Source organism: Phaseolus vulgaris, chromosome 11 (assembly GCF_000499845.2).
Source record: "Phaseolus vulgaris cultivar G19833 chromosome 11, P. vulgaris v2.0, whole genome shotgun sequence".
Taxonomy (NCBI): Eukaryota; Viridiplantae; Streptophyta; class Magnoliopsida; order Fabales; family Fabaceae; genus Phaseolus; species Phaseolus vulgaris.
Window position 1 is genome coordinate 21830402 of NC_023749.2, and position 71321 is coordinate 21901722.

Below are 71321 nucleotides of genomic sequence, written 5' to 3' on the forward strand. Positions count from 1 at the left end.
TCAAAGGCACTACTTTGGTGTGTGATGTGTGTAATTTGGTTTTGATTACATAGTGGATTACCCAGTGGTTTCTGGGGATTAGATATAACTCTTAGTGTAAGAGTGAACCAGTATAAATCTGTTTTTGTGATTCTCTCTTTCCCTAATCTCACATATATCTGTTTTAAGTTGTTTTTATTAACTGCTGATAAAAACAACCGATTGTTTCGACAAAACAATCGATTGTTTTTCTGATATCATCTTAAAATAGTTTTGGGTATTTGTTTCCTTGATTCTTTTCTCTATAATTCAGCATTGATTTTCATTATACCTTCAAAGTTTGCAAAAATTTCTCTTAAACAATTCACCCCCCTCTCGTTTAAGGCCATATATTCTAACAATTGGCATCAAGAGCTATGTTCTTGAAAGTTATTCAAGTTTTCAATCCTAAATCTTTTTTCTATTGCTGAAAAACTACCTTTTGGGGAGGATGCCTCAATTAACAGGCCACATCTATTTTGTGGACTGAGTTATCAATTATGGAAGGTTAGAATTAAATTCTTTGTTGAATCTATTGATAGAAAAATTTGGAATGTTATTACAAATAGCTATCTCATGCCTATATCTGAAAATGTTTCTTCTGAAAGAGAACATCTTGATTGTGTAGCTATGAACATCATTGTATCTGCACTTGATTCTAATGAATTGCTCAAAGTTTCATAATGTAGTTCTTCCAAAGAAATGTGGAATACCCTTGAAGAGTATCACAAGAATCCAAGGAGTGCCTTGATGGACAAAGAAGAATCTTCTGCTGAATCTTTCTCTTCAAAATCCAGAAAGAAGGTTTGTCTTATGACAAAAGAAGAATATGGATCAAGTCAAGCAAGAAGGAAAAGAAAGCAAAATAAAAAAAGAAGTCAATCTGTGTTTGATGGCCAAAGAAGAAGATGATGCAAGTTGTGTAAGTTCTTGTACTTCTGTAAATGCTGAAAATTGTAGTCAACTTCTTCAAGTCTTTAATGAAACTCATAAGGAACCTAATAGGTTGGCCGTTTTAAATAAACGGTTGAAAGGTTTAAACAACTTATTAGAAAATAGAGTCAAGACTTTGGAAGAAGAGTTGAACCATTTAAAAACAGATTTTGAAAGTTTGGAAATGATTTACAAAAACTCTTGTTGCAAGTGTGATTCTAGCTTTTGTGAAAATTGTGAATCACTTGAAAAGAAAGTCCACTACCTTTTAAAAACCATGGACAAGTTTTCCAAAGGCCAATCCAATCTTGAAACTGTTCTTGCTTCTCAAAATGTGTTTTTGGCAAGGCTGGGTTGGGGTTTTATCCAAACAGCAAGAACAAATCTGTTTCAAAACCCTTTTCAAGTTTCTTTGAAAAACAACCTATTGTTTTATCGAAACAACTAGTTGAAATTTGTCATTACTGCATGAAAAGGGGCCACACTATTAGATTCCACAGAGTAAGAAGGTTTTTTGTTCCTAAAGGTATTTTGAAATGGTTTCCTAAGGTTTCTAAGGTACCTAAGGTTCCTACTAACATCATTGGACCCAAATTCATAAGGGGACCAAATCTTGCTTCTTAATGTTTTCTTGTAGGTATCCTTGGCAGCCAAGAATCATTTTTGGACATGAAGAATGACTGCAAAAGGGAAGTATATAAAGAGCAAAGACAATATTTGTACCTACACTTTTCAATTGTATATGTCTTGCAAAGTTCTTTGAATGTTAAGAGATATCCTTGGCACATGCATAGTGCTGATCAAAAGAAACTTCAAAGAGAGTATGTATGTTTTCATTTCTCAATTTATGTAAGTGCGCCTTGTGACCATATGAACATCTCAAAGTCTTCTTTTTCAATAAATCTATTGGGGTTCTCTGTGCAAAGGTATGAACAAATTGCATACTGCATTTTCATCAATTTTAAAGGTAATTTTTGGTTATGAAAAATGTTCTTTTGCTGTCACAGTAAAACAACCGATTGTTTCTATGAAACAACCGATTATTTTTCCTCTGACACCTTTGTATAATGTTGTCAAGTTTGCTTATGCATGATTAAACCTATTTCTCTTTTCTAAATCTTGCTTTTGGACAAATATACTTTGAGTGTGCCTCAGAATCTGATAATAAATATTATATCCATTTGTTTTATTGGAAGCTCTATATCATTTTCTATTTCTTGAAATGTCAAACTTGTTTGTACTGCTGGTCTACTATATTATCATTCTGATTTCTGCTTTGTACAACCCTTCTCATTTGCTTTTTGTTGGAGCAAATAGGGGCTTGATTTGGTTGTATAAGATAGCTTTAAAACTGATGCATTATGTTGTTGCTTCTCTGCACTTGAAAGCACTTGATTACTTCAATTTTTATGGTTTTTCTACTAATGTTGTATATTCAGAAAACTGGTTTGTGTGTGTCTTGTTATCTTGTTGCTATACTTGCTTTCTTTATGCATCAACTTTGTGTTACAGGACCTTTCAAGTGCAGGTGCTATGATGAAGAATGATCAAAGTAATGTTCATGACCTATGTAAACAAACATCAAGAATAAAGAGTCTGATCTAGTGTTGTTGATGCCTTATAACTGTGGAAGAGTGATATGATTCCAATGGCAAGATATAGATTATTCTTTGACATTTTATGGAATCAACTTGAGTTGGAATATGATTAGGCACTTTTCTAGAATTGGATCAATATTCTAACATTCAAGAACTCACCAAAACTTAAGTAACCAAGCCAAAACTCATATGGAAGTCCATTTCTTGTCAATTGAATCGGTTAAAAGACATAAGAATTGAAATGAACCGATTAAAATGCTTATCAATTGAAATGCACCGAACAAAAGCAAGAAAGAAAGAAGATGAACCGATTAAACTCAGCAAGGAAGAACATGAACCGAACAAAACATGTATTTAAGCTAAAACACCGAATAGAATTTGCAAGAAAGGACCTAATACATGTTTATGAGTTCATACGGACATGGAGATGAAAGGAAAAGATGGAAAAGAGAGAAGACTTATGTGGTTGAAGAACTTGGTTGATGAACACGCCACTTAAAGTGTGAATGCTCCAAGATAAGTGTGAATTGTCGCCGCTTGAGGAACCAAGGCACTTAAGATGAGACTAGGAAGAGGAGAAGGCAAGTTCTCACTCACTCAATCACCAAATTGGGAGAGTTCCATTACTTCAAAAATCAATTCTATTATATGAAGGACCTAAACCCTCCTTTTATAGGAGCAAGGGTCGGTCATGAGGCTACAAAGCTTGCACCACAAGCTAACCAAAAGTCCCCTTTCACTCACTTCTAACGCCTATAGGGAGTCATGAAGGGTCACCTTCTAGAAAATTTTAAACTAAAGCCTAAAGATGCTTTACAAAAGAGGTATCTAATGTTTCCCTCTAAGCACCTTCCTAAAAACTATATATTTAAACATTCTACGAAAGACACTATAAAAAGAGAAACATTCTACCACTACTTCCTAATTCTTTAAACTTGCTCCTTGTAAGCCTTTGAGGTAGGCTAATGTCTTCTTGAGCCTCTTCAACTTTGGCCTCTACCTCCTCTTGATCTTGATCTTTGGCCTCTACCTCTTCTTGATCTTGATCTCAATCATACTCCCCGAGTTGGAGAGAATTCGACCACAAATTTTGGAGACCTACAGAAAAAGGAGTTAGATCACTGATATTAAATGTATGACTACCAAGGTATGTATCAGACATATCTAACTCATAAGCATTATCATTAATCCTCTTTAGGACTTGGAAAGGTCCATCACCATGAGGCATTAGTTTGGACTTCCTTTGAGTAGGAAAACGATCTTTCCTCAAATGAAGCCAAACCCAATCACCTTCATCAAATAACAATGCTTTTCTCCTTTTGTTGGCAAGTTCAGCATACTTGCCAACCTTCTTCTCAATTCTCAACTTGATGTCTTTATTTAAATTTTTAATAAAAGAAGCTTTGTCATTACCATCTTTGCACAAGACATCATCAAGTATGGGAATAAGAAGAAGATCAAGAGGTGTTAAGGGGTTAAACCCATAGACAACCTCAAAAGGAGAATGTGAAGTGGTAGAATTTACTACACGATTATAAGCAAATTCAACATGTGGTAGTAATTTCTCCCAAACTCTAGGATTCTTGGAAATAAAGCATCTCAACATTTGTCCCAAAGTTCTATTTACCACTTCGGTTTGACCATCGGTTTGTGGGTGACAAGTGGTAGAAATAAAAGTTTAGTACCAAGCTTACCCCCACAAGGTCTTCCAAAAGTGACTCAAGAACTTGGAATCTCTATCGGACACAATAGTTCTAGGAATACCATGTAAACGAACCACTTCTTGAAAGAAGAGGTTTGCGATATGACATGCATCATCCACTTTGTGGCAAGGAATAAAGTGAACCATCTTTAAAAAACGATCCACTACCACAAAAATGGAATCCTTTCTGATGGAGGAGGGCCAAGCACATCTAGCCATGGGAGCCAAGGTCCACACCTTGAAGAGCGTCTAGACCAAGGAGAGCGTCTAGCTCCAAGGAATGAGCGTCTAGACCGTGAAGAAGGAAAGCGTCTACCCATGGAGCGTCTAGGTGTGGCACTAGACCGTCTAGGTCCTCTCACAAGATCAATGGCTAAGCATGTACAAGCACAAGTGGAAGAAGCCACGGATGGAAGAGAGAAAGCCTTGTATATGTTGCATCAAGGCCCAATAGGGGTACTTAGTAGATAGGGTAGTGTAGAAAGTAATTTGAAATGTAAACCTTCTAGAACTTGCTAGGTGTGACCGGTCATGGCACATGGCATAGCTTTGCATTTCATTTGGTGTACATTTCATTAGGCATTAGCTTATGATTGACGTCCCAAATAGCCTATAAATAGGGAGGCTATCTCATGTATTTGGCAAGTTTATTGTGAGTAAAGTTATGCTGCCATTTTTTGTGCCAAACTTTGCTTCTCCCTAGAATCCTAGGCTCTAAACTTCAATTCCTTCATCTTTTCCCTTGAGCTGGCCGAACCACTCAATACCCATACTTAACATGCACCTACAAGATCAACACCACTCTTAGTAGGATCTTGCTCACTCTCATGCATTGCTTCCGCCCCATACTCTACATTGATTCAAGAAGAACTTCATGAAAATGTCATCATTTGGTATCAGAGCTTTGGTTCTTCAAGATGAGTAGCTCCTTGTCTTTTAAATTTTAGTTCTTCTTTATTTCATATTGTCATTTACTTTCCTTTCTTGTCTTGCTGTTTTTTACATTTTAATTTGTTCTTGGTGTGCTTTGTGGAAGATCCAACCGAAGCACTCTTGTTCATTTGATCTTGAACAAGTTCTTGTGCAATTTGTGATAGGATTCCATACACCTTTGTGTTGCTATTTTCTTTTAGGCTTTGAGTCTTTATTGCTTTCATTATTTTGGTTCATATTATGCTTTGAGTCTTTAATTTCTGAATCTATACATGTTTTGTCAAGTCATGTTCATCCATATTGTCAACAATTCATAGTAGTCCTTTTATTTGGCTTAATTGTTTCTTGATTTTGGGTCTCTTTATTTGCTTGAATCTGCTGTTCTTTGCTCCTTTGGTGCCTTTTTAATTTTTAGTTTGAGTTCATATTGTGTTTAGATCCTACACAATTCTATTTCACAAATTTCCATTGTGTCTAAACTTGGTATCTTGCTGTTTTTGTTTCCAGTTTTCAGATTCCCCTGTTTTCACCTTCTCTGTTTTGGCTGTTTTAACCCAGAAAAATATTTCCATCCATAGGAAAATTTTGATTCTCTGGAAAATGCAAGTTTAAAGTGTTATAGAAAGGACAAAAAAAGAATTAGGTCAAAAGAAGCAACAGAAAAAAAATGATAAATCTTTTAAGATCAGAGTGCAAATCTGAAGCGCTCCAGCTGGCCTAACCGAACACCAATTTTGCAAAATTTATTAAAAAAAATGGTGCATCCGTTTTGAGTGAATCCAAAGCCAGATTTTAGATAAGATCCTGAATATCTTGTATAACAAATTTCAGAGCCAAATTCCAAAAATACAGATCAGCATAAATCGGGGAACAAACACGTTTTCTGGCCCACAACATTTTCCAGTGGTGCTGTTTTTTTTATTTGGTCATCTAATCTAGTGCTTTTCTTTAGGAATTCTTTTGTGTGCCAACCTTTAATTGAGTACCTTTATTTGTTTGCTTTAATTTCTTGACTCTCTTTCTAGTTGTCATCATATAAATCCTTTTGGTGGTACTGTTTTATTCAATTAAATTTGTTTCTTGCTTTTGTTCTTTGACCTCTAATTTGGGTGCTGGAATTTAATTCTTCTTTGGTGCTTATGTGAATGGGAACTTGATTTGGTTAAGGTTTAGCCCTTTGCTAGGTGCTGGAAATTGGAGGATTAAAGGCCATCATTCTAAGGAGAAGACAAGGTCAAAGCCGAAACAAATAGTCTTGAAATAAACACTACAAACACTTGGAAGATCAACAATCAAAGACAACAAGGAAGTGCACTAATCAAAAGAGGATCAACAAAGGGAGTTCTCTTATTTCCTTTGCAACTTGGTTTATTGTTAATTACCTTGTTAATACGTTTAGACGGTGAGTGTGTCTTCAAGGGCTCAAAGTGTCCAAGAAGCCTCACCTAGGGCCGAATAGTATAGCATTCTTGACTAGTAATTGTTACTTGTTTGTAATTGCTTTTCTTTTGCTTTCATAGCTACGTTTGCATGTTTAATTTTGTTTAATTTGTGTGCTAAACCGACTAGCTTTGATTGCATAGTTAGCTTGCATTGTTTTCTTGCATTTATTTCTCAACTTATTTGTGTTCTAAGTGTTTCACTAAGAGAAAGTCTTGTGTGAAGATATTGGGGGATAGTTTTTGGCAAGGAAAAGGCTTGGTACTTAAGTAGTCCTTTGTGACTCACCTCCCTTACCTGGAAAACTACCTTCTTTAACTTTCCTAAACTTTCTCAAAGTAAAACACCTATATACACAAGTTTTAGCCATGTCTTCTTCTTCTCACTCTCCAAAGTCTATAGAAAGTGAAGTAAAATCTTTGAAAACTCTTTTAAAAGAAGTATCCCAAGCGGTACAATTGATATCTTTTAGACAATTGGAGAATGAGAACAAAATTAATGAGTTGGCTAAAGCTCAAGAGAGAAATCTCAAAAAATCACAAAATAAAAAAAAACTCATGCATCCCATTCTCAAAGTATTGAGTCTCTAGGGAGGGAAGCCGTAGAATCAATGATTATTACCAACCACCCCCTAGAAGAACTAGGCAAAGGAACAAGAGGTGCCAAGGGAAACTAGGGTAGACCTACCTCATTTTCATGGAAAGGAAAATGTAGAAGTATATCTAGATTGGGAGATGAAGGTAGAGCAACTCTTTGCTTTCCATAGGGTAAGTGAGGAACGAAAAGTACCCTTAGCCACCCTTAGTTTCCAAGGGAACGCCATGTATTGGTGGACCCTCTCGAAAGAGATAGACGTCTTCATAGGGAACCTTCCATTACATATTGGAATGACTTAGGGGAGCCCTAAGACGTCGACATATACCTTCCTACTACCATAGGGAGTTGATGGACAAGCTCCAAAGACTCCAACAAAAGAACATGAGTGTGGAAAGTATAGGCAAAAATGGAGCTCTACATGATGAGAGCATCTATTAGAGAAGAGGAGGAAACCACCATAGCTAGGTTCCTTAGTGGCCTATCACTTGAGATAAGAGATAGAGTAGAGCTCTTACCTTATCAAGACTTGAATGATTTGGTTCAACTTTGCATTAAAGTTGAGCAACAAAACTTGCGCAAAACCTCAAGTCAAAAGGTGAGCCCCTATTCTAGTTTTATCCCAAGAAAGAGTTAGAGGGAGGGTAGTACATCCAAGGAAAAACCAAAGATGCCTACCAACCCTTCACCAAGAAACCTCAACCCCACCCATCCGAGCTAGAGATGTTAAGTGTTTAAGTCTATGGTAGGAGGGCATGTGCAAGCACAAGTCCAATCAAAGGCTTTGTTTTCTAAAGGGTAGATGAGTACACTAGCGCAGGAAGCCTATGAGAGAGGAAGGGGGAGAGGATGAGAGGGTAGCTCCACTAGAAGGAGAATGCTTATGATTAGGAGAACCCTCAACAATCACCCTAGCACATCCATTGGAACACAAAGAGAACATATTCATACAAGATGCAATGTTTTAGAAACATATGCTCTCTCATGTGGACAGTGGTTCAGTTGTAATTATGTAGTGCTAGGATGTTGAAAAGCTAAGCTACAAGTGGTTCCCCACCCAAACCTTACAAACTTCAATGGCTTAATGAAAATGGGGAACTACATGTAGACAAGCAAGTGGAAATCAAGTTTTCCATAGGGAACTACAAAGACAAAGTTTATGTGATAGTACCTATGGAAGCTGTCATATTTATTAGGGAGGCCAGGCAATTGATAAAAAACCTTGCATGATGGTCTCACTAACGAAATTCCTTCACCCATAAGTATAAAAAATTTGTACTTAGTCCTTTACCACATCTCAAGTGGTAAAAGACCAAATACAAATGAAGCAAAAGAGGGATGAGGAAAACAAAAAAAAAGAGCGCTAGAAAAAGAGAAAATCCTTAGGATAGGAAGGCGTGGGAAAGAGTGTTCCTTCCCACAAGGTTGTCAACAAGCAAAGCCTCTGAAAACGTCTTGAAAACTGCTTCTTGTTGAACAACCAAGCCTATCTTGGTAAAGGACACTTACATGCACTGCCACAAGTAGTGAACTTAGATTTACCTCCTCAAATCGAAAATCTTTTGAGTGAATTGAAGATCTATCTCACAAGAAGGACCCATTGGCTTCCTCCTCTAAGGGGAATAGACATCAAATTGACTTATCCCGGGGCAAGCCTACCAAATAGGCCTGCTTATAGAACCAACCCCGAGAAACTAGGAGATAGAATCACAAGTTCAAGACTGTTGGAGAAGGGTGGGTTCAAAAGAGCCTAAGCCCTTGGCTGTACCTGTCTTGTTGGTGCCAAAAAAAGATGGAAAATGGCGCATGTTTGTGATTGTCGAGCAATCACACATCACCATCAAGTATAGGTATCCAATCCAAGGCTTGATGAATTGCATGGGTCAACTCTATCTCCAAAATTGACCTTAAAAGTGGATATCACCAAATTCGAATCAATGAGGTGATGAGTGGAAAACCGCTTTAAGACCAAATTGGATTATACGATGGTTGGTGATGCCTTTGGGCTTACTAAGCCCCAAGTACATTCATGAGCTTATGAATCACACCTTGAGGATTTAAGGTAATATGTAGTAGTTTACTTTGATGAATTTTAATATAGTAAAACCCTAGAAGACCATCTAAGCACCTTAGGAAGTTCTTCTAGTTCTTAGAAAATAGTCTTTTTGCAAATAGGGATAAGTGTACCTTTGGTAGATAGTGTATCTTTTAGGCTCATAGTAAACAATAAGGGGTGCATGTAATCCGAGAAAATCAAAGCCATCCGAGAGTGGCCAACTCCACAAAATGTAATGATGTAAAAGTTTCATGGGTTAGCTAGCTTCTATAAAGGTTTGCCTAATTTCTAGCCTAGCACTCCTTTGAATAACTGTTAAAAAGATGTGCATTTTTGGAATGAAAAGCATGAGCAAGCCTCCAAAGGCTAAAAGCTCAACTCACCAATGCACCCATCCATCTCTTCCAAATTTCCAAACCTTGAGATAGAAGTGACATCGGGGGTAGCATAGTGCGGTTTTGTTGCAAGGTGGACACCCCATTGCTTATTTTAGTGAAAACTCCATGGTCCACCCTCAACTACCCCACCTATGACAAAGAGCTCTATGCTCTTGGCGACCCTAAAGACTTGGAACACTACCTTGTGTCTAAAGATTCGCATACATAGTGATCACGAGTCTTTAAAAATATTTAAAGGGCCAACACAAGCTCAACAGAGACATGCTAAATGGATGGAATTTCTTGAACAATTTCCTTATGTAATCAATACAAGAAAGGGAGCACCATATAGTGGCCGATGCTCTTTCAAGACGGCATACACTCCTTCAAAATTGGGTGCCCAAATTTGGATTTGACCACATAAGAGAGCTTTACCAAGATGATCAAGACTCTCATCCATATATGCCCAATGTCTACTAGAGCGCAAGGAGGTTATATGTCCGAGGATACTTTTAAGAGGGAAAACTTGCATTCCCCAAGGAACACATAGGAAACTCCTGTCAAAGAATCACATGAGGGGGGACTCATGGCCATTTTGGAGTATAAAACTCTAGATCTTTTAAAAGCAAAATTTGTTGGCCACACATGAGGAAAAGATTCAACGACATTGTCTAGATGCATCTCATGTTAAAAGCAAAGTCTAGAACAATGCCGCATGGACTCTATACCCCTTTGCCGATTGCAAATGCTCTTGGAAGACATAGCATGGATTCATTTAGGACTCCTAGGACTGCAAGAGCCATGACTCTATCTTTGTGGTAGTGGACCGTTTTAGCAAAATGTCCCATTTATCCATGCCACAAAGTAGACGATGCTCAAAATATTTCTAAACTCTCTTAGAGAAGTGGTGAGACTCCATGGTCTCCTAGAAGTATAGTGTCCGATAAAGATCCCAAGTTATCAGCCACTTTGGAAAACTCTTTGGGGTAAACTTGGAACAAGACTACAATTTCAACTTCTTGTCACCCTCAAACGGATGGACAAACCGAAGTAGTCAATAGATCTCTTGGAACTATGCTAGGCTATCATGAAGGGCAGCCACAAATCTGGGATGAGTACCTTCCCCATATTGAGTTTGCTTACAATAGAGTAGTTCACAAGACTACTAATGCTTCTCCTTTGAAGTATATATGCTTTAATCCTCTCACACCCATGGATTGATACCCCTTCCTAATCCACAAGATTTTGTGCATAAGAAGGCGTAATCAAAGCTGATTTTGTAAAGAAAATGCATGAGAAGATTAAACTCCAAATACAACAACAAAATGAAAAGTACACAAAATACAACAATAAAGGGAAGAGAGAAATAATTTTGAGGAAGGAACTAGTTTGGCTTCACCTTCGCAAAGATCGATTCCAACTCAAAGGAATCCAAACAAGTCCCCGAGAGATGGACCTTCCAAGTCTCAAGCGAGTCAACAACAATGCATATAAATTGACCTACCTCTTGAGTATGGATACATGACACTTTAATGTAATTGATCTTTCCCATTTGTAGGTACCAATGACGATGACGAGCTGGATTGAGGACAAATCCTTTCCAAGGGGAGGGATATGGAGGAGGCCAAGCACATCTAGCCATGGAGCCAAAGCCCACACCATGAAGAGCGTCTAGACCAAGGAGAGCGTCTAGCTCCAAGGAATGAGCGTCTAGACCGTGAAAAAGGGAAGCGTCTACCATGGAGCGTCAGGTGAGCCATTAGACCGTCTAGGTCTCTCACAAGATCAATGGCCAAGCATGTACAAGCACAATGAAGAAGCCACGGATGGAAGAGAGAAAGCCTTGTATATGTTGCATCAAGGCCCAATAGGGTATTAGTAGATAGGGTAGTGTAGAAAGTATTTGAAATGAAACCTTCTAGAACTTTGCTAGGTGTGACCGGTCATGGCACATGGCATAGCTTGCATTTCATTGGTTACATTCATTAAGCATTAGCTATATTTACGTCCCAAATACCTATAAATAGGGAGCTATCTCATGTATTGGCAATTTATTGTGAGTAAAGTTAATGCTGCCAATTTGGCTCAACTTGCTTCTCCTAGAATCCTAGGCTCTAAACTTCAATTCCTTCATTTTCCCTTGAGCTGGCCGAACCACTCAATACCCACACTATCATGCACCTACAAGATCAACACCACTCTTAGGAGGATCTTGCTCACTCTCATTCATTGCTTCCGCCCCATACTCTACATTGATTCAAGAAGAACTTCATGAAAATGGCATAAAAAAGCGTCCCTATAAATGAGCGTGGCACCCCTTTATATACCTGTCACCCCCCTAAGTTATCCGCATACAAAGTAACTTAGTGTGTTCATATGTTGGGTGTCTCGGGCAACCTCAATGGATACCAGGTGCGGTTTGGACCAGCGCGCATAGCAGGTATTCCCTGTCGCGTGAACGATCGTCCCTTCTGCCCACGCACGCCATGGGCTACAGTGCGCCGACCGACTACCAGCTTCCTCAGACCACTCTTGTGCACGGTACTTGATCCTGTCCCCAACTCTAACGTGGAGGAATTGCTTTTCGCTTCCTTACCCCGCCTATGCAACTGTGCTATCTGCAAGAATCTCTTAGAACCTTCTCCGGGAACTTCAAACGCAACCTGCAAAACACACAGACGGCGCCTCTAGCGGCCGTTTGCACTCCGACGCTCAAGTTAGGTCACATAATCACTAACAAAGATAATGTGTGTTTGAATTTCTCTCTGATTCTCTTTTATCTCCCTCTGTGTCTGTGCCTAACAGAATTCTGTTACGCTATTCTCTGCGCGTGTCAGAATTCTGTTACGCTATTCTCTGCGCGTGTCAGAATTCTGTTACGCTTTTGTACGAAAACGTACCACAATCAGTAAAGATGTGGGTGTCTGTGTTTTCTGTGTGTACCTTTCACGACGCGGAGTGCACCTTTATCTTGGCCGCGCCCCTCTCAGATGGTGACACGTGGAGGCATGCAACTCACATCTAACCGTACACGTGCCACTACCTGAAGGGCTCTAGCGCATCTCTCTGTGCGCCTAAGTTATTCCCTTGCGAAGTAACTTAGCGCGTTTCTTCCATCTGGGTGAATCGCACGCTCCCAGGAGAACGCCAGGTGTGGCTGGACTAGGCACACTCACCAAGCATTGCTCCCTGCCTACACGATTTCCCCTTCACGGAATCATGCACGTAATGGGTTAAGATAGTCACCAATCACTGACTGGTTTACTAACTCCTCAGGCCACCCTCGTGCACGATTCTTCCGGCGAGCAGCTCCTCTTTCTCTGAGATGTGATCATGCGAAGTCCATGCGTAACGCTCTCGCTGGGAATCTCAATCCCAGTTTAACTGCGTGTAACACGAAACCATGATGACCATGCACCCGATGACTGATCGGTGCTCTATTGCTTCTCGCCTTCTCCCCCGGTGTTATCTTGGAACTGATCTATCGGTGGCCACTCGGTTACTGACCACCGATCTCCATACCGGGTGATCTCCTCCCTGATTCCTCTGAGATATGATCCACGTGTCACCCTGCAAGTGGTCCACGTGGTTATCTGCTGCTGACGTCATCGACTATCGATGACCGACCGGATCACCACCCTTCTTGGATTCTTCAGCCACAAAATTCTGGTAACGTGGCGAGCTCTCGTGAATCTCTACGGGGATCATCGCGTCTGACCCATATACTAGACTGAAAGGCGTCTCCATGGTGGAAGATTGGGGCGTGGTGTGGTATGCCCATACAATCCTTGACACTTTTTCCACCCACGCCCCTTTAGCTTTTCTAGCCTTCTCTTTAGTCCTCTCAGCAAAACTCTATTCGCTGACTCTACTTGTCCATTCGTCTGAGGGTGTTCGACTGATGCGAACACCTGCTTGGTGCCTACCTCTGTGCACAGGTTTCTCAGCTGTTGGCTTGCAAACTGGGTGCCATTGTCGGACACTAATCGCCTGGCACACCGAAGCGACATACGATGTTCTTCCAGACAAAGTGCTGTACTTTGTGCGCAGTAATTTAGGCCACGGGGTCCGCCTCTATCCATTTGGTGAAGTATTCAATGGCGACGATCAGATACTTCATCTGTGTTATGTAGTGGGAACGGGCCTAGGATGTCGATTCCCCACGTATGAAAAGGCCATGGGCTGTATATGGATCTCAACTCCTCTGGCGGCGCCTTGTGCCAGTCAGCGTGCCTCTGACACTGCTTGCAGCGCTGGGCGTGCCGCACGCAATCCTCTTTCACTGTCGGTTAGTAGAAACCGGCGCGTATCACTTTGGAAGCTAAAGATCTTCCTCCCACGTGACTCCCGCAGATACCTTCGTGGAGTTCAGCCATTATCCTGGTGCACTCGTCGCTGCTTACGCACGTCAGGATGGGGTGGGTGAACCCGTGTCTGAACAATATCCCGTCTACCAGGGTATATATTGCAGCGTTCCTTTTAATCTTCTTGCCTTCTTCTGGTTCTATTAGGAGAACCCCATCCGCCAGGTATCGTCTGTATGGCGTCATCCAAGTGTCTCCCTCGGCTAAGGCATATATCTGCGTATGCTTTCCCCCCTCGGGTGCGTCCGCGTATGTGCTGATGTGGGGTGTCTTTATTGTATCTTGAGTCAAAGAACGATGACTCCTTGGTCTCCCTCTCGCTGTACAAATATGGAGGACGTCCACCCTGTTATCTTCCACGAATTTTCGCGGAGCTTTGAGCGTCTCTTGGATTACTGTCCTCTGTCTGCCCCCCTTGCCTAAGCTGGCCAGCTTGGCAAGCAGGTCAGCTCTGGCATTCTGCTCTCTTGGGACATGCACTAGCTCAAGAGCGCTAAATGCTCCCTTCAGCAGCTGGACGTACCTTAAATACACCGCCATTTGTGGGTCCTTAGCTTGAAATTCTCCCGAGACTTGCCCTGTGATCAGCTGTGAATCACTCTTCACCAGGAGGTTTTGCGCACCCATCTCCTTGGCCAGGAGCATCCCTGCGATCAGTGCCTCGTACTCAGCCTGGTTATTGCTCGCTTTGAAAGCGAAGCGCAAAGCTTGCTCGATCATCACACCATTGGGTCCCTCCAAGACTATTCCTGCTCCACTTCCTTGTTGATTGGAGGAGCCATCGACTGAGAGTGACCACTGCGATCCTGACTCCACCTCTTGGTCGCCTCCGGGTGAGAGCTCTGCAACGAAATCCGCATATACCTGTCCTTTGATAGATCCTATGGGCTCGTACTGCATGTCGAACTCTGACAGCTCCACCGCCCAGCGAACCATCCTTCCAGCAACATCAGGCTTCTGCAGTACCTTCTGGATGGGGAGGTTCGTCATCACCACTACTGTAAAACTGTGAAAGTAGTGGCGAAGCCTCCTGGCCGAGAATACCAGGACGAATACTGCCTTTCCAACGACTGATACCTCGTCTCTGGGCCTTGTAAGGCCTTACTCACGAAATAGATGGGCTTCTGTACTTGGTCCTGCTCCTGGACTAGCACAGAACTGATGGCCCGTTCTGTTACCGCAAAGTATAATTGGAGGGGCACGCCTGCCACTGGTTTGCAAAGGACGGGTGGCGTCGCCAAGTACTCTTTCAACTTGATGAAAGTTGCTTCACACTCGTCGGTCCATGCAAAGCGACTATTTCTTTTGAGGCACTGGAAATTGGGGTGTCCCTTCTCTCCTCCTGCAGAAACGAACCTTGATAATGCTGCCATTCGCCCTGTCAGTTGTTGCACTTCCTTCACTGATGTCGGGCTCCTCATGGCGATGATGGCTGCGCACTTATCAAGGTTTGCCTCAATTCCTCTTTCTGTGAGCATGAAGCCTAAGAACTTCCCTGCCTCAACCCCAAAGACACACTTCTCAGGGTTCAGCTTGAGGCGATATTTTGAGATGGTGGCAAACAACTCTTCCAGGTCTGTTGTATGTCGGCTTCTATCGCGTGAAGTTACCACCATGTCGTCTACATAGGCTTGCACGTTCCTTCCCAACATGGGCGCCAGGACCTTGTCCATTAGCCTCTGATAGGTGGCGCCCGCATTCTTTAACCCAAACGGCATCACTTTGTAGCAGTAGCTACACGTCTCTGTCATGAAGGATGTTTTACCCTCGTCCCTCGGGTGCATCTTGATCTGATTATACCCCGAAAAAGCGTCCAAGAAACTCAGCATCTCACAGCCCGAGGCACTATCCACCAGGGCGTCAATGTTGGGTAGTGGATACGAGTCCTTGGGGCACGCCTTGTTCAAGTCCGTGAAGTCCACACACATCCTCCACTTCCCGTTTGCTTTCTTCACCAGGACTACGTTGGCCAGCCACTCGGGGTATTGGATTCCCGGATGTGTCCGGCGCTCAACAATTTCTGTGTCTCTTCTCTCACCACGAGCCGCCTTTCTTCATTAAACTTTCTCCTTCTCTATCGCACAGGGCATCGACCCTGACTTTTTCGCCTTTCTTCCAGCCGTGACAACCGAAATAGCCACGGGGTCATTGTCGTGGGGACAACATCTCGTAGGTCTGCCCTCGTGAACACGAGGTCTGACTCCCACGGGTCACCTGAGATTCTTTCATCATTCGAATTTACTCCCCTCGCATATTTCCTGCGTTGGGATGCTCTGGGCCCCCCTCCCGAAAAACCACCAGAAATGGTGTGGACTTCGCCGTGAATCGGCATCTCGTGCGCTTGATCCTCCACTGGTTCCGGCAGGGCCGCGGTCGTGGCGGGTTCAGCGAGATAATCCTTCAAGAAACCGTTTTTTACTGACTCGTCCAACTGGTACCCCAGTGACAGGTAGTTGTTGATGTGGTGACCGAAAGCTTCGTGGAACTCGCACTAAGAGTCCTTGCGAGGCCCTAGCACCTTGTCAGTCTTCGCCGGTCGCCTCAACCTTTCAGCTATATTAGGCACGGGGATTAGGTCCTTCAATTCCACCGCAAAGTCGTACCTCGCTGGTCTGGCTCTTTCTTTGACCGGACGATTTCCTCCCGTTTGACCCCTGGGCTGGGGTTTTCTGGCCTCATAGGGGCGTCTCCCTTCCTGCTTCTTCCTCCCTGTCGTGGTCTCGTTGACCCTGACGGGTTGAGCCCGTGTCTGCGCCCTCGGGCGTGAGGGTACGACGCTCATGCGCTTCTCACACACCTCCCCCTCAGAGGCGATATGCTCCATCGCGGGACGCCTTATTTCAGCGAAGGTCCTGGGGCGATTGCGAATGATGGATTCGCAAAAGGGGTCGGGACATACGCCTTTCCTGAACGCGTACACGATCATGGGCTCTTCCGTAGTACCAACCTTACTACTTGGGCCCTGAAACGGTTGATGTACTCCTTCAAAGTCTCACCCTGATACTGTTTCACGTCGAACAGGTCATACGAAACGGGCGGTGGGGCCCTGTTCGCTAGGTATTGCTCCCTGAACAATCGCGACAGCTGCAGGAAGGAGGTGATATGGCCGTTTGGAAGGCTAATGAACCAATCCATGGCCATTCCCTTCAGGGTGCTCATAAAAAGCTTGCACCTCACGGCATCGGAGCCGCCTACCAGCACCATCTGTGTGTGGAACGCAGTGAGATGTGCTTCGGGATCTTCCATCCTGGTGAAGATCACCTTGGGCCCAGCGAACGTGTTGGGGACCACTGCTTCCAGAATCTCCTGCGAGAATGGTGTAGAAAACTCCCTTGGTGGGGTGAGACGTTCGACCTCATCTAGGTCGCGTTGCCCTTGGTTATTTCCCAAACCACGGCGCAACTCCTCATTCATACGATGGAGCTCTCCGTTTCTCGCGTGAGAGGCCGCGAGATCCGCCTGCATGTGTTCTTGCTCCACCCTTGATTCTGCCATTTCCTCCTGCAGCCCTTGCATCATGTCAATGACCTGCTGCATGGTCATTTCCTCACTCGCAGCGCGCGCGGAACCTTGTCTCGTGGCCCTCATGCTTCAACGCAGAACGTCGAATAGGGCCAAGTGAAGAACTGAATAGAACTGTCGACTGAACTTGTGATGGGACTGATTTTTTAAATCGACCCCACGGTGGGCGCCAAATGTTCCTGTCGGTTGACCTGGGTATGTCTTTGTGCGCGACCTTGCCCGTCAGCTAGGGACACCTTCCTTCTGGCAATCTGTGAGTACCTGCAAAGAAGTGGACAAATGGGCGCCCTAGCGACCGTTTGCACTCCGACGCATAAGTCAGCTAATAAGAAACACCAAAACTCTGCACCTTCGTATCAAAGCACCGTCCAAGGCACTCTGAAGGTGGTAATGAACTGTATCTCGTGTATCGTTTTCTGGTTCTGGCAAACAATCCTTCTCTAGTCCCTTGTGCATAACCTCGAGGCTCGAGCAAGCAACTAGAGTGTGTTCTGGGGAAAATTTGCCAAAAGTCCGATCCGATCCCTGCTTCGAACGTTCCAAAACCCTTTTAATGCCACCCTGCATTAAACATGTCTTAAAGTGCATTTAAGGAGCTTTAAGACGCATTTAACACGTTTCCTTAAAGCCTTTAATGGCGGCATTTAAAGTGTTTTAAAGCGTTTAAAGCGTTAACTGAAATAAAACATACTTGATGAGGAAACATTTATTGTTTCCTCATTTACCATATTTGCTAACTTCTCGCTGACTCACTAACCTTTCACTGATTTGATTACTATCACACGTGGAGGGCCTCACGACGCCATATCCCAATCTTAGGGACATTCTGTTGCGTGAGTTCCTCCCTTCCTTGGAGTGCATCTGGCGCAAGGGGTGACTTTTTGGGTGCCAACTCATGCGCCCCAACCTCTAGTCACTCGCTCTGAGAGCGTATCTACCTTCCTCTCGCACCCTCTCATGAGTCGTATCTATCCCAAGGGTCTCCCTGAGGTGGCACGGGCACTTCACGAGTCGGGTTGCTCCCTACTCACGCTAGTATTATGGCCTTGAAGCCACCTTTCTCTTCTCTTTATTACTGTTTCTGAGCTAGGCGGGCCCGAAGCCCCCGTGGCGTCACTCCCTCCATGGTCTTTCCTACCCATGGGTATCGGGGAGTAACACTACTGATGGCTTGCTTGGCGACGCCTTATCTTGGCGACGCCTTGTTTAGGCGACGCCCTTTTTTGGCGACACCTTGTCTTGGCGACGCCTTATGTAGTCACTCTGTTGACTTCCTTTCTTTGACCCCTTCGCGTGGTCCCACCATATGTTGACCTTGGCCCCGACGTTGACTTTGACTTTGGTCAACGCCCGTGGACGGGACGGTAGAGATGTCAACTCTCTTAGACGCTCCTTGTGTGGCCTAGACGCTTCTTGTGGGTGCCCTCTATGCAAGGTTGGTCCTAGACGCTCTCTTGGTTGCCTTTCATGCAAGGTTGGTCCTAGACGCTCTTTAGGGTGCTGAGGCCTCTTCCATCATCTCCCATCTTGGTGTTTCTATCTTGGGTGAACGGCTCTTGCCAACCTCATCCTTGCTATACAAAGTCAAGGGGCAGGTCAGAATATCTGCTCACAACATTGCTTGTAAAAGTCAAAGGACAAGTTTCAACTTGTGAACCATGGTATTCCCAGCCTTGGTAAACTTGCGTAGGGGGAGGTTCATGATTGAACCATACTATTCTTATTCTAAACAAATTACTTAAAGGGGGAGGTTCGTTTCATCGGTGAACCATACTGACCTTCCCCTTGTTGAACTTACATGAGAGGGGTTCATTGGGAGAACCAAACTTCCTCTACTCTCCGTGTATCACTTCAAGGGAAAGGTTCATTTAACTGTCGAACCATACTATTCTCGGCCTTGGTGAACTCACTAAGAGGGAGGTTCGCTGGGGAACCATGTTGAATCAAGTGTGATCAAAAGCTTTGAAGAATCCAAATCCTAGTGTTCGATGAAAGGCTGAAGTTGCTGCTCTGTTTAGAGTAGGATCTGGGTAGTTTATCTGTGTAATCCACTCTTTATTGAATCTAAAGCTAAAGTGTTTTCAAATCTTTTAAGTTTAAAGTGTTTTTCAAACTAAGTGAAAAACAACTTGTTGTTTTGTCGAAACAACCGATTGTTTTACTCTTAAGTGTTTTTGAAAAGGTTGAAAACTGTTTTGGTTGGTTGAATTTCTGACAAACCAAAACTCGTGCTTTCAATTGATTGTTTGTTTGAAAATCCTAACAGAATCTGTTTTGTTAGTTGAGTGTTCTTTAAATGATTTTCAAACTGAATACGTGTTAAAATGTATGGCTTTAAACTAGAGGGGTGGTGAATGGTTTAAAGAGGGTTTTCGCAAACTTTTAAGTCTAGAATAAAATTACTTCGAGAAATACTTGAGTAAGAAATCAGTTTGCCAAAACACAAAGCAAATAAGCACAACACCAGAAAAACAATTGGTTGTTTCGCAGAAACAATCGGTTGTTTATACTAGTTCACAAAATATAAAACTGAATTTAAAGAGTTTAAGGATAAAGAGAATGCACACAGAGGTTTATACTGGTTCACTCTTAACCAAGAGCTACATCCAGTCTTCCCAGAAACCACTGGGGAATCCACTAAGCAATCAACCCTAGATTAATTACAACACCACCAAAGAAGTGACCTTGATCCCCTCAAGACACACACTTCCTTTGGCTCAGCACAACACCACTAAGAATGCTGATCTTGACAACCTTAAGAACACACAACACTTCTCAGCTATACACACAAAGTTTCTTTCAAAGTACAAAGGATTACACTTGTTACAGAAAAGATCTGAAATCAATACAAGATGAAAATCCTATATCACACTCTCTTTGATCCAAAGCAATCTCAAAGCAATCTCTAACACTTTCAAAAGCAAAATCAGTGAAAAACTCAAATATGTTTTTCTTTGATTAAATCTCGGTTGTTGTTTGTTACAAAATCTGAACAAACTATTTATTGCATTCAAAGCTTGGTCAAAGCATTTAAAATTGAAGCGTATTCAGTTATAAAGTCATTTAATGCTCAGTCAAAGAACAAAACAGTTTTCTGTTATGGTCCCAAAACAAACAATCGGTTGTTTTCACGAATCAATCTATTGTTTTGGTTTGACAGCAAGTCAACCATCAAAAACAGTTTTCAACCTTTCTAAAAACACCTAAGTATAAAACAATTGGTTGTTTCGACAAAACAACAGGTTGTTTTTCACTTAGTTTGAAAAACATTTTTCAATTAAAAGGTTTGAGAATGCTTATGCTTTGGATTCAATCAAGAGTGGATTTACACATAAAATCTACCCCAGATCCTATCTAATAGACAACTCAGCAACAACAAGCACATCCAGCCTTTCATCAACCTTCAAAGGGTTTTGGATTCTTCAAAGCTTGAACACACTTGATTCAACAATACGCTCTTGTTTTAAATTCTTTGACAAATCTTTGAAAGCTATAAATAGTTTGTTTATGTTTTATAACAAACAAGAAAGAAGAAAAATAGATTTGAGTTTTTCAGAGATTGCTTTCAAGATTTGATCATTCACAATTCAACTTTGGTTTTCTCAAGAGAGAGTGGAATAGGATTACATCTATATTGATTTCAGTTCATTCTGCAACAAGTGTAATTCGTTCTGAATACTTTGTAAATTCTGGTGTTGTAAGCCAAGGAGTGTTGTGTGCTCTTGAGGTTGTCAAGATCAACATTCTTGGTGTGTGCTGTGCCAAAGGAAGTGTGTTTCTTGAGGGGTTTAATGTCACTTCTTTGGTGGTTTTGTGTGTAATCTGTAATTGATTGCTTAGTGGATTGCCAGTGGATTCTGGGGACTGGATGTAGGTCTTGGTTTAAGAGTGAACCAGTATAAACTGTTTGTGTATCTCTTTCTTCCCTTAAACTCATTTAAATTCAATTGTTGTTGATTTGATGGTATAAACAATCGATTATTTCGAAGAAACAACCGATTGTTTTTCTGGTGCTTTGCTGTTTTGTGCTTTGTTTCTTGGCTAACTAAATTCCTAATCTGCTTTCTTGCAAAGAATTTCATTCTAGCTAAAAAGGTTTTCGAAAACCCCCTTTAAACAATTCACCCCCCTCTCATTTAAGGCCATATATTCTAACATACCATACTACTTTCGCTCTTGGCTTAATCACTACAAGGGAGAGGTTCATTTAACTGTCGAACCATACTATTCTCGGCCTTGGTGAACCCACCTAAGAGGGAGGTTCACTGAGGAACCATACTACTTCTGCTCTTGGCTTAATCACTACAAAGGAGAGGTTCATTCAACTGCAATGCACATTTCTTAACTGGATAACTGGAATTTTATTCGGGCAACCTCATTAAAAAAACCCTTATGAGGGAAAAAGAGTGCCCCCTTAAACATGTACAATGCAAAAATTAACTAAAATAAAACTTCAGGTTGGTGGCGTTCCAAGTATGAGGGATCGCACCACCCTCCAATGTTTCGAGCCTGTATGCTCCATTCCCAAGGGCCTCCATTACTCTGAAAGGACCGATCCACTGGGGAGATAGCTTGTTTTCTAACTAGTACGGGTGGGCCTTCCGCATCACCAGGTCGGCGACCTGGAACTGCCGAGGTCTCAGCTTGGAGTTGTACTTGTACTCCACCCTCCTTTTCAAGGCTTCACCCTTAATCCTTGCTTCCTCCCTAACTTCATACAGTAGGCCCATGTTCACCTTTCTCTCTTCGTTGGACTCTTCGACCACGAAATTTTGGAAACACGGTGAGTTCTCCTAGATTTCCACTGAAATCATTGCGTCCGAACCATACACCAAGCTTAAGGGTGTTTCCCTGGTTGTGGATTGGGGAGTAGTGTGGTAGGCCCACATGATTCTAGGAACTTCTTCCGCCCAGGTCCCTTTGGCTTTGTCAAGCCTTCTCTTAGACCTTGGAGCAGAACTTGGTTGGCCGACTCGACCTGTCCATTCGTCTGGGGTGTTCTACTGATGCGAACACCTGTTTCACTCCCAACTTCTTACATAGCTTGCCCAGCTGCTGGCTTGCAAATTGGGTACCATTATCAGATACCAACCTCTTCGGGATTCCGAAGCGGCACACTATGGTTTTCCACACAAAGTGTTGGATTTTATGAGCTGTGATCTGTGCCACCGGCTCAGCCTCGATCCACTTCGTGAAATACTCTATGGCAACCACGAGGTACTTCATTTGCCATACTGCCAAAGGGAAAGACCCCAGGATATCGATTCCCCAGTTATGAAATGGCCATGGGCTGTAGATCGATCTCAACTCCTCTAGGGCGCCTTATGCCAATCAGCATGGTGTTGGCACTGCTTGCACCGCTGGGCGTATCTCGTGCAATCTTCCCTCATGGTTGGCCAGTAATACCCTGCACAAATGGCCTTTGACGAGAGAGATCGACCACCGATGTGGCTACCGCATATCCCTTTGTGTAGTTTTTCCATGATGCACGTGCATTGCTCACCGTGCACACATACCAATATAGGATGGGTGAATTTGTGACTGAATAGTTTCCCATCGATCAGGGTGTACTTGCTCAAATTTTTCTTGATTTTTCGAGCTTCTACTGGTTCTAACGAGAGTATTTCATCGACTAAGTAGCGCTGGTAGGCTGTCATCTAGGGTTTCTCCTTATTCGACCTGGTAAACTTGTCCAACAACTCGATACCTGCTTATTCTGGGTGTTTTCACTGTCTCATGCGTTAGCGACCGATGACTCCTCCTCGTCCCTTCCGATGTGCTAACCTGTTGAATTTCTGCCACATTGTCCGTGGTGGTTCAAGGTGTCTTCAGGGTCTCCTGATCACCGTCCTTTACCTGCCCCCTTGCCCGAACTGGCTAGCTTTGCAAGTAAGTCGGCTTAGGCATTCTGTTCTCTGGGCACATGGACTAACTCGAACACTTCGAACGACTCCTTAAGGACCTGGACATATTCCAGGTATGCGGCCATCTGAGGGTCTTTAGCCTGGTATTCCCATGTAACTTGGCCTGTAACTAACAAAGAGTCACTCTTTGCCAACAACCCCTTTGCTCCCATCTCCTTAGCCAACAACATTCCAGCGATCAGGGCCTCATACTCTGCTTGGTTGTTGCTGGCCTTGAAAGCGAAACGTAGAGCCTGCTCAATCAGCAACCCATCTGGTCCCTCCAAGATAACACCAGCTCCACTGCCTTGTTGGTTTGAGGAACCATCTATGATGGAGGAGGGCCAAGCACACCTATCCAAGGAAGCCAAGGCACAAGCCAAGGAGAGCGTCTAGACCAAGACCAAGACCAAGGTGAGCGTCTAGGACGTGAAGGTGAGCGTCTAGGACGTGAAGGTGAGCGTCTAGGACGTGAAGGAGGGAGGCTATCCATGGAGCTAGACCGTCTAGGCCCCCTTACAAGATCCATGGCTAAACATGCTCACACACAAGTAAATGAAGCCACGGATGGAAGAAAGAAGGCTTTGTATATGTTTGCATAAAGGCCCATTAGGGGTACTTAGTAGATAGGATAGTGTAGAAAGCACTTTTGATGGAAACATTCTAGAAACTAGGGTTGTGTGGCCGGTCATTGCACATGGCACATGGCTTAGCATTTAGATTTAATTTTGGTTTTCTTTTCCTTAGAAGATAGCTTAACATTTACGTCCAAGATAGCTTATAAATAGGGAAGCTATCTCATTGTATTTTTCAAGTTTAATTGAGTAAGGTTATGCTGCCATTTTTGTGCACAAGCTTTACTTCTCCTAGAAATCTAGGCTCTAAACTTCAATCCTTTCACCTTCTCCCTTGAGCTGGCCGAACCACTCAAACACCATACTCATCATGCACCTACAAGGCCAACACAACTCCTAGGAGGGTCTTGATCATCTCACCCATTGCTTCCGCACCTTATTTTCTACTTTGATTCAAGAAGAACACATGAAAATGCCATCATTTGGTATCATGAGCTTTTGGTTCTTCAAGATGAGTAGCTTGGTCTTTTAAATTTTCAGTTCTTCTTTATTTCATATTGTCATTTAAATTCCATACTTGTCTTGCTGTTTTTTACTTTTTAAATTGTTCTTGGTGTGCTTATGGAAGATCCAACCGAAGCACAATTGTTCAATTGATCTTGAACAAATTCTGTGCAGCTTGTGATAGGATTCCTTACACCATTGAGTGGCTGTTTTCTTTTAGGAATTTGAGTCCTTATTGCTTTCTTAATTTTGCTTCATTTTATGCTTTGAGTCTTTATTTTCTGAATCTATAAATGTTGTGTCAAGTCATGTGAATCCATATTTGTCAACAATTCTTAGTAGTCCTATTATTGGCTTGATTGTTTCTTGCTTTTGGGTCTCTTTAATTTGTTTGAATCTGCTGTTCTTTGATCCTTTGGTGCCTTTTTTATTTTTAGTTTGAGTTCATATTGTGTTTAGATCATACACAATTCTATTTCACAAATTTCCATTGTGTCTAAACTTTGGTATCTTGCTGTTTTTGTTTCCAGTTTTCAGATTCCCCTGTTTACACCTTCTCTGTTTTGGCTGTTTTAACCCAGAAAAATATTTCCACCCATAGGAAAATTCTGATTTTCTGGAAAATGCAAGTTTAAAGTGTTATAGAAAAGACAAAAAAAGAATTAAGTCAAAAGAAGCAACAGAAAAAAAATGATAAATCTTACAAAATCAGAGTGCAAATCTTGAGCGCTCCAGCTGGCCTAACCGAACACCAATTTTGAAAAATTTATTAAAAACAAATGGTGCATCCGTTTTGATTGAATCCAAAGCCAGATTTTATATAAGATCCTGAATATCTTGCATAACAAATTTCAGAGCCAAATTCCAAAAATACAGATCAGCATAAATCGGGGAACAAACACGTTTTCTGGCCCACAACATTTTCCAGTGGTGCTGTTTTTTTTATTTGGTCATCTAATCTAGTGCTGTTCTTTAGGAATTCTTTTGTGTGCCAACCTTTTATTGAGTACCTTTAATTGTTTGCTTTAATTTCTTGAATCTCTTTCTAAGTTGTCATATTATAAATCCTTTTGGTGGTACTGTTTTCTTTCAATTAAATTTGTTTCTTGCTTTTGTTCCTTGACCTCTCTTTTTGGGTGTTGGAATTTAATTTCTCCCTTGGTGCTTATGTGCATGGAATTTGACTTGGTTTAAGGTTTAGCCCTTGTGAATAGGTGCTGGAAATTGGAGAATTAAAGCCAACATTCTAAGGAGGAGACAAAGCCAAAGCCGAAACAAACTTCCTTGAAACAAACACTACAAACATTTAGGAGATCAACAATCAAGACAACAAAGAAGTGCACTAACCAAAAGGAGGAACAACAAAGGGAGTTTTCTTATTTCCCTTTGCAACTTGGTTTATTGTTAATTACCTCTTTTAATTACGTTTTAGACGGTGAGTGTGTCTTCAAGGGCTCAAAGTGTCCAAGAAGCCTCACCTAGGGCCGAATAGTATAGCATTCTTGATTAGTAATTGTTACTTGTTTGTAATTGCTTTTCTTTTGCTTTCATAGCTACGTCTTGCATGTTTATTTTTGTCTAATTTGTGTGCTAAACCGACTAGCTTTGATTGCATAGTTAGCTTGCATTGTTTTCTTGCATTTATTTCTCAACTTATTTGTGTTCTAAGTGTTTCACTAAGAGAAAGTCTTGTGTGAAGATATTGGGGGATAGTTTTTGGCAAGGAAAAGGCTTGGTACTTAAGTAGTCCTTTGTGACTCACCTCCCTTACCTGGAAAACTACCTTCTTTAACTTTCCTAAACTTTCTCAAAGTAAAACACCTATATACACAAAGTTTTAGCCATGTCTTCTTCTTCTCACTCTCCAAAGTCTATAGAAAGTGAAGTAAAATCTTTGAAAACTCTTTTAAAAGAAGTATCCCAAGCGGTACAATTGATATCTTTTAGACAATTGGAGAATGAGAACAAAATCAATGAGTTGGCTAAAGCTCAAGAAGAGAAGTCACAAAAATCACAAAAATAAAAAAAAACTCATGCATCCCATTCTCAAAGTATTGAGTCTCTAGGGGAGGGAAGCCGTAGAATCAATGATTATTACCAACCACCCCCTAGAAGAACTAGGCAAAGGGAACAAGAGGTGCCAAGGGAAACAAGAGTAGACCTACCTCATTTTCATGGAAAAGAAAATGTAGAAGTATATCTAGATTGGGAGATGAAGGTAGAGCAACTCTTTGCTTGCCATAGGGTAAGTGAGGAACGAAAAGTACCCTTAGCCACCCTTAGTTTCCAAGGGAACGCCATGTATTGGTGGACCTCTCTCGAAAGAGATAGACGTCTTCATAGGGAACCTTCCATTACATATTGGAATGACCTTAGGGGAGCCCTAAGACGTCGACATATACCTTCCTACTACCATAGGGAGTTGATGGACAAGCTCCAAAGACTCCAACAAAAGAACATGAGTGTGGAAGAGTATAGGCAAAAAATGGAGCTCTACATGATGAGAGCCTCCATTAGAGAAGAGGAGGAAACCACCATAGCTAGGTTCCTTAGTGGCCTATCACTTGAGATAAGAGATAGAGTAGAGCTCTTACCTTATCAAGACTTGAATGATTTGGTTCAACTTTGCATTAAAGTTGAGCAACAAAACTTGCGCAAAACCTCAAGTCAAAAGGTGAGCCCCTATTCTAGCTTTTATCCCAAGAAAGAGTTTAGAAGGGAGGGTAGTACATCCAAGGAAAAACCAAAAGAGCCTACCAAGCCCTTCACCAAAGAAACCTCAACCCCACCCATCCGAGCTAGAGATGTTAAATGTTTTAAGTGCTATGGTAGAGGGCATGTGCAAGCACAATGTCCAAACCAAAGGACTTTGTTTCTTAAAGGTGTAGATGAGTACACTAGTGGCGAGGATGAGCCTAGTGAGAGAGAGGAAGGGGGAGAGGATGAGAGGGTAGCTCCACTAGAGGGAGAATTGCTTATGATTAGGAGAACCCTCAACAATCACCCTAGCACATCCATGGAAACACAAAGGGAGAACATCTTTCATACAAGATGCAATGTTTTAGAAAATATATGTTCCCTCATTGTGGATAGTGGATCTAGTTGTAATTGTTGTAGTGCTAGGATGGTTGAAAAGCTTAAGCTACAAGTAGTTCCTCACCCAAAACCTTACAAACTTCAATGGCTTAATGAAAATGGGGAACTACATGTAGACAAGCAAGTGGAAATCAAGTTTTCCATAGGGAACTACAAAGACAAAGTTTTATGTGATGTAGTGCCTATGGAAGCTTGCCATATCTTATTAGGGAGACCATGGCAATTTGATAAGAAAACCTTGCATGATGGTCTCACTAACGAGATTTCCTTCACCCATAAGTATAAGAAGTTTGTACTTAGTCCTTTACCACATTCTCAAGTGGTGAAAGACCAAATACAAATGAAACAAAAGAGGGATGAGGAAAACAAAAAAAAAAGAGAGCTAGAAAAAGAGAAAATCCTTAGGGATAGAAAGGCGTGGGAGAAGAGTGTTCCTTCCCACAAGGTTGGTCAACAAGAAAAACCTCTTGAAAATGTTTTTGAAAACTTGCTTCTTGTTGAACAACCAAGCCTTATCTTTTGTAAAGGAGCACTTACATGCACTGCCACAAGTAGTGAACTCATGGTTTTACCTCCTCAAGTAGAAAACCTTTTGAGTGAATTTGAAGATCTATTCTCCCAAGAAGGACCCATTGGGCTTCCTCCTCTTAGGGGGATAGAACATCAAATTGACTTTATACCGGGGGCAAGCCTACCAAATAGGCCTGCTTATAGAACCAACCCCGAGGAAACAAAGGAGATAGAATCACAAGTTCAAGACTTGTTGGAGAAGGGTTGGGTTCAAAAGAGCCTAAGCCCTTGTGCTGTACCTGTCTTGTTGGTGCCCAAAAAGGATGGAAAATGGCGTATGTGTTGTGATTGTAGAGCAATCAACAACATCACCATCAAGTATAGGCATCCAATCCCGAGGCTTGATGATATGCTTGATGAATTGCATGGGTCAACTCTATTCTCCAAGATTGACCTTAAAAGTGGATATCACCAAATTCGAATCAAGGAGGGTGATGAGTGGAAAACCGCTTTTAAGACCAAATTTGGATTATATGAGTGGTTGGTGATGCCCTTTGGGCTTACTAACGCTCCAAGCACATTCATGAGGCTTATGAATCATACCTTAAGGGATTGTATAGGTAAATATGTAGTAGTTTACTTTGATGATATCTTAGTATATAGTAAAACCCTAGAAGACCATCTAAGCCACCTTAGGGAAGTTCTTCTAGTCCTTAGGAAAAATAGTCTTTTTGCCAATAGGGATAAGTGTACCTTTTGTGTAGATAGTGTAGTCTTCTTAGGCTTTATAGTAAACAAAAAGGGGGTGCATGTAGATCCTGAGAAAATCAAAGCCATCCGCGAGTGGCCAACTCCACAAAATGTAAGTGAAGTAAGAAGTTTTCATGGGTTAGCTAGCTTCTATAGAAGGTACCAATGACGATGACGAGCTGGATTTGAGGACAAATCCTTTCCAAGGGGGAGGGGATGATGGAGGAGGGCCAAGCACACCTATCCAAGGAAGCCAAGGCACAAGCCAAGGAGAGCGTCTAGACCAAGACCAAGACCAAGGTGAGCGTCTAGGACGTGAAGGTGAGCGTCTAGGACGTGAAGGTGAGCGTCTAGGACGTGAAGGTGAGCGTCTAGGACGTGAAGGAGGGAGGCTATCCATGGAGCTAGACCGTCTAGGCCCCCTTACAAGATCCATGGCCAAACATGCTCACACACAAGTAAATGAAGCCACGGATGGAAGAGAGAAGGCTTTGTATATGTTTGCATAAAGGCCCATTAGGGGTACTTAGTAGATAGGATAGTGATCCTGCCTGTTGACCGGAGCGCTGGAGAATGCCTCGTCAAAGGATCGACGTGCGCGCCGCTTCTCACTTCCATTCCTCCTCTGGATCTATCTCAAGAACCTGCAAAGAAACGACACGGTGCCGCTGCGGCCGATCGCACTCCGACGCTCAAGTCAGTGACGGTATCACCAAATACTAAGAACTGGAACCGTGCAAACTCTCTCTCACAAACAACTCTGTTACTCGCAAGCGTAAAGTGTATGAACTGAACGCGCGTACCTTAGAAAATCTGTTAAGAACTCTTATATACCTGGTGGTTTTCTCTCTCCTGGCAGTTACAGACCTGGACACGTGGCTCGCATCCAACTGTACACGTGCCATCATCTGGAGGCTCCCTGACTTGGCGCTGCTTCTACTCTTATTTTGGCTAAGTTACTTATGCATGGTACTGCCCAGTGCATAGCTAACTTAGGAGTGCGATCTCTACTGAAACTGGCGAGTTAGGGCCTTCATACACCTTCCCCGTGGTCTCGCCGGCCGCCTTCATAATCTGCTTCTCCTTCGTCTTCGGCGATGTGCTTATTCTGGCGATCTCCGACTGCCTGGTCGCCTGAGTCTACATCTGGCGACTTCATCTTCAACCTGGCGATCGCCTATTCTGGGAAACTGGAAATCGGAACACGCCAACTTAACAATCGGCGACCACACGTGCCTCCCGACTTCCTTCCCATCTGCCAACCTGGCGCCTTGTCAACACGCCTACACTGTAGCAGGATGCCACGTCATCACACCCGTCCACCAGGGCGGTACACAAGCCCCCCAGTCTTAAGCGAAGACTTGTCTAGCGAAAAGACTGAAAGAGCCCTCGTCAACACCGATCTACGTGGCACTGACGCAGAATTCCAAGCGATCGTACTTTCTGCTGCTCTGACGCTCCACCAAACCCTTCACCGATCGCTCGACACGTGGCTTCATCAACGGCTCTCTTCATCTGCCGTTAGCGCTTCCAAAACTTATTTCGAAAACCCTTAAACCCCTTACGCTCCTACTGTTCCATCACTTTCTTCACACTTGCATACGCTCTCATTTCCTTCTGCAAAAGCTCTCGACGTTCCTCGACGCTCTAGATCACCACCTCCCTTCAACGTTTTCCTGATCATCGAAAGGTAACTACTTTCCTTCATCTGCTGGGTTCCCTTGCATTTTCACCGATTCGCATCATCCTGTAACTGTCTGGTGCATACGCTGTGGGCTGTTTTTCCATTTCTCCTTCTGCGTAACTTAGGGCTTTGTCGATCGTCGCAACGAACTCACATTCGTTCGTCTTTCACCTTCCTTCTATGATCGAGTCAGCCTTTGTAACCCTCCTGATTATTATTCTTTCTCTTTCTTCTTCCTTTGCAGTTGCTACCATGACTCGCACCAAGATTACCCCGAACCCCCCTCCATCAGCGCGAAACCCTCCTTCACAAGCACACGACTCAACGCAAGTTCGTGGTGCTCCCTCTTTGCAGGCTGTGAGGCCTGCGTCTTCCCAAACCGCTCTGGCCCAGGCGACTCCACCAAACGCTGGAGGAGCCCCCATCCCTCTGCCAGACTTCAAGGCTTTATACCCATGGGCTAACCCAACCCTCTTAAAGGAAACCTCGTCGGTGAACACTGCAGGAGCGGTTCTGCGATTGACCAATGGGGACGAGGCCCACCAATCGTTTCACAAGGAGCACGATGAGAGAATGATGGTGCTGCCTTGCCCCGCCGCTCTGCCAGTGTGCGCCGATGATAAAGTGAGCGCCGACGGGCCCTTCTGCTTCGTCTACACCACTTTCTTCAAGAAGGTCAAACTCAGGTTCCCTCTTACTCGATTTGAGAGGGAACTCTTAACCGAGCTCAACATCGCTGCCGCCCAGCTTCACCCCAACAGCTGGGCGTTTGTCCGAGCTTTCGAGATAACGTGCGCCCACCTGGGGTTGCCCGCGTCAGTGGACGTGTTTTTATTCCTGTTTGAGGCCAAGCACCCAGGAGATCGCCTGTGGGTCAGCCTGAATGCCATTGCTGGGAGATCCATTTTCACCATCTTCCAGCAGTCGTACAAGGATTGGAAGGGGAAGTTCATCCAGGTTCGCGCAAATGACAAAGACACTTCCCTTCTCGACGGTTTCCCCTTGTACTGGGTGGACAAGGGGAGAAAGGAGTCCAAGAGCTGCTTCAGGAGGCCCAGAAGTCCTGATAGCATGGGAGCTTTGGATCGAGACCTTTGCCTATTCTGGAAGAGGGTGGCAGATGCCCACATAACATTCTTGACCCCCACCCTGATTTCCTTCGAGTTCTTTGAGGACCAGTTGGAATTCCAAATAGGTCAGGACGCTACACTCTTGTCTTGACATTGCTTCTGATATTGTTTCTGGGCGTCTTGTGCGACACACACAAGACTTTGGTTTTATCTTTTCTGCATATGCCTGTTTTTGCTGTCTCATTGCCTTGTACACTAATCTTTTTTCCCCTTGGAGCTAACTCATGCACTTTCGTTCCATGCAGATACCATGTTGGGTAAGAACATGCTCGCTGACTTGAAGGCGCTCGCCCGCAACCACGGGTTGGCGACCGGTTCCCAGACGGTGCCCAACTCGGCGGTCGAGAAGGCCATCATTCATGGGCGATCACCGCCTAAGGAGCCCACCCAACGAAAGAAACTGGTCCTTAAAAGGCCAAAGCGAAAAGCCCCCCAAGTCGTCCAAGAGGAGGAGGAAGAGGACGACGAGGTCACTGAGGATGGCCTCGTTACAAAGAGGAAAAGGGTGGCACCACCTTCTCCACCTGCCCCACCCCCTCTTCCAGCTTCAACACCACCATCAACACCTGCTCCTCCTCCCTCATCACCAACACCATGAGCCCCTTCACCACCAGTCCAAGCAACTCCACTGGCCACTGCGCCACCAGCAGTCGAGGCTCAAGAGCCAAACTTTCTGGAGGACCCCCCAAGTGCCTCTACGCCCCATATCTCAGCTGGAGGGGGCCCTCCTTCAAATGCTTCAGCTGCAGAGAACGTTCCGACCGGGAATGAGGTTGCTCACACCTCCCCGATTCTAATTACCGAGTCCCCGGTCGCGTCGCCACGCCAGGAAGCAAACATTGAAAACCCTGCTAAGGAAGGTGGCGGCGAGAACCCTCCACAAGCCCCCCTGGCGCCTCTCCAGGCATCCAACCTTTCCCTTGAAGTCACAAGGATGTGGGAACCTCTGACTGCCAAACTCAAAACCATAGCAGAGGATATCCCATCAATCATAACGAGAGCTGTGGAGAGCTCCACCAGGAGGCTTCAAGACGATCTCTACAACCTCAAGACCGAAAATAGCACTATGAAGGTTGAGGTGGAGAAGGTGTCATTCAGCCTGACGCTCGCGGAAATGGAACACTCTCGAGTAGAGGATGCCCTGAGTACCGAGCTTAGGCTGGCGCGCAAGGAAGCTGCCGACCTTCGCCGCAAAGTCCACGAACTTGCCCAAGAGAAAGTTGAACTAGAAAGCAAGATCGTGCCTCTGCGCACCAAGGCGAGCGACCTGGAGGCTCACATTCAAGCTGACGCCGCCAGGGTGCAAAAGCTGGAGCAGAGGTCGATTGACCGCGAGAAGCTACTTGGGCAAGTTGAAAAAGCGAGGGACGACGCCATGGCTGATCTCGCCGAGGCAAACAAGGAGAAAGGGAAGATGGCTGCCGAGTTGGCCCAAGCTCAAACAGAATCCAAGAAGGTTACTGACGACCTTCTTCATGCTCAAGAGACCAACAAACAACTCCAAAAATAGGTTGAAGAGCAGGGGCAGCAGAACAAGGAGCTCAAGGAACAGGTTGGAGGACTTCAAGGGCAGTTTGAAGAACTTAAGCTAAATTCTGCTCAGATTCTGAGTGCTGGATTCGAAGCCGCTCGGGAGCAATTCGCATGCCTATTCCCTGATCTCGACCTCAGCATGGTGTCGTTAAACAACGAAGTAGTAGATGGAAAAGTCGTTCCCGCCGAAGGCTCAACCAATTCCACCCCATCTGCTTCTTTATAAATTCACTTGTATTTACCTTGTAAAAACTCTTGCATATGTGTTTTGAACAGTTACTTATCTCAATAGCGAAACTTGGATATTCTTTCTTCTGACTTCTTTTGAGCGCTTTTACCTTCTTTGTATGTTTAACTTTGCCGAGTTTAACTTAGCGATTTTGCAAACACGACCTTTGGCGTAACTGCTTCGAGCCGATTCAAACTTAAGCCACAATCGCTTTAAACAACTTGTACCCTTGAGGCACTAACCTGATCATAAGAAAAGTTTCCAAGCAACGAACTGTAACTCAATCATCGGTTCAAACAACGTCCCATTCGACCTGCTTTATCAAACAAGTCTTTCAACCTTCTCGCCGTCGTTTGAACTTTTCCCGATCGCCAAAACCTCTTGGTAACACCAGCTTTTCCCAGCCTCATGCTTTGGCAGTCATTTCTTTATCTGGGGCAGAAATGCCCTTTGGGATCTTCCTTTACCCCCCTGAACTTCAGAGCTGAAGACCGGCTGGCTAGGCGTTCTCTTCGAACCTACCTTAGCCACCTTTCAAGCTTCTTCCGCCCTCTTCGCCATATCTGAACTCGTTCAAGACGAGAAGGATTTTATCTTGCCTATACCCGCATATAAGCGAGAAGGTCTTTAACTCGCCTGAGCTCGCACAACGGCGAGAAGGACTTTATTTGATGCCTCAACTTGCCCAGGGTGTACATCTCCTCCCCCTGGATGCACTGAGGATCTTTTCTTTCTCTCGCCTGCGCTCGCTCAGCGGCGAGGAGGTCTTTAATTGGCCTTGGCTCGCACAACGGCGATAAGGACTTTATCCGGTGCCTCAACTTGCCCAGGGTGTACATCTCCTCCCCCCTGGATGCACTGAGGACCTTTCTCGCCTGCACCCGCTCAACGGCGAGGAGGTCTTTAACTTGCCTCTACATTGCCCCGGGAGTTACATCTTCTCGCTCCCAGAAACACGGAGGACTTTTCCTCTTTCTCGCCTGCACTCGCTCAACGGCGAGGAGGTCTTTAACTTGCCTCTACGTTGCCCCGGGAGTTACATCTTCTCGCTCCCAGAAACACGGAGGACTTTTCCTCTTTCTCGCCTGCACTCGCTCGACGACGAGGAGGTCTTTCATCTGGTGCCTCCGATCGCCAATAAACGATGAGGACTCAAAACTTAACTGGTGCCTCTAATCGCCGAAAAACGATGAGGACTTTAAAACTTAACTGGTGCCTCTAATCGCCGAAAAACGATGAGGACTTTACAACTTAACTGGTGCCTCTAATCGCCGAAAAACGATGAGGACTTTAAAACTTTTTAGAAAGCACGCGATATATATATTTTCTTGCCTCAAATCATGTACAAATGACAAGGTCTTTCTTCAAACTTTCGAAAATAGCACACATGCAATCTGGAAACACTTTATACTTCGAAAACTCTTCTTTTATTGGGTGGCCTCATTAAAAACCCTCCTTAGGGAAAAAGAGCGCCCCCTTGAAACTGTTTTAACAGAGACATTATAATATAACATTTGTGTTTGTCTTTACTTACAAAGCTCTTAACTATAGTACAACTTCAGGTGTGTGGCGTTCCAGGTGCGAGGAATCGCCCCTCCTTCCAGCGTCTCTAAGCGGTAGGCTCCGTTCCCGAGCACCTCGGTTATTCTGAACGGTCCAGTCCACTTGGGTGATAGTTTATTCTCCATCTCGTACTGGTGGACCTTCCTCATCACCAGATCGCCTTCTCTAAACTGTCTTGGCATCACCTTAGAATTGTACCTTCGCTCGACCCTTCTTTTCACCGCCTCAGCCTTCAGCCTTGCCTCCTCCTTGACTTCATCCAGCAGATCCAGGTTCAGCCTTCTCTCTTCATTCGAGTCTTCCTCTACGAAGTTCTGGAATCTCGGCGAGCTTTCCTGGATCTCCACCGGAATCATGGCGTCACACCCATAGACCAAGCTAAACGGGGTCTCATGGGTTCTGGACTGCTCGGTGGTGTGGTACGCCCAGACTATACGGGGCACCTCCTCAGCCCAACTTCCCTTGGCTTTCTCAAGCCTTCTCGTCAAACCTCTCAACAACACCCGATTAGCTGATTCCACCTGGCCATTCGTCTGAGGGTGCTCGACGGATGCAAACACTTGCTGAATTCCAACCCCTTCACAAAGCTTCTTCAACAGGTGGCTTGCAAACTGAGTCCCATTATCTGACACCAGGCGCTTAGGCACTCCAAACCGGCACACGATGTTCTTCCATACAAAGCCTTCGATCTTGTGTGCGGTGATCTGGGCCACTGGTTCTGCTTCAATCCACTTGGTGAAGTACTCAATCGCCACCACCAAGTACTTCATCTGCCTGATCGCCAGTGGAAAAGGTCCCAGGATGTCAATTCCCCAAGTATGAAACGGCCACGGGCTATAGATCGACTTCAACTCCTCGGGAGGTGCCTTATGCCAATCGGCGTGCTGCTGGCACTGTTTACAGCATTGGGCATACTTCTTGCAATCTTCTCTCATGGATGGCCAATAGTAGCCTGCACGGAGAGTCCTCGCGGCCAGAGCTCGACCCCCGACGTGACTTCCACATATTCCTTCGTGGAGCTCTGCCATAATTCTCGTGCACTTCTCGCCGTGTATACATTCCAGGAGTGGGTGGGTGAACCCAAACCTGTACAGATCGCCATCAATCAATGTATACTTGCTGGAATTTTTCTTTACCTTCCTAGCTTCTGTTGGATCTAGCGGGAGGAGGCCATCTGCCAGGCACCGCTTGTACTGTGTTATCCAAGTGTCTGGCTCATGGGTGGCGCAGACCTGCATCACGTCCACCTTCTCTCCTCGACAAGCTCTAACTCTCGGCGATCTCAGAGTTTCTTGCGTCAAAGACTTGTGGCTTCTCGCTGCTCTCTCCGTCGACCTGCTTATCTGAAGGACCAGGTGATCTGCTACAAATGCCCTCGGCGTCTTCAGAGTTTCTTGAATCACTGTCCTCTGCCTACCCCCCTTGCCTGAACTGGCGAGCTTAGCAAGCAAGTCAGCTCGGGCATTCTGTTCTCGGGGCACATGTACCACTTCAAAAGAGGCAAAGGAACTCTTCAATTCCTGCACATACGCCAAGTAAGCCGCCATTTGTGGATCTTTAGCCTGGAACTCGCCTGTTACTTGCCCTGTGACTAGCAGCGAGTCACTCTTAGCCATCAGCACTCTGGCTCCCATTTCCTTGGCCAGCAGAATCCCGGCGATCAGCGCCTCATACTCTGCTTGATTGTTGCTGGCTTTGAAGGCGAATCTCAACGATTGTTCGATCAGCACGTCGTTGGGTCCTTCCAATATTACTCCAGCACCGCTACCCTGCTGGTTCGATGATCCATCCACCGAGAGTACCCAACGGAAGTCGTCACCTTCAACCCGCGTTGCTTCTGATGAGAGCTCGACTACAAAATCTGCGAAGATTTGCCCCTTGATCGGGCCTCGAGGCTCATATTTAATGTCAAATTCTGACAATTCTACTGCCCACTTCACCATTCTTCCCGCAACGTCAGGTTTCTTCAAGACCTTCTGGATGGGCAGGTCAGTCATCACCAGTATTGTGAAGCTGTGGAAGTAGTGGCGCAACCTCCTCGCCGAAAACACCACAGCCAGCGCAGCCTTCTCAAGGGCCTGATATCTCGTTTCTGGGCCCTGCAACACCTTGCTCACAAAATAAATAGGCTTCTGAGCCTGATCCTGGTCCTGGGCGAGCACCGCACTCACCGCCCTCTCAGTCACAGCGAAATACAACCTGAGAGGGATTCCCGCCAGTGGTTTGCACAGAACCGGCGGGCTCGCCAGATATTCCTTCAGCTTGACGAAAGCTTTCTCGCATTCTTTCGTCCAAGCGAACTTGTTATTGCGCCGCAGACATTGGAAATAGGGATGTCCCTTTTCTCCGCTCGCTGACACGAAGCGAGATAGGGCTGCCATCCGACCCGTCAGCTGCTGGACTTCTTTCACTGTAGCCGGGCTTCTCATCGCCAGGATGGCGGCACACTTGTCCGGGTTGGCCTCTATTCCCCTTTCAGTCAAAAGAAAACCCAAGAACTTTCCAGCCTCCACGCTAAAAATGCATTTCTCCGGGTTGAGCTTCAACTTGAACTTGGCGATCGTCGTGAATAATTCTTCCAAGTCTGCCACGTGCTTGCTCTTCTCCTGCGAGGTCACGACCATGTCATCGACGTAGGCTTGCACGTTCCATCCCAGCATCGGTGCAAGTACTCGATCCATCAACCTCTGGTACGTGGCCCCCGCGTTCTTCAGCCCAAACGGCATCACCTTATAGCAGTAGCACGACCTCTCCGTCATGAAGGCTGTTTTTTCTTCATCCATGGGATGCATCTTGATCTGATTATAGCCCGAGAAGGCCTCCAGGAAACTCAGCAGCTTGCACCCTACCGCACTATCGACCAGGGCATCAATGCTTGGTAAAGGATACAAATCCTTTGGGCAAGCTTTGTTCAGATCGGTGAAATCGACGCACATGCGCCATTTCCCGTTACTCTTCTTTACCAGCACGACATTTGCCAACCACTCAGGGTACTGGACTTCCCTGATGTGGCCTGCAGCGAGGAGTTTCTGGGTCTCATCCTTGATTGCCTGCCTCCTCTCTTCATTAAACTTCCTTCTTCTTTGTCGCACCGGTCTCACCATGTTGTCCATCGCCAGATGATGGCACAAGAAGTCGGGATCGATCCCGGGCATGTCCGAAGCGGACCAAGCAAACGCGTCCAGATGCCGCTCAATCACCTTGGCGATCTGGTCCTGGAGATCGACCTCCAGAGATCTTCCGAGCTTGAAAACTTTCCCCTCGATCTCCTTCTCGAGCCACTGCTCGACGGGTTTGGGCCTGGATTCTCTGGCGATCACCGCCTTGGCGATTCCCAGTTCCCTCGCTTCCTCGGGGCGATTCCGCGCCTCTTCCTCCTCCAGGCCAGCCTCTCTCTCCCCCAGCTCAGCGTCTACCATCTCTACATCCCTTCCAGCGATATCCTCTGTTGCCGGCGGCCTGGGCTTCACACCGGGAGGTGGGGTGGTTGTTACATAGCTCACGGACCTTTTGTTTTTCAGGCTATTCTCATAGCACCTTTTCGCTTCTTTCTGGTCCGACTTGATCGTGATCACCACCCCTTCCATGGACGGCAGCTTCACCTTCATGTGCCGAGTCGATGGAATTGCGCCTATCCTGTTAAGGGTGGGCCTTCCCAACAGGATGTTATATGCCGAAGGGGCGTTTACGATGAGGTACTTGATTTTCTCCGTCCTCGACCCAGCCTCATCTGTAAACGTGGTTCTCAGCTCGATGTACCCCCTGACCTCCACCTGGTCACCAGCGAATCCATATAAACACCCTCCATAGGGCCTCAGCTGGTCAAGGGGCAATTCCAGCTGCGTGAAAGTCGGCCAGAACATCACGTCTGCCGAGCTTCCTTGGTCCACCAGAACTCGGTGGACCTTCCTCCCTGCTGTTATCAACGAAATAACTATGGGATCGTTGTCGTGAGGCACAACATCCCGAAGATCCTGCTTTGTGAACGTAATGTCCACCTCCGGTGAGTGATCTTCAAACATGTCCACTGCCATCACCGATCGCGCATACTTTTTCCTCTGCGATGCGGTGCATCCACCACCTGAGAAACCCCCTGCAATGGTGTGGATCTCCCCGTGGATTGGCATTTCGTGTTGCTGGGCTTCTCCACCTGCCGGCTGGGAACTCGATGCTCCCCCCGTCCTCCTATCCAGCAGATAGTCGTTTAGGAACCCGCTCTTAACCAGGTCGTCGAGCTGGTATCCTAAAGACAAACACGAGTCCAGGTTGTGGCCAAAGCACTGGTGGAACTCGCACCAGGCGTCCGGTTTTGACCCCAGCACCTTGTCGCCCACCTTCTCGGGCGCCTTCAACCTAGCAGATATGTTAGGGATAGCGATCAGGTCCGCTAGTCCCATGACGAATTTGTGCTTAGGCGGGCGATTGTATTCCCGGCGTGCTGGTTGTTGGCGTGCTGGCGGTTGGCGCGCTTGGCTTCTTCCCTTATTTCTCCTATCGTAAGGATAGCGAGTCCTTTGGTCTTTTCTGGCCGCCGCTGCCGTTTCCAGCACCCTCTGTGGCTGGATCCTGGTCTGGGCACGTGGCCTGGCGGGAGCCACGCTGCCTCTCTTCTCGGCGACTTCACTCTCGTCGGCGATGTGGGCCACCGCAAGTCGCCTGACTTCAGCAAACGTCGCTGGATGAGCCCTGATCAAGGCCTCGCAGAATGGCCCTGGCTGCACGCCCTTCTTGAAGGCATAGACCAGCATTTCTTCATCCTTGGCCGGCGATCTGACCATCTGCGCTCCGAAGCGATTGAGGTAGTCTCTGAGGGACTCCCCATGGTACTGCCTTATATCAAACAGATCATAGGACACCCTGGGCGGTGCCTTGTTCACAATATACTGCTCGACAAAGATTTTCGAGAATTGTTGAAAATTAGTTATGTGGCCATTAGGCAGGCTCACAAACCACTCCATCGCCGTTCCCTGGAGCGTGCTCACGAACATCTTACAGTAGACGGCGTCCGACCCTCCCGACAGCATCATCTGTGTGTGGAACGTGGTCAGATGAGCCTCTGGATCCTCCACGCCAGTAAAAACAGCTTTAACCGGAACCACGCTCGTGGGAACTGGCGTGTCGGTAATCGCCTGAATGAAAGGCATTGGGAAAACACGAGGTGGCGTCGATGGTGCCACCTCTTCAGCTGAAGAACGACCCTGCTGCTCCTGAAGAGCTCGACGCAGCTCCTCAGCTACCTTGCTGACCTCCTCGTTCCTGGCGCGAGAGGCGACCAGGTCTTCATGTATCCTTGCCTGCTCCACGCGCGAGGCTTCCACAGTCGCCTGCAATGAGCGCATCATTTCTGCCATCTGCGCCATGGTCATGACGGCGTCGCCTTCAGCTGCGACGGGAGCCACGGGACTGGAACGATTGCTTCTCATCTTTCTCATTAACTTCAGCGAACCACAGAAATACAGCAAATAACACTTCAACCACGAACGAATCAGCGATCAATCGGAGAAAACTCAAGAAACTGCGCAAGAACCCAAGAACACCGCAAACCTTCGCAGAAAACCACCAAAGAACTCGAACTTCCACCAGACAGATTGCGCGCAAGCAACAAAAGACCTCACTCCACCGATTGAAAGACAAACAAACGGCACAAAACACAAACTCACCGAACGAAACTCAAAGAAACTGCAAACGACGGTTGCACCAACACACAACCGCGCAGAAAACCTCGAAAACTTCCACGAACTCACGCTGTGGATGGGAGCACGTTTTACACGGCCCCACGGTGGGCGCCTGATGATCCTGCCTGTTGACCGGAGCGCTGGAGAATGCCTCGTCAAAGGATCGACGTGCGCGCCGCTTCTCACTTCCGTTCCTCCTCTGGATCTATCTCAAGAACCTGCAAAGAAACGACACGGCGCCGCTGCGGCCGATCGCACTCCGACACTCAAGTCAGTGACGGTATCACCAAATACTAAGAACTGGAACCGTGCAAACTCTCTCTCACAAACAACTCTGTTACTCGCAAGCGTAAAGTGTATGAACTGAACGCGCGTACCTTAGAAAATCTGTTAAGAACTCTTATATACCTGGTGGTTTTCTCTCTCCTGGCAGTTACAGACCTGAACACGTGGCTCGCATCCAACTGTACACGTGCCATCATCTGGAGGCTCCCTGACTTGGCGCTGCTTCTACTCTTATTTTGGCTAAGTTACTTATGCATGGTACTGCCCAGTGCATAGCTAACTTAGGAGTGCGATCTCTACTGAAACTGGCGAGTTAGGGCCTTCATACACCTTCCCCGTGGTCTCGCCGGCCGCCTTCATAATCTGCTTCTCCTTCGTCTTCGGCGATGTGCTTATTCTGGCGATCTCCGACTGCCTGGTCGCCTGAGTCTACATCTGGCGACTTCATCTTCAACCTGGCGATCGCCTATTCTGGGAAACTGGAAATCGGAACACGCCAACTTAACAATCGGCGACCACACGTACCTCCCGACTTCCTTCCCATCTGCCAACCTGGCGCCTTGTCAACACGCCTACACTGTAGCAGGATGCCACGTCATCACACCCGTCCACCAGGGCGGTACAGATAGTGTAGAAAGCACTTTTGATGGAAACATTCTAGAAACTAGGGTTGTGTGGCCGGTCATTGCACATGGCACATGGCTTAGCATTTAGATTTAATTTTGGTTTTCTTTTCCTTAGAAGATAGCTTAACATTTACGTCCAAGATAGCTTATAAATAGGGAAGCTATCTCATTGTATTTTTCAAGTTTAATTGAGTAAGGTTATGCTGCCATTTTTGTGCACAAGCTTTACTTCTCCTAGAAATCTAGGCTCTAAACTTCAATCCTTTCACCTTCTCCCTTGAGCTGGCCGAACCACTCAAACACCATACTCATCATGCACCTACAAGGCCAACACAACTCCTAGGAGGGTCTTGATCATCTCACCCATTGCTTCCGCACCTTATTTTCTACTTTGATTCAAGAAGAACACATGAAAATGCCATCAATCTACAAAGAGTACCCACCTGAAATCTGCCCCTTCTTGGTGTGTGGCTGTCGAGGAGAGTTCCACTACGAAGTCGGCATAGATCTTGCCCTTGATGGGGCCCCTAGGTTCGTAGTGTGTGTCGAATTCAGATAGTTCCACTGCCCATCGTGCCATTCTGCCTGCTACATCTAGCTTTTACAGGACCTTGTAGATTGGAATGTCTGTCATCACTATCACAATAAAGCTCTGAAAGTAATGGCAGAGTCTTCTCGCTGAGAATACCACTACTAAGGCTGCTTTCTCTAAGGCCTGGTATCTCACCTCTGGCCCCTGCAATACCTTACTGACGAAATAGATTGGCCTTTGCATCTGGTCTTGTTCCTGCAATAGGACTGAGCTGATCGTCTTCTCTGTAACTGTGAAGTATAAGCGGTGTGGGGTACCTAGCTCTGGCTTGCACAACACTCAAGGTACTCCTTCAGTTTTACAAATGCCTCCTCGCACTCGCGGGTCCAAACAAACCTGTTGTTCCTCTTCAGACACTGGAAATAAGGGTGTCCCTTGTCTCCACCTACCGATACCAATCTGAACAGAGCAGCCATGCGCCCTATCAACTATTGTACTTTTTTTACCAAGATTGGGCTCCTCATAGCTATTATGGCAACACACTTCTCGGTATTTGCCTTTATTCCTCGTTGAATGAGTAGAAAACCCAAGAACTTGCCTGCCTCAACCCCGAACACACACTTCTGCGGGTTCAGCTTTAGCCTGTACTTCGCTATCATGGTGAATAGCTCTTCCAGGTTAGCTACGTGTTGCTTCCTCTGCTGGGAGGTGACCACCATGTCATCTATGTATGCTTGGACATTCCGCCCTAACATGGGCGCTAACACTTTGTCCATTAGTCGCTGGTAGGTGGCCCCTGTGTTTTTTAGCCCAAAGGGCATAGCCTTATAGCAATAGCAAGACAGCTCCGTCATGAATGTGGTCTTGCATTCATCCCTGGGGAGCATCATGATCTGGTTGTAACCAGAAAAGGCATCTAGGAAGCTGAGTAACCTGCATCCGAAAGCGTTGTCCACCAAAGCATCAATGTTGGGCAGCGGGTAAGAATCCTTTGGACAGGCCTTGTTGAGGTCCGTGAAATCAACACACATCCTCCATTTTGCGCTGGCCTTCTTCACTAGTACCACGTTGGCTCGCCACTCAGGGTATTGGATTTCCCTGATGTGGCCAGCCTTTAGTAGCTTCTCTGTCTCTTCTCGTATGACCTGGCGCTTTTCTTTGTTGAATTTTCGCCTTCTCTGGCGGACAGGTCGGACTTTGGGGTCCATGGTGATGGAGGAGGGCCAAGTTCACCACCCCATGACGAACAAAATCCAAGTCTAGAACGTCTAGAGCCAAGTGGGGAGCGTCTAGCACAAGGTGAGGAGCGTCTACCTCAAGATAAAGGGTGTCTAGGAAGGGAGCGTCTAGGAGGAAGACTAGACCGTCTAGGACCTATCACTAGGTCCATGGCCAAGCATCTACACGCACATTTGGGTCAATCTACGGATGGTAGAGAAAGGAACTTGTACATGCTACATGAAGCCCCATTAAGGGTAGTGATCCGGTCGGTCATCGGTAGTCGATGACGTTAGCAGCAGATAACCACGTGGACCACTCGCAGGGTGACACGTGGATCAGGTGGCAGAGAAATCAGGGAGGAGATCACCCAGAACGGTGATCGGTGGTCAGTAACCGAGTGGCCACCGACAGATCAGTTCCAAGATAAACACCTGGGGGGAGAACGCGAGAAGCAATAGAGCACCGATCAGTCATCGGGTGCATGGTCATCGGGGTTTCGTGTTACACGCAGTTAAACTGGGACTGAGATTCCCAGCGAGAGCGTTACGCATGGACCTCGCATGATCATATCTCAGAGAAAGAGGAGCTGCTCGCCGGTAGAATCGTGCACGAGAGTGGCCTGAGGGAGTTAGTAAACCGGTCAGTGATTGGTGACTCTCTTAACCCATTACGTGCATGACATCGTGAAGGGGGAATCGTTTATGCAGAGAGCAATGCTTGGTGAGTGTGCCTAGTCCAGCCACACCTGGCGTTCTCCTGGGAGTGTGCGATTCACCCAGATGGAAGAGACACGCTAAGTTACTCCGCAAGGGAATAACTTAGGCGCACAAAGAGATGCGCTAGAGCCCTTCAGGTAATGGCACGTGTACGGTTAGATGTGAGTTGCATGCCTCCACGTGTCACCATCTGAGAGAGGCGCGACCAAGATAAAAGTGCACTCCGCGTCGTGAAAGGTACACACACACCCACGTTTTTACTCATGGTGGTACGTTTTCGCACAATAGCGTAACAGAATTCTGAAACACGCAGAGGATAGCGTAACAGAATTCTGTTAGGCACAGACACAGAGAGAGAGAGAAAAAAAGAGAATCAGAAAGAGATTCAGTGACATTTTTGTTGGTGGTTCTGTGACCTAACTTGAGCGTCGGAGTGCAAACGGCCACTAGAGGCGCCGTCTGTGTGTTTTGCAGGTTGCGTTTGAAGTTCCCGGAGAAGGTTCTAAGAGCATTCTTGCGGATAGCACAGTTGCATAGGCGGGGTAAGGAAGCGACAAAGCAATTCCTCCACGCTTGAGTTGGCGACAGGATCATTTGGCGCCCACCGTGGGGCCCTGTGAATCGTGGTCCCATCCACACCAAAGTTTCTGAAGTTTCTCAAAGTTTTTGCTGAGTTTTTTGCTGAGAAAATGAGGAGAACTAGACAAACATCACCTGCGCCATCTGCTGAGGAAGGAGTTGTGACAATGGCGCAGGTCCTGGAGATGATGCGTGCGCTGCAGGACAATGTCGCAGCGTCGAGAGCTGAACAAGAGAAGATGCAAGCGGAGTTGGCTGCATCACAGAGCAGGAATGATGAGCAGAATCGCGTTAATGAGGAGCTGAGAAGGACGTTACAGGCGCAGAAGGAACGCGCAGTTGAAGAAAGGATGTCGATGCCACCATCGCCTCCGAGAGCGTTCCCTATGCCGTTCTCCCCTGAAATCACGACAACCGTGGTGCCTCCCAACCTGGTGGGAGTGAAGGCGTCGTTCACGAGGGTAGAAGATCCAGAAGCGCATCTGACGGCGTTCCACACTCAGATGATGCTGTCTGGGGGCTCAGATGCCATGTACTGCAAGATGTTCATGAGTACACTGAGTGGAATCGCCATGGAATGGTTTGTGAGTCTGCCAGAGGGTCATATCACGTCCTTCCATCAGTTTTCGAAGCTTTTCACTGAGCAGTACATCGTTAACAGAGCACCTTCAGTGGTGTCGTACGATCTGTTCGATGTACGCCAATATCAAGGTGAGTCGCTGAAAGACTACCTCAACCGCTTCGGAGCACAAGTGGTTAGATTGCCCAGCAAGGACGAGGATATGCTGATGCATGCGTTTAAGAAGGGAGTGCTGCCTGGTCCCTTCAGTGAGTCGCTCATCAGGAGCCATCCTAGCACCTTTGCGGAGATCCGGCGACGCGCGGTGGCGCACATAGTGGCAGAGACAGAGGTTTCTGAGAAAAGAGGAAGTGCTGCACCACCGAAGCCGCGTGGAGGACAGGGGAAGCAACAACAGCAAGCGAGGGTGCATGAGGCAAAGGAGGGAAAGAAGGTGCAGGGGAAACCTCGTCCTTATGCACCCAGGAAGGACCAGGGCAAGGGGCGTGCAAGGGAGAATAATGCACCCCTAAGATACGATTTCATGGTAGAGTTGGCGGATCTGATCGCCCTTCCTGCCATAGCTGCAAGACTCCGAGTACTAGAGAAGACAGATAAGGTACTTGGGAGGAAGAAGAACGAGTGGTGTGAGTTTCACGAAGCCTTTGGCCACACACTCCACTCCTGCTTGGCGTTGGGACACCAGCTGGCGGAGTTGGTAAAGTCTGGGTTCCTGGCAGATTACCTGCGGGAGGCGCAGGGTGATCGCGCATCGGGGGCCCAGGCAGGAGAACAACAGCATGAAATCCCTGTGCACGGGGAGGTGCAAACGATTGCAGGAGGCTTCTCCGGCGGGGGGTGCACCGCATCACAAAGAAGAAGGTATGCTCGATCGGTTATGGCCGTGGACTCGGTAGACGAGGGCCATTTCCCCGAGGTAGACATCACTTTCAAGAAAGCTGATCTACAGGACGTTGTACCGCACGACAACGATCCTGTGGTCATCTCCCTCGTCACAGCAGGAAGGCGAGTGCACAGAGTGCTCGTAGACCAAGGGAGCTCGGCAGACGTCATGTTCTGGCTGTCCCCCGATCATCTAAGGCCGTATACCGGGTGTCTTTACGGCTTTGCAGGGGATCAGGTAGAGGTACGGGGGTACATTGAGCTGAGGACGACGTTCACCGATGGAACAACAGCCCGCACCGAAAAGATAAAGTACTTGGTGGTGAATGCCCCTTCTGCGTACAACATCTTGCTGGGAAGGCCAACACTCAATAGGTTAGGTGTAGTGCCATCGACGAGGCATATGAAGCTGAAGCTGCCGTCGATGGAGGGGACCGTAATAACCATCAAGTCAGATCAGGCTGAGGCTAGACGCTGTTATGAGAACAGCCTCAGGCAGAAGAGGAGCATATGCCATGTCATCTCAACACCACCACCAGGTGTGCTCGAAGAGCGATCGGTGGTTAGGGGAACGCGTGGCGATCAGGAGATGGAGGATGCTACGCTGGGGGGCTCCCAGGTAGCTCAGGTGGAAGCGGAGGAGGAGGGCATGATCACTCCTCGCGAGTCAGGGATCGCGAGGGCGGTCATCGCCAGCGAGAGAAGACCCCACCCAGCTGAGGGGTGGGTAGAAGTAGATATAAGGGGGAAAAGGTTCAAGTTGGGAGGATCGCTCGGCGAAGAAGAACGAAGGCTGATCGCCGGGGTGATAGAGAAGCACATGGGCGCGTTCGCATGGTCAGCATCTGACATGCCAGGAATCGACCCTGACTTCCTTTGCCATCGCCTGTCGATGGATCCTAAAGTTCGACCTGTGCGTCAGAGGCGAAGGAAATTCAACGAAGAAAGGAGGAAAGTGATCCACGACGAAGCGAAAAAGCTCCTTGCCGCAGGGCACATCAGGGAGATCCAATACCCTGAGTGGCTAGCGAATGTGGTACTGGTGTAGAAGCCAAACGGCAAGTGGAGGATGTGCGTGGACTTCATTGACCTCAACAAGGCATGCCCCAAAGATTCTTACCCTCTACCCAGTATAGACGCTCTAGTGGATAGCGCATCAGGGGGGAAGCTACTCAGATTCTTGGATGCATTCTCAAGATACAACCAGATCATGATGCACCCCAGGGATGAATGCAAGACCGCATTCATGACTGAACGGTCTTGCTACTGCCACAAGGTAATGCCGTTCGGGCTAAAGAATGCGGGGGCTACCTACCAGCGACTTATGGATAGGGTGCTCTCGCCCATGCTTGGAAGGAACGTGCATGCATATGTAGATGACATGGTGGTCACATCCCGAGAGAAGGAGCATCATGTGGCCGATCTGGAGGAATTATTCACCACCATCGCCAAGTACAGGTTGAAGCTCAACCCTGAGAAATGTATTTTTGGCATGGAGGCTGGGAAGTTCTTGGGTTTCCTCCTGACAGAGCGTGGAGTCGAAGCTAATCCAGAGAAGTGCGCAGCAATCGTGGCGATGAGGAGTCCAACGACGGTGAAGGAGGTGCAGCAACTCACCGGTCGGTTGGCAGCATTATCCCGGTTTATGTCCGCTGGAGGGGAGAAAGGTCATCCGTACTTCCAGTGTCTTAAGCGCAACAACAGATTCCTTTGGACACAGGAGTGCGAGGAGGCCTTCATCAAGTTGAAGGAGTACCTGGCAAGCCCACCAGTCTTGCGTAAACCACAAGTGGGCACCCCTCTTCGTCTATACTTTGCTGTGACGGAGAGAGCAGTCAGTTCAGTCCTGGTGCAAGAGCAAGATCAGGTTCAGAAGCCTGTGTACTTTGTGAGTAAGGTACTGCAAGGCCCTGAAACAAGGTACCAAGCCCTCGAGAAGGCTGCCCTGGCGGTGGTATTTTCAGCGAGAAGACTCAGACATTATTTCCACAGCTTCACAGTAGTGGTAATGACAGATTTGCCCATCCAAAAGCTGCTAAAGAAACCAGACGTGGCGGGAAGGATGGTCAAGTGGGCGGTGGAATTGTCAGAGTTCGACATTCAGTACGAGCCCCGAGGACCGATAAAGGGGCAGGTGTTCGCCGACTTTGTGGTCAAGCTGTCGTCGGTCGCGACACCTTCAGAAGGTTTAGACTTCCGATGGGTATTATCAGTGGATGGCTCCTCCAATCAGCAGGGGAGCGGCGCTAGGGTCATTTTGGAAGGCCCGATCGGAGTGCTGATCGAGCAGTCCCTCCGCTTTGCCTTCAAGGCTAACAACAATCAGGCGGAGTATGAAGCCCTGATCGCAGGAATGTTGCTAGCAAGAGAAATGGGAGCAAGAAGTCTGGTTGCTAAGAGTGACTCTTTGCTAGTCACCGAGCAAGTTACAGAGGAGTTCCAGGCGAAAAATCTCCAGGTGGCAGCTTACCTGGGATACGTACAGCTCCTGAAAACGTCCTTCACCGAGTTTGAACTAGTTCATGTGCCAAGGGAGCAAAATGTCAGAGCAGACCTGCTTGCCAAGCTGGCCAGCTCAGGCAAGGGGGGAAAACAGAGGACCGTCATTCAGGAGACCTTGAAGGTACCGCGAGCGTTCGTGTCAGACAACCAGGTACTTCAAGTGTACAAATCGATGGAGTGTCTAATGATCAGTCATCGTGCACTGACTCAAGAGACGTTGAAAGCGCCGAGGGTTAGAGCGCGACCGGCAAAGACCGATGAGGCGATGGAAGTCTGCGCTATTAGGGAGCCCGACACGTGGATAACACCGTACCAGTTGTACTTAGAAGATGGCGCACTCCCACTTGACCCGACAGAGGCAAAAAGAATAAAGAGGAGCTCGAGTAAGTTTACTTTGATTGATGGGAACCTGTTTAGATTTGGGTTTTCTCATCCTGTGCAGATCTGCGTGTATGGCGAGCAATGCACTAGACTTATGTCAGAGCTACACGAGGGGGTATGCGGAAGTCATGTAGGTGGTCGCGCTTTTGCAAGTAGGATCCTCCGCGTGGGGTACTACTGGCCAACGCTGAAGGAAGACTGCGTGAGGTATGCTCAGCGTTGCAAACAGTGTCAACTTCACGCAGACTGGCATAAGGCACCTCCCGAGGAGTTGAAGTCCATCCATAGCCCGTGGCCATTTCACACATGGGAAATCGGCATCCTAGGACCTTTTCCCCTGGCGATAAGGCAGATGAAGTTCCTCATCGTGGCCATCGAGTATTTCACCAAGTGGGTGGAGGCAGAACCAGTCGCGCACATCACCGCACAAAAAGTCGAGCACTTTGTCTGGAAGAACATTGTCTGTCGTTTCAGAGTACCCAAGAGGCTGGTCTCCGACAATGGCACCCAGTTCACAAGTCATCAGCTAAGGAAGATGTGCGAGGAGTTAAAGATACAACAGGTTTTCGCCTCGGAAGAACACCCACAAACCAATGGGCAGGTGGAGTCAGCCAACTGAGTACTGCTCAGGGGGCTGAAGCGAAGACTAGAGAAAGCTAAAGGAAACTGGGCAGAGGAGGTCCCCAGAATCGTATGGTCCTACCATACCACTCCACAGTCCAGCACCCATGAGACACCCTTTAGCCTTGTCTACGGGATAGATGCCATGATTCCCGTGGAGATACAGGAGAGCTCCCCCAGGTTTTTGAATTTCATTGCCGAAGAATCCAACGAAGAACGAAAGGTGAATCTCGACCTACTGGACGAAGTGCGAGAAGAAGCCAGAGTTAGTGCTGAAGCCGTCAAGAGAAGAGTAGAACGGAGGCACAACTCCAAGGTGAGGCTCAGGCGTTTCCAGGAAGGTGATCTGGTGATGAGAAAGGCGCATCAGAATGAGATGGAAAACAAGTTGTCTCCAAAGTGGACAGGTCCATACAGAGTGGTTGAGGCATTGGAGAATGGAGCTTATCGGCTGGAAACTTTGGAGGGAGGAGAATCCCCAGAACGTGGAACGCCACCCACTTGAAATTTTATTTCAGTTAAGTTGTAAAGTAGTTGCGTTCTCGCGCTAAAGACACACTCAGTGTATATACTGAAAACAGTTGAACAGATAAGGGGGCACTCTTTTCCCTAAGGAGGGTTTTTAACGAGGCCACCCAATGAAAAGATTATCAGCATATCAAGTGTGCGAGAGTTTCAAGTTAAAATCCTCCTCGCCCCAGGTGCGAGTGCAGGTGATCGGTTAGGCCTTATTCGCCCTAGGCGCGAGTATGAGCGCTAATCTAAGTCCTCCTCACCCCAGGCGTGAGTGCAGGCGACTAGGGTTTGAAAAGTCAGGGGTGCTAGTAAGACCAAGAGAGGGAAAGGAAGGATTTCGACAAACGTCCTTACCCACTTGGCATATACCAATGTTGGCCCAGTAAAGCTCTTAGTTTAAACCCTTCTCACCCCAAGAGTGAGGCAGGGAAAGAACGACCCGATCCGCCCAAGGTTGATGACCTTGGGGAAGGTAAGAGGGGCTATCGAGAAACACTCTTCTTCCCCCAAAACAAGGCATCACCTCTGACGATTGATGTCAAAATCCTCTATGCACTTAGCGCTAGAGCGACAGAAAAGCAAGGTGAAGATCGAAGAACGATGACTGATGAGTTGTTGGTGGATATGCTAGTGGGTAGTGCCTTGTCGGAGGAAGCTTTTCCAAACAAGTTCTTACACAACAAGCCGAAGCATACAGACTATGCCTAGTCAGTCATCTAGTACGAAGCTGTGCATAAGAACTGTTAAAGACAAAGCTAAGAGAGTTGTTAGTCGTGATCAAGGTAGAGGCCAAGATCAAAGAGTACAGATCGCGCTTAACCTAAGCTAGTTAACAGTTAGTTGTGTGCAAAAAGAAAGATGAAGCTTAAGAAGATACGAGAGAAGAAACATATAACTGAAGCAAGTATATATTCACACCAAGGTCTATACAAGTTTCAAGTACAAGAATTGTGCAGAAATATGAAATTACAAGAAGAAAACTCAAGAAGGAGGAATGAGCTTTCCATCTACCACTTGGTGGTAGATGCTGAACTGCGTAAGGTCCAAATCTGGAAGAACGCAACGAATTTGCTCGAATGCCAGCTCGAACCCATCAACAAGGGCGTCAGCACCCACGTTCATAAGTTCGGCGTTCTCAGCTTCGAGCTCTTGCTTTGAAGTCTCCAAGGCGTTCTTCTCAGTGGTGAGGGAAGCAATGGAAGAGGCAGCTTCTTCCAATTTGCCCTTTGCTTTGGCAAGCTCGACCTTCACTGCAGAAAGCTCGCTCACTGCCTTCTCAAGTTTCTTCCCCCATCAGTGGCCTCCTCCTTGGTAGACTTGAGATCCCCCGCTAGTTGTGAGTTCAGTTGGCGTAGGGAGGAAGTCTCAGCCTCCAGGTTGATTACCTTGCTCCTCAGCTCCACCACTTCGCTATCCAGAGTATTGACAACTTGCCCCATCAAGATCTCAGTCTTGATGGTCTCCTAGACCTGCGATAGGTACTCTTTCCTGGATTTTTCCACCATATCCCTCATCAGGGCTACGGACCCTTGGGCAGCCTCAAAGTCACTCTGCAGTGACTCCTTGTCGTGCTCAAGCTCCTTGACCCTCTTCTCCAGGACCAGTTGCTTGCGGTGCTGGGTGGAAAACTCTAGGGAAAGCACTATCTGCTTGGCCAAGTGCATGTCCACCTCTTGCCCACTCCATTCGAGAAGCTCCCGGCTGCGTATGAAATGTCGAACCAAGGCAATGACTCGACTGAAGTTTTTATTGCTAGCACCAGAGCTGCTTGGCTGCGAGCAGGCCTCACCACCTTCAGCAGTAGCAGCAGAGGTTGGCGGTGGTGATGCAGGAAGTCTTGGGAAACCCCCCGAGTGGGCAGAATCACTCCCAGCAGGTGGAGTGGGTTGACCAATAGCTTGGCCCGCTGGGGGTGGGGGTGGAAGTGATGCTGGAGACGGAAGTTGGGGCGTTGGAGATGGTAGACGCTGAGGGGAGGGGGAGGAAGTTGGTGCTGGGGCAGGTTGAGTAGGAGGAGGTGGGGGTGAACCCTCCTCGATCTGCACCACTTCGATTTCCCCAGGCCTAAGGGATGAAGCCCCCCCAACCTCTTGGTGTTTCCTCTTGCGATGTATAAGAGGAGAGCCAGAACTCTCCTCTTCGGTTGAGGGGGTAGGAGCAGCAGCGGCCGTAACAGTTGCGGGAAAGGCCTTTGCTAGCCTTCTTCTCTTCTTCTCTGGCTCGGGGCCTTCAGCTGGCGCGACCGAGAGAGGTGGAGCCGCGATGGGCTCGGTGGTAGAGGAGGAAGAACCAGTCCCCTTGGCACCCCTGGCCCGGGCAAGCTCCAGTAGTGCCCTCCTCCTATCTTTCCCTGAAGTCATGTCTACATCAAGGGTAAAAAGAAGAGTTAGATGGCATAATTATGCAAGTGGATAAAATGTTATGCAATTATGCATGAGAGTGTGCAAGTATTCTAAGAGGTGCAAGAAGAAGAGCCTACCTATGTACTTTTTCAGAGACACCACATCAAACTCGTGTTTGATGAGAAGGGCCGAGTTATATTTTGCCCCTAGGAGCAACCTACACAGCTCGCGCTTGTAGGGAGCCATGGCTTCAAGGCCCCGGGGCTTCTTAAACTCGACTCCAGGAACCCAATAAAGGGGAAACCCCTCGAGCAGTGTTGGGCTTTGCTGGGTAGCAGATATCATGTAGAACCTGCCCTTCCATTCTTTAAATGATTGCTGGTACATGCCCAAGATCACTCGTCCAGCAACTCCATTCAGGCTGACCCAGGACCTATCCCCAGGGTTCTTCGGCTCGAAGAAATGTAGGAAGACGTCTACAGAGGCGTTATGCCCAAAGTAGTTGCAGAGGATCTCGAATGCCCGTATGAAATCCCAGGCATTCGGATGGAGTTGGCAAGGGGCGACATTCAACTCCATGATCAGCTCCTTCTCAAAGAAGGTGAAGGGCAAGCGCAGCTTCAACCTTTTGAAGATGGCGGAGTATATGAAGGTGAAGGGCACACCATTGGTGGCCCTATTGTCCGCGCAGATTGGCATCCCTCTAGGAGGAATGCGTATACGAACGTTGAAATCATTCTCCCTGTCGATGGCACAGGAGGGCTCATCAGGGTTGTTGCTCAGAAGGGTTTTGAGGTGGCCTTTCGGTAGTTGAGTGGAAGTTTCGGCCAGCAATGCCAGGGGAGCCCAGTCATAGACCCTGGCGTTGTCCTGATAGGAAGTTGCATCAGGTGGAGGTGACACTGGTGCACTTGCTGAAGGCTGTGCACCAGAGGATGAGGCGACAATGCGAGCAGTTTGCTTCAAGCGAGCCATTGCGAGATAACTGCAATGGAGGAAAGCAAAAAGTCAGATGAACGGAAGAAGAAGGAATGATGAATGGTTCGGTGAAAAACAGAGGAAGGGAAGAAGAAAGAAAGGTCCAGGCGAAGAAGAGGAAGAGGGAGAAGTAGAGAGCGAAGTGAGAAACGCAAAAAACCCTAGCGCGGGTTGAGAAGAAGAAAAACAGAGAAGATGAGTGCATGGTAGTGAAAAGGGTGAATGCAATCGGTGAAAAGAACCTAAATGGATCAAGGAAGAAGAAGAGTCATACCTTTAGATGATCGCGGAAGGTCTTGAGGTAGAAAGCATGAAGAAAGTTGGGCGCGCAGTGAGGAGATTTGAAGTAAGTCTAGGAGTTGGAGTATTGAAGAAGATAATGAAACAGTGAAGGCGCGCGCCTATTTGAATAAGGGAAGCATTAGCGACACTCCACGCTGGCCGTTGATGCGTCCACGTGTCGCGAGATTAAGGGAGGAAATCATAACGTTAATAGGCAACACGTGAGGTGGCACGTGATGTGGCCCCACTTGCCACGTGGACCGAGGGCGCGACCACTTAGTCTCTTCGCTGAGAATGAGTTCACAGCTCGAGACTGGGGGGCTTGTGATCCGGTCGGTCATCGGTAGTCGATGACGTCAGCAGCAGATAACCACGTGGACCACTCGCAGGGTGACACGTGGATCAGGTTGCAGAGAAATCAGGGAGGAGATCACCCAGAACGGTGATCGGTGGTCAGTAACCGAGTGGCCACCGACAGATCAGTTCCAAGATAAACACCTGGGGGGAGAACGCGAGAAGCAATAGAGCACCGATCAGTCATCGGGTGCATGGTCATCGGGGTTTCGTGTTACACGCAGTTAAACTGGGACTGAGATTCCCAGCGAGAGCGTTACGCATGGACCTCGCATGATCATATCTCAGAGAAAGAGAAGCTGCTCGCCGGTAGAATCGTGCACGAGAGTGGCCTGAGGGAGTTAGTAAACCGGTCAGTGATTGGTGACTCTCTTAACCCATTACGTGCATGACATCGTGAAGGGGGAATCGTTTATGCAGAGAGCAATGCTTGGTGAGTGTGCCTAGTCCAGCCACACCTGGCGTTCTCCTGGGAGTGTGCGATTCACCCAGATGGAAGAAACGCGCTAAGTTACTCCGCAAGGGAATAACTTAGGCGCACAAAGAGATGCGCTAGAGCCCTTCAGGTAGTGGCACGTGTACGGTTAGATGTGAGTTGCATGCCTCCACGTGTCACCATCTAAGAGAGGCGCGACCAAGATAAAAGTGCACTCCGCGTCGTGAAAGGTACACACACCCACGTTTTTACTCATGGTGGTACGTTTTTGCACAATAGCGTAACAAAATTCTGACACACGCAGAGGATAGCGTAACAGAATTCTGTTAGGCACAGACACAGAGAGAGAGAAAAAAAGAGAATCAGAAAGAGATTCAGTGACATTTTTGTTGGTGGTTCTGTGACCTAACTTGAGCATCGGAGTGCAAACGGCCGCTAGAGTCGCCGTCAGTGTGTTTTGCAGGTTGCGTTTGAAGTTCCCGGAGAAGGTTCTAAGAGCATTCTTGCGGATAGCACAGTTGCATAGGCGGGGTAAGGAAGCGACAAAGCAATTCCTCCACGCTTGAGTTGGCGAAAGGATCAGGTAGCTTAGTACTAAGTGTAGTGTAAATAGCATAAACTTGTCTTACATGTGATTTACCCTAGATTTTGTGCATGTTCTAGAACATTGCCTCACATGGCCGGCCATGTGCTCCATGTGGAGTAATTTGCATTTCATCTTGATTAGCTTTAGGGTTGCATTATGGTCCTCCTTAGCCTATAAAAGGAGGAGCCTACACCTTGTATTTTCAAGATTAAATTGAGTAATGTTATGCTGCCCATTTAGTGCCATACATTATTCCTTGCCTATCTTTTAGGATTTAATCTTCCTTTCACCACCTACAAAGGGGCTGGCCGAACCTCCCCATGTCCACACTCTTCATGCACCTTCAAGGTCACCACACCTCCTAGGAGGACCTTGTCCATCTCATCCATAAGCTTCCGCACCATCTTCACCAAACATCCAAGAAGAGCTCATAGGGAAATCCATCATTTGGTATCATGAGCTATGGTTCTTCAAAGATGAGTATCTCTTTGTCATTTTCTTTTTGAGTTCTTCTTAAATCCGTGTTGTTCTTCATCTTCCATATTGTCTTGCTGTTTTTTTTATTTTTGTTTTGAATTGGTGTGCTGTTTGGAAATTCCAATCGGTGCATCTTGTTCAATTGTTCTTGAGCAATCTTTGTGCAATTTTTGGTAGGATTCCATATAGTTTGTGTTGTTGTTTTTATTTTAGGTATTTGAGTTCTTATTGCAATTTTAATTGGTTCATATTGTGTTCATTTGAGTCTTTTAATTTCTGAATCTATATGTGTTTTGTCTAGTCATGTTTCTTCCAAAAATGTCATCAAATCATAGTAGTACTTTGTTTGGCTTTTTTGTTTCTTGTTTTTGGTATAAATGCTTGATCTGAATCTGCTGTGTTTTTTATCCTTTGGTGCTTTTTATTTTTAGCTTGAGTTCATATTTGTATTTAGATCTACACAAATTCCGTTTCATCAATTCCATTGTGTTTTTCTTTTGGTATATCTTGCTGTTTTTTTTTCAGATTTACATAATCTCCTGTTTTGCATAACTCTGTGCTAGCTGTTTTGCTTAAGAAAATTATTTTCCCACATAATAAAATTCTGAGCCTCTGGATTTTGCAAGATTGAGGTGTTAAGGAAAATAAAAAAAAAGAATCAGTTCAAAAAAATCAATAGAAAAAAAATGATAAATATTATAAAAACAGTGTGCAATCCTGACGCTACAACTGACGTAACTGAACACTGATTTTAGAAAATTTATTAAAAAAAAATGGTGCATGCATTTGGAGTGAAACCAACGCCAGAATTTTGTTAAGGTCTTGATCTGTTTGAATATAAATTTTCAGAAGCAAATTTTAAAAGGCCAGCTCAGCATAAATCATTGAAAATCACGCTCTCTGGACCACAACAATTATTTCAGTGGTGCTGTTTTTTGATTTTGAAATCAAATCTAGTGCTATTCTTAGGTTCCATTTTGTGTGCCATCTTTCTTTGAGTACCTTTTATTTGCTTGTCTAATTTCTTTGGAACTCTTTCTAGTTGTCACATTTAATTCCTTTTGTGTGGTACTGTTTTCAAATTAATTTGTTTCTTGCTTTAATTCTTTGACCTCTAAGCTTGGTAGTGGAATTAATTATCAATTGGTGCTTGATTGAGTGGGATTTGACTTGAGGGGAGTCTAGTTTGCTTAATAGGTGCTGGATTGAAGAATTAATCACCTACTTTCAAGAGGCACAAAGGCAAGGAGTAGAAACAAACACCTTCTAAATACACCACATACATTGGAAGGCCCAACCAAGAAGAGACAACAAAAAGAAGTGCAAATAGAAAAATCAACAAAAGGGAGTTCATCTAATTTATTTCTACTTAACTCTTGTTAATTACTTGTTTAATTACGCAATTAGACGGTGAGTGTGTCTTCAAGGGCTCCAACTGTCCAAGAAGCCTCACCTAGGGCCGATTAGTTTAGAACTATCTAGTTTAGCAATTGTTAATTGTTTTTAATTAGTAGCGAGTTTCTGTGAAGGTTTGCTGTGTTCTTGAGGTTCTTCGAAGTTTTGCGAAGCTCTGACCGATTGATCACTGAGTCAATCGTCGCTGAAGAAGGTGTTCTTTATCACTCTTTGTGATTTGTCAAGTTTTCATGAGAAAGATGAGAAGCAACCGTTCAAGTCCAGTTGCGCCCGTTGCTGCTGAAGGCGCCATGACTATGGCACAGATGGTGGAAATCATGCGTTCGCTGCAGGCGAATGTGGAGGCCTCGCGCATAGAGCAGGCAAGAATGCGCGAGGACCTGGTCGCCTCTCAGGCCAGGAATGAAGAGCTCAACAGAGTTACTGAAGAATTGCGCCAAGCTCTTCAGGAGCAGCGGGGGCGCCCAGTCGCTGAAGAGGTCGCGCCGTCAACGCCGCCTCGCGTTTTTCCCATGCCTTTTGCTCAGGCGATTACAGACACGCCTATCCCTGCGAGTGTGGTACCTGTGAAGGCTGTTTTTACAGGCGTGGAGGATCCTGAGGCACATCTCACCACGTTTCACACGCAAATGATGCTGTCAGGAGGATCGGATGTCGTGTACTGCAAGATGTTCGTGAGCACACTCCAGGGAACGGCGCTGGAATGGTTTGTGAGCCTGCCTACAGGCCACATAACCAACTTCCAACAGTTTTTGAAGATCTTCGTTGAGCAGTACATAGTGAACAAGGCGCCGCCTAGGGTGTCTTACGATCTGTTCGGCATAAGGCAGTACCAGGGAGAGTCCCTCAGGGACTACCTGAATCGTTTTGGGGCACAGATGGTTCGCTCGCCGGCCAAGGACGAAGAGATGGTGGTCTACGCGTTCAAGAAGGGCGTGCTGTCGGGACCCTTCTGTGAGGCGCTGATCAGGGCTCACCCCGCCACGTTTGCTGAGGTTAGGCGACTTGCGGTGGCCCACATCGCCGACGAAAGTGAGGTCGCCGAGAAGAGGGGAAGCGTGGCCCCCGCTAGGCCACATGCCCAGACCAGGATCCAGCCGCAGAGGGTGCTGGAGACAGCGGCGGCCAAGAGGGATCAGAGGACTCGCCATCCTTATGATCCAAGGAAGAACAAGGGCAGGGGTCCGGGGCGCCCTCAACCAGCACGCCGGGAGTACAATCGCCCGCCAAAGCACAAGTTTGTCATGGGATTGGCGGACCTGATCGCCATTCCCAATATATCAGCTAGGCTGAAGGCGCCCGAGAAGGTGGGGGACAAGGTGCTGGGACCAAAGCCAGACGCCTGGTGCGAGTTCCACCAGGGCTTTCGCCACACAGTGGACTCATGCTTGGCTTTAGGATACCAGCTCGACGATCTGGTCAAGAGCGGATTCCTAAACGACTACTTGCTGGATAGAAGGACGGGGGGCGCGTCGAGCTCCCAACCAGCAGGTGGTGAGGCTCAGCAGCACGAGATGCCCACCCACGGAGAGATCCACACCATTGCAGGAGGTTTCTCGGGTGGTGGATGCACCGCATCACAGAGGAAGAAGTATGCGCGGTCTGTGATGACGGTGGACATGTTCGAGGACCACTCGCCGGATGTGGACATTACGTTCACAAAGCAAGATCTTCGGGACGTTGTGCCTCATGACAACGACCCCATAGTCATCTCGCTGATTACGGCGGGAAGGAAGGTCCACAGGGTTCTGGTGGACCAAGGAAGCTCGGCAGACGTGATGTTCTGGCCGACTTTCACGCAGTTGGAGCTACCCCTTGACCAGCTGAGGCCCTATGGAGGGTGTTTGTATGGTTTCGCTAGCGACCAGGTGGAGGTCAAGGGGTACATTGAGTTGAGGACTACGTTTACGGATGAGGCGGACTCGAGAACAGAGAAAATCAAGTACCTTGTCGTAAACGCTCCTTCAGCATACAACATTCTGTTGGGAAGACCCACGCTCAACAGAATAGGCGCCATACCTTCGACCCGGCACATGAAAGTAAAGCTGCCATCTATGGAGGGGGTGGTGATCACCATCAAATCCGACCAGAAAGAAGCAAAGAAGTGCTATGAGAATAGCCTGAAGAACAAGAGGTCCGTGAGTTTCGTGACAACCACCCCGTCTCCCGGTGTGAAGCTCAGGCTGACGGTAATAGAGGAGACCGCCGGAAGCGACGTGGTGATGGTGGAAGCTGAGCCGGGGGAGGAGAACGTCGAGCGGGAAGAAGAGGCGAGGAATCGCCCTGAGGAAGCGAGGGAGCTGGGAATCGCCAGGGCGGTGATCGCCAGAGAAACCAGACCAAAACCCGTCGAGCAGTGGCTCGAAAGGGAGATCGGGGGTAAGATCTTCAAGCTGGGAAGATCTCTGGAGACTGAGCTCCAGGACCAGATCGCCAAGGTGATAGAGCGGCATCTGGATGCGTTCGCATGGTCCGCTTCAGACATGCCCGGGATCGATCCCGACTTCTTGTGCCATCATTTGGCGATGGACAACCAGGTCAGACCAGTACGACAGAGGAGAAGGAAGTTCAACGAGGAGAGAAGGCAGGCGATCAGGGACGAAACCCAGAAGCTCCTCGCTGCAGGCCATATCAGGGAGGTGCAGTACCCTGAGTGGCTGGCCAATGTCGTGCTGGTGAAGAAAAGCAATGGGAAATGGCGCATGTGCGTCGATTTCACTGATCTGAACAAGGCCTGCCCAAAGGATTCATATCCTTTGCCAAGCATAGATGCCCTGGTCGACAGTGCTGCAGGGTGTAAGCTGCTGAGTTTCCTGGATGCCTTCTCGGGGTATAACCAGATCAAGATGCATCCCATGGATGAAGAGAAGACTGCCTTCATGACCTAGAGATCGTGCTACTGCTACAAGGTGATGCCTTTTGGGCTGAAGAACGCGGGGGCCACGTACCAGAGGTTGATGGATCGAGTACTTGCACCAATGCAGGGAAGGAATGTGCAAGCGTACGTGGATGACATGGTCGTGACCTCGCCGGAGAAGAGCAAGCACGTTGCGGACTTGGAGGAGTTGTTCACTACGATCGCCAAGTTTAGGTTAAAGCTGAATCCCAAGAAGTGCATCTTTGGCGTGGAGGCAGGAAAGTTCCTGGGATTTCTCTTAACTGAAAGAGGAATAGAAGCCAACCCTGATAAGTGCGCTGCCATCTTGGCGATGAGGAGCCCGGCGACCGTGAAGGAAGTGCAGCAGCTTACGGGTCGGATGGCCGCCCTGTCTCGTTTTGTGTCAGCCAGCGGAGAGAAGGGCCATCCGTATTTTCAGTGCTTAAGGCGGAACAACGAGTTTACTTGGACGAAGGAGTGTGAAGAGGCCTTCGTCAAGCTTAAAGAGTACCTGGCGAGCCCGCCGGTTTTGTGCAAACCGCTGATGGGAACCCCTCTCAGGTTGTATTTTGCTGTGACTGAGAGGGCGGTGAGTGCGGTGCTCCCCCAAGACCAAGATCAGGCCCAAAAGCCAATTTATTTTGTCAGCAAGGTGCTCCAAGGCCCCGAAGTAAGATATCAGGCCTTGGAGAAAGCTGCATTGGCAGTGGTCTTTTCGGCGAGAAGCCTACGCCACTATTTCCACAGCTTCACGATACTGGTGATGACCGACCTGCCCATCCAGAAGGTTCTGAAGAAGCCCGACGTAGCCGGGAGGATGGTGAAGTGGGCAGTGGAGCTGTCGGAGTTTGATATTAAGTGTGAGCCCCGAGGTCCGATCAAGGGGCAGATCTTCGCAGACTTTGTGGTCGAGCTCTCGTATGAAGCGACACGAGTTGAGGGGGATGACTTTCGTTGGGTGCTTTCAGTGGACGGATTGTCGAACCAGCAGGGTAGCGGTGCTGGGGTCATCTTGGAGGGACCCAACGGCGTGCTGATCGAACAATCCCTGAGGTTTGCCTTCAAGGCCAGCAACAATCAAGCAGAATATGAGGCGCTGATCGCCGGTATCTTGCTGGCCAAGGAGATGGGAGCTAGGGTGCTGATGGCTAAGAGTGACTCGCTGTTAGTCACGGGACAAGTAACAGGCGAGTTCCAGGATAAAGATCCACAAATGGCGGCTTACCTGGAGTATGTACAGGAATTGAAGAGTTCCTTCGTCTCCTTTGAAGTGGTGCATGTGCCCAGAGAGCAGAATGCCCGAGCTGACTTGCTAGCTAAGCTCGCCAGTTCAGGCAAAGGGGGTAGGCAGAGGACGGTGATTCAAGAAACTCTGAAGACGCCTAGAGCATTTGTGGCAGATCACCTGGTTCTTCAGATAAGCAAGTCGACGGAGAAAGCAGCGAGGAGTCACAGATCTTTGACTCAAGAGACCTTGAGGTCGCCAAGAATAAGAGCATGTCGGGGAGAAAAGGTGAACATGACGTAGGTCTGCACGACCCATGAGCCAGACACCTGGGTAACACAGTACAAGCGATGCCTGGTGGATGGCCTTCTCCCGCTGGAACCGACGGAGGCCAGGAAGATAAAGAAGAATTCTAGCAAGTTCACAATGATTGACGGCGAGCTGTATAGGTTTGGATTCACACACCCACTCCTGGAGTGTGTGCACGGGGAAAAATGTACAAGAATCATGGCCAAGCTCCATGAAGGGATTTGCGGAAGCCACGTCGGGGGTCGAGCTATGGCTGCAAGGACTCTCCGTGCAGGTTACTACTGGCCAACAATGAGAGAAGACTGCAAGAAGTATGCACAGTGCTGCAAGCAATGTCAGCAGCACGCCGATTGGCACAAGGCGCCTCCCGAGGAGTTGAAGTCGATTTATAGCCCTTGGCCGTTTCATACATGGGGGATCGACATTCTGGGACCTTTTCCATTGGCGATCAGGCAGATGAAGTACTTGGTGGTGGCGATTGAATATTTCACCAAGTGGATCGAAGCAGAACCAGTGGCCCAGATCACCGCGCACAAGATCGAGAGCTTTGTGTGGAAGAACATCGTGTGCCGGTTTGGTGCGCCCAAGCGCCTGGTGTCAGATAACGAAACTCAGTTTGCAAGTCACCTGTTGAAGAAGCTGTGCGAAGGGGTGGGAATTCAACAAGTATTTGCATCCGTCGAGCACCCTCAGACGAATGGCCAAGTAGAGTCAGCCAATCGGGTATTGCTGAGAGGTTTGAAGAGAAGGCTAGAGAAAGCCAAAGGAAGTTGGGCTGAGGAGGTACCCCGCATAGTTTGGGCGTACCACACCACCGAGCAGTCAGGAACCCATGAGACCCCGTTTAGCCTGGTCTATGGGTGCGCAATGATTCCAGTAGAAATCCAGGAGAGCTCGCCGAGATTCCAGAACTTTGTAGCGGAAGACTCGAACGAGGAAAGAAGGCTGAATCTGGATTTGCTGGATGAGGTCAGGGAGGAGGCGAGAGTAAAGGCTGAGGCGGTGAAAAGAAGGATCGAACGAAGGTATAAATCGAAGGTGATGCCGAGGCAGTTCAGAGAAGGCGACCTGGTGATGAGGAAGGCCCACCAGTACGAGATGGAGAACAAGCTGTCGCCTAAGTGGACGAGACCGTTCAAGATAACCGAGGCGCTCGGGAACGGCGCCTACCGCTTAGAAACGTTGGAAGGAGGGGCGATTCCTCGCACTTGGAACGCCACGCACCTCAAGTTATATTACAGTTAAAAGCTTTGTAAGTAAAAACAAACACGTAGAGTTTGCAAGCTTTCTGTTAAAACAGTTTGAAGGGGCACTCTTTTTTCCCTAAGGAGGGTTTTTAATGAGGCCACCCAATAAAGAAGAGTTTTCGAAGTTTGAAGTTGTTTAGATTGCATGCTTGTCGTTATTGCGAGAGCTTTGAAGAAAAGACCTTGTCGCTTATATGTGATTTAAGGCGAGTTTTGAAGATATGTCGCATGCTTTCTAAAAAAGTTTCTAAGTCCCCATCGTTTTTCGGTGATTGGCGGCATCAGTTAAAGTTTAAAGTCCTCATCGTCTTTAGGCGATCGGAGGCACCAGTTAAAAGACCTCAACGCCCTCGCGCGTCCTGAGGCAAGAAAGAGATAAAGACCTCCTCGCCGTCGAGCGAGTGCAGGCGAGTTAGAGTAAAAAGTCCTCAGTGCTTCCATAGGGGAGAAGATGTAGCCTCTGGGGCAATGCAGAGGCACCAGCAAAAAGTCCTCAGTGCTCCCAGGGGAGAGAAGATGTAACCTCTGGGGCAATGTAGAGGCACCAGTGAAAAGTCCTCAGTGTTTCTAGGGGAGAGAAGATGTAGCCCCTGGGGCAATGTAGAGGCACAAGTTAAAGACCTTCTCGCCGATGAGCGAGTTCAGGCGAGTTAAAGACCTTCTCGCCGATGAGCGAGTTCAGACGAGTTAAAGACCTTCTCGCCGTCAAGCGAGTTCAGGCAAGATAAAATCCTTCTCGTCTCGAACGAGTTCAGGTACGGTGTGGAGGGTGGAAGAAGTTTAAAGGATAGCTAAGGTAGGTTCGAAGAGAACACTTAGCTATCCGGCTTACTGTTCTGAAGGCCAGGGAAGGTAGAGAGGGATCCGAAAGGCGCCTCTACCCCCAGATGAAGGAACAATGGCCAAGTTGTGCAGGCAAGAGGAAGCTAGTATCGCCAAGACTCTTTGGCGACCAGGAGAAATTCGAGCAATGACAAGAAGCCAAGGCCCGTTTTGATAAAGCAGGTCAGGTGAGCTGTGTCTTAAGCCATTAGTTGGGTTGAAGCTCGTTATTTGAAAAGTGATTTCGCGCTGAGGTTCATTACCTTAAGGTTACAAGTTGTTAGAATGTTATCGCTCGAAAGTTGATGGTTCGAAGCAGTTAGTATACAATTGCGCTTGCGGAGTTGCTGAGTCAATTTCGTCTAAGAGATTTATACAAGGAAGATAAAGTTAACAATAAAGATTATATAAAGAAGCATGAAATGTCATAACATAGTGGCATCAGTTCAGAATACATGTACAAAAAAAGGAAAAAAATTTCATTACAAGCAATTTGTATAAGAGAGAGACAGATGAATAAGTAATGGAGGGAAGCAGCAAGCAGCTAGTCTTCAGAAGGGACGATCTTCCCATCCACCACTTCGTTGTTTAAAGACACCATGGAAAGATCCAAGTCAGGGTATTGGCAGAAGAATTGTTCCAAGGCGGCGTCAAACCCAAGAGCAATGATCTGGGCAGAGCTCGGCTCGAGTTCTTCAGTTTGCTTCTTGAGCCCCTCGGTCTGCTGCTCCAACTCTTCAGCTCGTTTCTTGAGTTCTTCATTTGTTGCCCGAGCTTGAAGGAGGTCTTCAGCAACCTTCTTGGATTCCGCCTGCGCCTGGGCCAGCTTTGTGGCGATCTTCTCATTTTCCTCTTTGGCCTCGGCGAGTTTGGCCATGGTGTCGTCTCTCTCCTTTTCAACTTTCCCCAAGAAGACCTCCCGATCTACTGACCTCTTCTCAAGGTTTTCTACCTTGGCTGCATCGGCTTTGATTGACGCTTCCAGATCAGCCACCTTGAGACGGTAGGGGACCAGTTTGCTCTCCAGCTCGATCTTCTCTTGAGCTAAGAGGTGCACCCTGTGACGTAGATCGGTGGCTTCCTTGCGCGCCACCCTCAATTCGGTGCTCATAGCATCTTCCACTCGTGAGTGGTCGATTTCAGCCAGCATGAGGTTGTAGGACAACTTCTCCGCCTCAATCCTTATTATTATGCGATTCTCCTCTTGGAGCACGGAGATGTCATCCTGGATTTTTTGCTGGAACTCCCCACAGCTTTTGATATGATGGAGGGAAAATCCTCTGCCATCATCTTGAGTTTTGCTGAGAAGGGTTCCCACACTCTTTTGACCGCGAGGCAGAGATTTGCTTGTGGAAGCACTGGGGGAGCCTGTTGCTGGTTCTCGCCACCACCTTCTTGAATTGGTTGGTGAGTCGGAGCTTCTTGGCGTGGTGGCGACGAGAGGGACTCGGTGATGATGATAGGCGAGTTGTGAGCGCCTTCATTCCCGCCTGGTGCAGCTTCAGCAGTTGAGGCGGTTGAAGGAGGACCCCCTCCAGCAGATACATATGGCGTGGAGGCGCTCGGGGGGTTCTCCATGAAGTTGGGCTCAGCAGCCTCAACCACAGGAAATGCCGCCGCCAAGGGAACTGCTTGGACTGGCGATGTGGGAACTGGGGGAGGAGGCAGTGTTGGAGGTGGAGCTGGCGAAGAAGGTGGTGTTGATGTTGGAGGAGGAGGTGGAGCAGGTGGTGAAGAAGGCGCCACCCTCTTTCTTTTGGTGATGAGGCCATCTTCAGTTGCCTCATCGTCTTCTTCTTCATCCTCATGGACCACCTGAGAGGTTTTCCTCTTTGGCTTCCTGAGGATGAGCTTCTTGCGTTGTTGGGCGGGCAAGGCTTCTGAAGGAGCTGGGCCTTTAGGGGGCGATCTGCCCTGGGCAGCGGCGATCTCCACCACCGAGTTGGGCACAGTCTGGGAGCCCGATGCCAACCCATGGGCTCGGGCGAGCGCCCTCAATTCAGCTAATTTTCCTTTGCCCAACATGAGATCTGCATAATACGAAGGTATACAGGTCAGCTCAGAGACAAAAATAAACACATGAGTAAGTATGCAAATGAGGCAAACAAATGATGCAGAAAATAAAACGAAGGGAAACCTGAGTTTCACCTTCTTGAACAAGGTTGTGTAAACGAAGCAGAAGGGTCCACCGTTGTTCGCCTTGTCGTCGGCGCAAACTGGCAGGTCGGGGGGGCAAGGTAGCACCGTCATCTTCTCGTCGTGCTCCTTATGGAATAATTGGTGAGGCTCATCCCCCTTCGTCAACCGCAGAACTGCCCCAGCAGAATTTACGGAAGATGTTTCCCTCAACAAGGTCGAGTTGGCCCAGGGGTATAGTTTTTTGAAGTCTGGTGGGGGGACGGAGGCTCCTTCGGTGACAGGCGGAGTCGCCTGGGCCAGGTTGGGGCGGGAGGGTGCAGGCCTCTCAGCCTGAGAAGACGAAGCACCACGTGCTCGCGGTGGGTCATGTGCTTGTGAGGAGGGGTTTCGTGATGAAGGAGGAGGGTTTGGGGTGATCTTTGAGCGAGTCATTGCGGAAGCTGCAGAGGAAAAAGAAAAGGAAAAATGATCAGGGTTCGCAGAGGTTGACTCGATCATGGAAGAAGGGTGAAAAACGAACGAATGTAGGTTCGTTGTGACGTTGACGGAGCCCTAAGTTACGAGAAATGAGAAATGGAAAAAACAACCCACAACGTATGCACCAGACAGTTAAAGGATGATGCGAATCGGTTAAAATGCAGGAAAAACCAGCAGAAGAAGGAAAGGAAGTACCTTTTTATGATCGGAAGAGTGATGGAAGAAGTTGGTGATTCAGGAAGTTGAAGAACGTTGAGAGCTTTGTTGCAGAAGAAAGTTGGAGCGTTTGAGAATACGAAGAAAGTGATGGAACAGTGGAGCGAAAATGGGTTTAAGGGTTTTTCGAAATGGGTTTGGGAAGCGCAAACGTTAACTGAAGGTAACCGTTGATGAAGCCACGTGTCGAGCGATGGGTGAGGTGTTTGGTGGAGCGTCAGAGAAGCAGAAAGTACAACCGCTTGAAATTCTGCGCCATGCCACGTAGATCGGTATTGACGTGACTCTTTTAGTCTTTTCGCTGGACAAGTCTTCGCTTAAGACTGGGGGGCTTGTGTACCGCCCTGGTAGTCGGAAGTGATGACGTGGCATCAAGCTACAGTATCGGCGTGTTGACAAGACGCCAGGTTGGCAGAAGGGAAAGAAGTCGGGGGGCTCGTGAAGTCGCCAGTTATTAAGTTGGCGTGTTCCGATCTCCAGCATACCAGAACCGGCGATCACCAGGTTAAAGATGAAGTCGCCAGATGTAAACTCAAGCGACCAAGTGATTGGAGATCGCCAGAGCAAGCACATCGCCGAAGATGAAGATGGTGCAGATTATGAAGGCGGCCGGCGAGACCACAGGGAAGGTGTACGAAGGCACCCTAACTCGCCAATTCCAGTAGAGATCGCACTCCCAAGTTAGCTATGCACTGGGCAGTACCATGCATAAGTAACTTAGCCAAAAGAGAGTCAGAAGCAGCGCCCAATTCAAGGAGGCTCCAGATGATGGCACGTGTACGACTGGATGCGAGCCACGTGTCCAGCTGCGTAACTGCCAGGAGAGAGAAAGTGACCAGGTATAAAAGGGTTTCCCAACGAACTTTCGAGGTACGCACGTTCAGATTGTATTCTTTACGCTTGCGAGTTCTTGAGCATACTGTGAGAGAGAACATTGCACGGTTCCTTGAGAGTTCTTGAGTGTTTGCTCTTGAAGTATTTGGTGGTTCAGTCACTGACTTGGGCGTTGGAGTGCGATCGGCCGCATCGGCGCCGCTCTGTTCTTTTGCAGGTTCTTGAGGTGGATCATGACGAAGGACGGAGGTTGAAGTGGTGCGCACGTCGATCCAAGTTTGACGAGGCAAGTTCCAACGTTCTGGTCAATAGGCAGGATCATCAGGCGCCCACCGTGGGGCCGTGTAAAACCTGTTCCCATCCACAGCGTGAGTTCTTGGAGGTTTTCGTAGTTTTCTGCGTGGTTGTTTGCAGGTGCAACCACTGTTTGCTGTTCGTTTGAGATTTACTCGGTGATTTCGCGTTTTCCACCGATCGTTTGGATTTTTGTTCGGTGAAGTGAAGTTTTCTGCTGTTTACGCGAGATATGTTCGGTGAAGTTTGAGTTCTTTGGCTCGTTTTGTTATCCGTGGGAGAAGCGGTGGTTTCTGGTGGAGTTGCAGGTTTTTGTGGAGGTTCGTTGTGTTTTTGAGTTTTCTTGCGGAGTTTCGCGCAGTTTTTACCGATTGATCGTCGAATCGATCGTAGCTGAAGTAAGTGTTGTTCGCTGCATTCTGTGATTCGTCAAGTTTCATGAGAAAAATGAGAAGCAATCGTTCAAGTCCAGTTGCGCCCGTCGCTGCTGAAGGCGCTGCCGCCATGACCATGGTGCAGATGGTAGAGATTATGCGCTCGTTGCAGGCAACCGTGGAAGCCTCGCGCATAGAACAGGCGAGAATGCATGAGGACCTGGCCGCCTCTCGGGCCAGGAATGATGAGGTTAGCAAGGTGACTGAAGAGCTGCGTCAAGCTCTTCAGGAGCAGCAAGGGCGTCCTATTGCTGAAGAGGTTGCGCCGTCGTCGCCACCTCGTGTTTTTCCTATGCCTTTCGTTCAGGCGATTACTGACACGCCTATTCCTACGAGTGTGGTACCTGTCAAGGCTGTTTTTACCGGCGTGGAGGATCCTGAGGCTCATCTCACCACGTTCCATACGCAGATGATGCTGTCAGGAGGATCAGACGTCGTATACTGCAAGATGTTCGTGAGCACACTCCAGGGAACGGCGTTGGAGTGGTTTGTGAGCCTGCCTAACGGTCACATAACCAACTTCCAACAGTTTTCCAAGATTTTCGTCGAGCAGTACATCGTGAATAAGGCACCGCCCAGGGTGTCTTACGATTTGTTTGATATAAGGCAGTATCAGGGAGAGTCCCTTAGGGACTACCTGAATCGCTTTGGGGCGCAGATGGTCAGATCACCGGCTAAAGATGAAGAAATGTTGGTTTATGCGTTTAAGAAGGGCGTGCTGCCGGGACCATTCTGCGAGGCACTGATCAGGGCTCACCCCGTCACGTTTGCTGAGGTGAGGCGACTTGCGGTGGCCCACATCGCCGACGAGAGTGAAGTCGCCGAGAAGAGAGGAAGCGTGGCTCCCGCTAGGCCACGCGCCTAGACCAGGATCCAGCCACAGAGGGTGCTGGAGACAGCGGCGGCCAGAAGGGATCAGAGGACTCGCCATCCTTATGATCCAAGGAAGAACAAGGGCAGGAGCCAAGGGCGCCAGCAACCAGCACGCCGGGAATATAATCGCCCGCCTAAGCACAAGTTTGTCATGGGATTGGCGGACCTGATCGCCATTCCCAACATATCCGCTAGGTTGAAAGCGCCAGAGAAGGTGGGCGACAAGGTGCTGGGACCCAAGCCAGACGCCTGGTGTGAGTTTCACCAAGGCTTTGGCCACACCGTGGATTCGTGTTTAGCTTTAGGATACCAGCTCGACGATCTGGTAAAGAGCGGGTTCCTAAATGATTATTTGCTGGACAGAAGGACGGGGGGCGCGTCGAGCTCCCAACCAGCAGGTGGAGAAGCCCAGCAACACGAGATGCCTACACACGGGGAAATCCACACCATTGCAGGGGGTTTCTCAGGAGGTTGATGCACCGCATCACAGAGGAAGAAGTACGCGAGGTCTGTGATGACAGTGGACATGTTTGAAGACCACTCGCCGGAAGTGGACATTACATTCACCAAGCAGAATCTTCGGGACGTTGTGCCTCATGACAACGATCCCATAGTTATCTCGTTGATCACCGCAGGAAGAAAGGTCCACAGGGTGCTGGTGGACCAAGGAAGCTCGGCAGACGTGATGTTCTGGCCGACTTTCACGCAGTTGGAGCTGCCCCTTGACCAGCTGAGGCCCTATGGAGGGTGTTTGTATGGTTTCGCTGGTGACCAGGTGGAGGTCAGGGGGTACATAGAGTTGAGGACTACGTTTACAGACGAGGCGGGTTTGAGAACGGAGAAAATCAAATACCTTGTTGTAAACGCTCCTTCAGCATACAACATCCTGTTGGGAAGACCCACGCTCAACAGGATAGGCGCCATACCGTCGACCCGGCACATGAAGGTGAAGTTGCCGTCTATGGAGGGGGTGGTGATCACCATCAAATTCGATTAGAAAGAAGCGAAGAAGTGCTATGAGAATAGCCTGAAAAACAAGAGATCGGTAAGTTACGTAACGACCACCCCGCCTCCCGGTGTGAAGCCCAGGTCGACGGTAATAGAAGAGACCACCGGAAGAGACGTGGAGATGGTGGATGCTGAGCTAGGGGAGGGGAATGCCGGTCTGGAGGAAGAAGAGGCAAGGAATCACCCTGAGGAAGCGAGAGAACTGGGAATCGCCAGAGCGGTGATCGCCAGAGAAACCAGACCAAAACCCGTCGAGCAGTGGCTCGAGAGAGAGATCGGGTGAAAAATCTTCAAGCTGGGAAGATCCCTGGAGGTTGAGCTCCAGGACCAGATCGCCAAGGTGATAGAACGGCATCTGGATGCGTTTGCATGGTCCGCTTCGGACATGCCCGGGATCGATCCCGACTTCTTGTGCCATCATCTGGCGATGGACAACTTAGTGAGACCGGTGCGACAAAGAAGAAGAAAGTTCAACGAAGAGAGGAGGCAGGCGATTAGGGATGAAACACAGAAACTCCTCGCTGCAGGCCACATCAGGGATGTCCAGTACCCTGAATGGTTGGCAAATGTCGTGCTGGTGAAGAAGAGTAATGGGAAATGGCGCATGTGCGTCGATTTCACTGATCTGAACAAGGCTTGCCCAAAGGACTCATATCCTTTACCAAGCATAGACGCCCTGGTGGATAGTGCTGCAGGGTGTAAGTTGTTGAGCTTCCTGGATGCCTTCTCGGGGTATAATCAGATCAAGATGCATCCCATGGATGAAGAAAAGACTGCCTTCATGACCGAGAGATCGTGCTACTGCTACAAGGTGATGCCATTTGGGCTGAAGAACGCGGGGGCCACGTACCAGAGGTTGATGGATCGAGTACTTGCACCGATGCTGGGAAGGAATGTGCAAGCGGACGTCGATGACATGGTCGTGACCTCGCCAGAGAAAAGCAAGCACGTTGCAGACTTGGAGGAATTGTTCACGACGATCGCCAAGTTCAAATTGAAGCTGAATCCAGAGAAATGCATTTTCGGCGTGGAGGCTGGAAAGTTTTTGGGTTTCCTCTTAACTGAAAGGGGAATAGAAGCCAATCCGGATAAGTGTGCCGCCATCTTGGCGATGAGGAGCCCAGCTACCGTGAAGGAAGTACAACAGCTAACAGGTCGGATGGCCGCCCTGTCTCGCTTCGTGTCGGCTAGCAGAGAGAAGGGACATCCCTACTTCCAGTGCTTAAGGCGCAATAACAAGTTTGCTTGGACGAAGGAGTGCGAGGAAGCCTTCGTCAAGCTGAAGGAGTATCTGGCGAGCCCGCCGGTTTTGTGCAAACCGCTGGTGGGAACCCCTCTCAGGTTGTATTTTGCTGTAACTGAGAGGGCGGTGAGTGCGGTGCTCGCCCAGGACCAAGATCAGGCTCAAAAGCCTATTTATTTTGTTAGTAAGGTGCTGCAGGGCCCCGAAACGAGATATCAAGCCCTGGAGAAGGCTGCGCTGGCTGTGGTGTTTTCGGCGAGGAGGTTGCGCCACTATTTCCATAGCTTCACAATTCTGGTGATTACTGACTTGCCCATCTAG

The 71321-nt window shown here is 47.5% G+C and overlaps 3 protein-coding genes across 3 annotated transcripts; 2 read left to right on the top strand and 1 right to left on the bottom strand.

Moving 5' to 3' along the window:
* Window positions 1–26091: 26091 nt before the first annotated feature.
* Window positions 26092–29405, top strand: LOC137810470 (uncharacterized). The gene is made up of 2 exons (XM_068611741.1): window positions 26092–29175; window positions 29218–29405. Exon 1 carries the CDS (start codon window positions 26732–26734, stop codon window positions 29042–29044), a length of 2313 nt encoding a protein of 770 aa, XP_068467842.1. The 5' UTR covers window positions 26092–26731; the 3' UTR covers window positions 29045–29175; window positions 29218–29405.
* Window positions 29406–44815: 15410 nt separating this feature from the next.
* On the top strand, window positions 44816–46352 carry LOC137836844 (uncharacterized). Its single transcript, XM_068645609.1, has 2 exons — window positions 44816–46252; window positions 46341–46352. Exons 1-2 carry the CDS (start codon window positions 44816–44818, stop codon window positions 46350–46352), a joined length of 1449 nt encoding a protein of 482 aa, XP_068501710.1.
* A 17674-nt stretch (window positions 46353–64026) lies between these two features.
* On the bottom strand, window positions 64027–64632 carry LOC137836864 (uncharacterized). The gene has a single exon (XM_068645631.1). The coding sequence runs from the start codon at window positions 64630–64632 to the stop codon at window positions 64027–64029; it is 606 nt and encodes a 201-aa protein (XP_068501732.1).
* Between the last annotated feature and the right edge of the window lie 6689 nt (window positions 64633–71321).

Excerpts from the sequence above, each read along its gene's own strand:
- LOC137810470 (XM_068611741.1), top strand. The coding sequence starts at position 26,732 with ATGAAGGTAGAGCAACTCTTTGCTTGCCATAGGGTAAGTGAGGAACGA.
- LOC137836844 (XM_068645609.1), top strand. The coding sequence starts at position 44,816 with ATGGCGCAGGTCCTGGAGATGATGCGTGCGCTGCAGGACAATGTCGCA.
- LOC137836864 (XM_068645631.1), bottom strand. The coding sequence starts at position 64,632 with ATGCTGGCTGAAATCGACCACTCACGAGTGGAAGATGCTATGAGCACC.